Source organism: Zingiber officinale, chromosome 6B (genome assembly GCF_018446385.1).
Source record: "Zingiber officinale cultivar Zhangliang chromosome 6B, Zo_v1.1, whole genome shotgun sequence".
In the NCBI taxonomy this organism is placed as follows: domain Eukaryota; kingdom Viridiplantae; phylum Streptophyta; class Magnoliopsida; order Zingiberales; family Zingiberaceae; genus Zingiber; species Zingiber officinale.
The window spans coordinates 76,488,514-76,549,461 of record NC_055996.1 but is presented as its reverse complement, the minus strand read 5'-3'; the positions used below and the strand labels follow the sequence as shown (position 1 = coordinate 76,549,461).

Below are 60,948 nucleotides of genomic sequence, written 5' to 3'. Positions count from 1 at the left end.
CTTGCAGATCAGGGCGGAGCCAAGTTCATGGTTACCCGGGCTGTAGCCCGGGTAGCCAACGACGGCAAGAACGAAAATTACAAGACAAGAAAGGGAAAAAATGAGAAAAATTAGGGATTAGCCTGGGGCGGCGATGTCGGCGTCTGCGGCTAGCCCGGGGCGACGACGTCACCGTCAACGGCAAGCTTTGAATGACGACGTTGGCGTTCTTTGTGTCAACGCTTGTGACCCATATCTTGAGATCAGCCCAGGTAATTGACCCGGGCTGGCTCCGCCATTGCTTGCAGTTATTTTAATGTTTAGAAACGTGTTTTGGGAAAAAGGATAAATGAATTTAAACAGGGATCAAAGGTTTCCCTGAACAATTATGAGCATTTACAAATGGACAATACCTCAATGAAGTTAAATAGGGATCAAAGGTTTCCCTGAACACAAGAGGTATGAAACACACATAACGGTTCCTCTCTATGGTTAAATCACTCTACATAGTGATTCCTATTTAACAAACTATTCGACATCGTCATACTACTATTCGTTGTTGGTCACAACCAAGGCCAACCAACGAGGAATCCGAGCACCGGCTTGAATCGATGGAGGCAAGCAAAGCCAACTCCACATCTCTAGACACGCTTCTCTTGAGCAAGGAGACTACGTACTCCATGAAAACTCCACTGCAGGCCAAGGTGATTGGCCCCTCTCCGGGCAATCCAAACTCCTCGGCTGAAACCTTTAGGAGCTCCTGAAAGATACAACTCTTGAGGAATGACAACGGCACCACGAATCTTGCATCGTCCATACTGTACACAACAAAATGGCCTTTTTCAGCAACCACTATGTTGTTGAAATCACAAGAACTGGACCGGCTATTTGATCTCATCAAGGGCAGACCCTTCTTTGCCTTCTCAACAAGCCTCTTGGGACTCAACATGGCTAAAAGTTGACTTGAAGAAAGAGCTAGAGATGCTGAAACTCGTTAATCAGGATATGCTTGGAATGAACAAAGAACTGGTCTACTTAAATTGGAGAACAGGCAACTCATGGCCAGAGGTGTATCTATCAGGACTGTCTTCAAAGGGAACAAACCATGTGAGATTGCAAGAGGGAGGATATCTGACAGCTATTTGGTTTAGATTTTGCTTGGACGGTTCCTTTGTGGATTGGATGATGTTTTGTGGTTAGCTGTGTGGTTCTACCTTTCTATGTGGGTGTTCCAAAGACATGTAGGCTCCATTGCCTTAGTGACAATAAACCCCTTGTCGAACTCAATCGAAATGGATATCCTACTTGTGACCACTAGCTATTGTCTTCAGAAATGATTTCAGATTGTCATAACTTGAATTAAGATTTTGATAATGATTATTCTTGAGTGGTTTTCTAACAAAGCACATGGTTTTAATTTGGATTCTAATGCTGATGTTACAAATTATATAGATTTAGCTCTCTACAAAAAAAAAAAAAACATGATTGAGGGATGAAATTTAAGGACGAAATTTTTTTGTCCCAAATCTGCGATAAATTTAGCGACAACAAAAAAAATCATCACTAATTAGCAATGAAATTAGCAACGAAAAATTATTGTCGCAAATTAACAACAAATTATATTTTGTCGCCAAATTCATTACTAATTAGTGAGGAAATTCGATATTTCATGGCAAACTCTACGATGAATTCCAGATTCGTTGCAAATTTTGCAAAAAAATTGATGTTCATTGCAAACTCTGTGATGAATTCTTAATTCGTCACAGAAGCTTACAACATATATGAAATTGATGTAGAAGCGCCAATATGAAGTCTTCAAATGACATTACAAGGTCGTAGGGAGTCGCGAATTGATGTAAGAATGCCAATTCTACACTGAATCCATGGGTTTATCACATAATGGTAAAAAAAAATTAAAAAATTAATATTTTTGAAACCAGCTAATAGACCTATAGAGCTCGGAATGACATTAAATCAGTTCCTCTATGTTCATCTAATTCTCCTAATTATATAAATACCCTCAAATATCAATTTAACCCAATATAATTTTTTTCATAGCTAAGTCAATTAGATAGACTTTAATCGACTGACGACTTAGTAAAATACTAAAAAGAGTCATTGATTGAACATGTTCGAGTCATTTTGATATTAAAAAATTATTGATCTTAATATATTAGGTTAAATTAATATTTAAGAGTATTTATATAATTAAGATAACTAAACGAATACATAGGAATTTATTTTATGTCATTCAAAGCTCGTTTCAGACACATTGATTTTTTTTACTTTTAATTTTTGACTATTCTGCGATGAATTCATGGATTTGTTGTAGAGTTTGAGACAAATCCTTGGATTCATCATGAAATCAGAGACAAATTCATGGATTTGTCGCAAAATGGTAAAAAAAAGTATAGAATAAATATGTTCAAAATCTGTTGATGGGCCTAGAGAGCTCGAAATGATATAAAATCAGTTCATATATATTTGTCTACTTCTTATTATTATATCCATACATTCAAATATAAATTTGACCAAAAATATTGAGAGCAGTGTTTTTTAAACTTGAATTAAATTTTTCAGACACATTCATGTACAAAAAATCATTGCTTTCAATTTATTAGGTTAAATTGATGTTTGAGAACATTTATATAATTAGGAAAACTAGAAGAACACATAGCAATTAGTTTCATATCATTCCGTCATCTCTAGGTTCATCTACTAATTTCAGACACTTTTATTTATTTATTTATTTTTTTTTTGATCATTAATTCTGTGATAAATCCATGTATTCGTTGTAAAGTTTGCAGGAATCCATGGATTCATCACCAATTTGTGATGAATATATGGATTCATCTTAGAATGGTCAAAATTTTAAAATAAAAGTAAATGTGTATGAAACCAGTTAATAAACCTAAAGAGCTAGAAATAATATAAAACTAGTTCTTATATGTTCATCTAATTCTTCTGATTATATCCATGCTCTCAAACCTTAATTTAACATAATATATTTTTTTCATAGCTAAGTCCATCTGATGGACTTTAATTGACTAATGGCTTAATAAAAATACTAAAAAGAGTTATTGATTGAACATGTTAGAGTCATTTTAATGTTAAAAAGTCACCAATCTCAATATATTAGGTCAAATTGATTGAGAGTATTTATACAATTAGGAGAAGTAGATGAATACATATGAACTAATTTCATGTCATTTCGAACACTCTAGGTCCATCTTCCAGTTTTAGACACATTTATTTATTTATTTATTTTGACCATTCTACGATGAATCCATGGGTTCATCGCAGAATGGTCAAAAAAACAAATTAACTGACAAGTAGTTTTTATTAATGTTATAATAAATTGTAAATAGGTAAAATACAAAATGAAAGAAGTTGGATATATAAAAAAAATTTACCTGTTTGTCAGGATTTAATTGATGAGTTTATGACTGGTTGAATTAATTTTTGAATTTTGAATCTAGTAATGTTGAGTATATGGATGACAATAAGATAAGGTGTTGTACAGAAAGTGTCACAATGGTAAAATTTTACACAATGATAAAGTTTTAGAACATCTTTATAGATTTGATTTTACAATAAATTACTATAATTAGACATGTCATGGTGAACCATTCATATTTGATGAGGTTTATGGACAAAACATACAAATCTCAGTTAGTGTGGATCAAAGTTTTTATGATAAATTAAATCTATATCAGAGGATAGTAATTGATGTAGCTGGTCAAAAATTTCATTTCTCGACTGAATAGTGCAAGTTCTAGTTGTCCTCCAACAGTTGATCAAATGTTTACTATTTATGTATCACTGTTGGATTAGGTAGAAGTAACTAGGTGTTGATGAAAATGTGAATAATGAAGCATATCTCCAAGTTTAAGAATTATTGAGTGTTGCAGATAAATCATTATTGGCTGGTTGTGATGGTCACACTAAATTGTCTCTCACCGCAAGACTGTTTAATGTCAAGCTAGAGCATAATGTGCCGAAAGATTATTTTAATGATTTTATTCAAGTTTTTGGAGTGGCATTCCTGCGTGATCACTTAATGCTCAATAATTTTTATAGCATGAAAAAACTTTTGAAAGAGTTATGTCTTCTAGTGGAAAGAATGATGTTTGCAGAGATGATTGTATGTTATATTGGGGAGATGAAGAAGATGCAAATATTTATACATTCTATCATCAAGCTAGGTACAAGAGCAACAAAAGGAGTCAACAGCGACATAAAATCATACAATCAATTATTTTATTTGCCTTTAACTCTTAGGTTACAAAGACTTTATGCATCAAAGGCAACTGTTGAACACATAACTTGACATTCAAATGATCAAATAGAAGAGGGGATAATATGTCATTCATTAGATGCAAATACATGAAAAAATTTTGTTAGAACATATCTATAATTTACAAAGGAGACTCAACATAATAGGTTAGGTCTCTGTGTTGATGTATTTACTCCATTTGGAAAATCAAGAGGAAATTATTCTTGTTGGCCAGTTATCTTAACTCCGTATAATCTTCTATCTGGAATGTACATGAAAACACCCTATATATTTTTAACAGTGGTTGTGCCTTTCACGTAAAATCCGAAGAAGTTAACAGATATTTAGACACAACCACTGATTGCAGAGCTAAAACAAGTATGGGATAAATGTTTTCCTACTTACGATGTTCATACTAATCAGATGTTTGAAATTAAGGTTGTTCTTCTTTGGACTATAAATGATTTTTTGGCTTATGGTATGCTATCAAATTAGAGTACGGCTAGGATCTTAGGATGCCCAATATATATGGAGAGATCAAAGTCAATTAGATTGAAACATGGGAAGAAGTCGAGTTATTTTGATTGTCATATATGATTTTTATCACCAAATCATAATTTTAAAAAGAATAAAGATGAATTCACTAAAAATAGAATTGAAAGAACACCTCTACCATTGAGATTAACAAGTAAATAAATTTAGTTTAAAGTGTTTAACTTTCCATATATTATTGAAGAGCCGCAAGGTACAATATATGAATATGTAAGTACATATAAATTAACTAAACAGAGTATATTTTAGGATTTACTGTATTGGTTTAATCATTTGATTAATCATAATCTCAATACAATGCATATTCAGAAGAATATTTTTAATAATCTGATAAATACAATGATAGTAGGGGACCAAAGACAAAGGCAGTTTATGTTGGCACAGCGGGGCCGGCAAGAAGAGATGAATTGTCTGAAAAAGAAAATAACACCTTTCCCATTCTTTCAACTTAAATTAAAAGCAACAATAATAATAACTTAAATTAATAACAAAAAAAATGAGGCTCAAGATTTACTTGGTTATAACCTTGGTGGTTGTTAATCCAAGGGCAATGAAAAAGCTCTTAAAAGATCTCCTTCGTGTAGGCGGAGAAGCTTCTTACAATCGTTAAATGCTTAGACAGTTGCTAGGAAAAGAATATAGGAGTTGATCACTATTTTCTAGGTCTAGGGGTCTTTTTATAGCCCCTGGGAAACTTATCCGGAGCTGGAAGGCGCCTTCAATAAGGTGGAAGGCGCCTCCAGCGAGGCGGCAAGGGATAAAGCTTTATCCCTTAGCAACGGTAACATCAGCCTGGTCGAAGGCACCTTCCATAGGGTTGGAAGGCGCCTTCCATAGGGCTAGAACACGCCTTCGTACTGTTCATCGAAGGTGCCTTCCAGCTGTGGAAGGCGCCTTCCACAGCGAGGCGTGGAGGCACCTTCAATTCCTTTTGAAGGCGCCTCCAACAACATCTTCGGCTATCTTTTGCTCTCCTACTGCTCCAATCGCTTAGGTGATGTCGGCTAATCGAAATAGGACTCACTCGAACCCAATTTCCGGCCTTCTTCTCGAGCATGCTTCCACTCCGGCTTCTCATCTCTTGGAATGTCGCACACATCCTTCTCATCCACTGGTGTACTCTTCGGCAGCACCTCGTCCCTCGGATGCACCGAGCTCGTCGACTCCCTTCCCGTGCCATCCTTCTAGCTAGCTGTGTCTTTGACTCGACTTTCTGTATTCCTAAGCTCCTGCATACTTAAACACAAGGATCAAAACATAACAGAACCTAACTTAACTTAGTTGATCACATCAAAACTACCATGGGATTCCAACAATCTCCACATTTTTTATGTGCATCAACCCAAGTTCAAGTTAGGGGAAAAACAAACAAACCAAATTGCAAGTTGTAATGAAATTGCATGAATAATATTATAAAAGAAGTTAAAATAACATTATAATATTGAATTGAGTGAGCAAAGTTCAAATTTCAAAATTTAAATTTTAAACGTCCTAACTCCCCCTAAACTTGTCTTTCTTCCCCCTTTGATCACATAAAAAAATAGCGAAAAAATTAGAATATTTTGAAATTAATTTTGAGGGGTACTTAAAAAATAGTAAACAGAATGTTTAACAATTTTTAAAAATTTTCATAAAGTCATACTTTGTATTTTGACAAAATAAAAGAGTTAACAAAAATATTTTGTCAATTGTAAAAATTTGACAAAAAAAAATTCCAACTTGTTAAAAGATATAATAGTAAATTATTTTAATAGTTAGTCAATTAAATATTTATTTCAATAATAGGCTTTCAGACTGTGGCGAGGCACTAGGCCTTCTTGAATATTGGAGCAACAACCACTTTCTTAGACAAAACCTTTAAAGAAATTAATATTCAATTTCATTTATGGCATTGATAGAATTTTAGTCTAAGTATGATCTTAGAACCAATATAAGTTCCTACCTACTGGATTAAATAGAAATTTTCGAGGTACATAATTTTTAGGAATATTCCTAATTTATCGTTGGTGATGTCTAATATACCAATTTATCTTATTATACTTTTTAATTTTCGGTTTTTGACAATTATTCAAATTCAAACATGCATGGTCATTGTTCAAACTTTTGATTTGAATTTTTAACTTATCATTTTCTAATTTTAACTTATCAAACAACTCTAAGGGGCATGCTTTTGCTAATTGTTTTTTAAATCATTATTTTCTTTTACTTGTTTTACCAAATCCTTGAAAGAATCTTAATGAATTTAAACAACTGCTTGGGAGATAGTGCATGTACCTCACTTACCTTATGTTTTGATGCTCCCCCTTCATCGTAGCTTTCTTATGATGATTCTTCCCCTTCATCGATGCTCATTTTTGAGCTGCTTTCTTCTTCTTCTTGGTGGTTGACCATTAGGGCTAGTCTGGAAAAGGTCTCGACTTTAGACTCAGAGGATGCTGATTCATCTCATGTGGCCTTCAAGTTCTTGTGCTTTGATCTATTGTCCTTGACTTTCACCTTCTGCTTTAGTTTAGGGCATTCATCTTTGATGTGCCCTTCCCTTTGGCAATTGTAACATCGGACCTTTCTTTTACTTCGAGAGTGCTTCCTTTCCTCTGACTTATTAAATTTGATATATTTAATGTATTTACTAAATTTTCTTACCAATAGAGTTGCTTCGTCTCCATCAATTGACTCTTCGGAGTCTGGATCATCCGTTCTTGCCTTTAGGGCAATATTCTGACTCGATTATTTTCTTTGTCCTGCACATCGAGATTCGTGTAATTCGAAAGTGGAGAAAAGATTTTCTAAAGTACTCACCTCGAGATCTTTGGAGATATAGTAGGAGTCTACTATAGATGTCCATTCCAGTGTTCTCGGGAACACATTTAACGCATACCTTAGCATGCCCCAATTGGTTACTATTTCTCCGAGGTTTGTTAGGCTGGTGATTAGCTCCTTGATTCTTCTATGTAGTTGAGCAACTGATTCGCCTTCTTCCATTTGGAGATTTCTGATTTTGTTCCGGAGTAGATCCTGTTTTGTGAGTTTGTCTTCGGACGTACCTTCGTGTAGTTCCAATAACTTCTCCCAAAGTTCCTTTACTGATTCGTAGGTGCCAATTCTGTTGACTTCTTGTGGAGGTACCACCCTGAGTAGATGGAATTCGGCTCATCCATTTGCCACAAAATCTGCTTGCTCCTTTTTGGTCCACTGATACTCTTCTTTGTCTTTCAGTGCTACAAATCCATATTTTAATATTAACAACAATTCAAAGTCGATTTTAAAAAATACCTCCATGCGTTTCTTCTAAGACACAAATTCTCTCTCAAACTTTGGTGGGCAGATTGTTTGTCCGGTCATCGATTTGGTGCTTCAATCAACGGTTAGTCCTTCTGAGATGATTAAGCTCTAATACCACTTGTTGGCGTAGCGGGGCCGATAAGAGGAGGTGAATTGCCTGAAACAGAAAAATAACACCTTTCCCATTCTTTCAACTCAAATTAAAAGAAACAATAATAATAACTTAAGTTAACAACAAAAAAAATGAGGCTCAAGATTTACTTGGTTACAACCTAGGTGTTGTTAATCCAAGGGCAATGAAAAATCTCTTAAAAAATCTCCTTCGTGTAGGCGAAGAAGCCTCTTACAATCGTTAAAAACTCAGACAGTTGCTAGGAAAAGAATACAGGAGTTGATCACTATTTCCTAGGTCCAGGGGTCTTTTTATAGCCCCTGGCCAAACTTATCTGGAGCTGGAAGGCACCTTCAATAAGGTGGAAGGCGCCAAGGGATAAAGCTTTATCCCTTGGCAACAATAACATCAACTTGGTTGAAGGTGCCTTACATAGGGCTGGAATGTACCTTCGTACTGTTCATCGAAGGCACATTCCAGCCATGGAAGACGCCTTCCAAAGCGAGGCCCGGAGGCACCTCAGAGGTGCCTCGGAGGCGCCTTCAATTTCCTTGGAACGCGCCTCCAGCATCATCTTTAGCCGTCTTTTGCTCTCCTATTACTGCGATCACCTGGGTAATGTCAGCTAACCGAAATAGGGTTCCTCGAGCAGGCTTCCGCTCTGGCTTCTCATCCCTCAAAACATCGTGCATGTCCTTCTCGTCCACCGACGTACTCTTCCACAGTACCTCGTCCCTCGGATATATCGAGCCCATCGACTCCCTTCCCGTGCCATCCTTCTCGCTAGCTGCATCTTCCACTCAACTTCCTATGTTCCTAAGCTTCTGCACACTTAGACACTAGGAACAAAATATAACATGACTTAACTTGGTTGGTCACATCAAAACTACCACAGGGTTCCAATAGTTTATACATTAAACAAGGATCGGAGACTTGTTGTTTGTGAATGGTTGAAATCATTGAAATTTCCATATGGTTATGTCTCTAATCTTGGAAGATGCATCAATATGAAGGAATGTAAATTAATTGATATGAAAAGTCATGACTATCATATATTCATACAAAGGGCCATTCCTATTACTTTTAAGGAACTTTTACAAATTTTGTACGTGGCGTCATTATAGAATTAAGCACTTTCCTTCATGATATTTGCTCAACAATTTTGAGATTTTCGCACATAGAGACATTAGAGAGTGACATTCCAATCATTTTGTGTAATTTGGAAACGATATTTCCACCCGTATTTTTTGATTTCAGGGAACATCTTTTAGTTAACTTGTCATATGAGGCCAAAGTTGGAGGACTTGTCCGTTTTCTATGGATGCATCCATTTGAAAGGTAAAATTTTTATCTTCTATACTTCGATAATCTGAATGGATAAAAATTGACTAATTTTATTATTATTATTATTATTATTATTATTATATAATACAATTTGTTTCATTACAATCAGATTCTTGTATCATTTGAAAAAAAAAAGTAAAAAAAAAATAATAAGACACGAGTTGAAGCCTCTATTGTTAATAAATACATTATGGAGGAAGTAATAACTTTTACATCATATTATTTTGAACCTCACATTAAGAGCAAAAGGCAAAGAGAGGGAAGAAATAATAAGGGTCATATTGATCTAATTTAAAGTCATTCTCAATTTTTAACTACCTTGGTCGACTAAGTGGACTGTGTAAGTAGAGACACTTAACTGGTCAAGAATGGTGGATAGCCCAAACATATATTTTACTGAATTGTCCAAAAGTATCATCATATTATGAGATATTAAATATTTCTAATTTTTTATATTTCTTATATTATAAATTGTTTGTGTTATAATTTATTTTTTTATGGTAGGATTTTCCAAAACTTATATTCTGAATTGTCAACACAAGAGTTTGATATCATATGTGAAGAAGAATTTGCACTATGATTCAAATCATATGTAAGTAGACAATCTAAATTTGGTTTACACATATACAAAATTTTAAACATATTTATTTGACATTAGGTTCATGATAATTGAGCTCACATTGAACAAGAATTGTTATTCCATCTGTCAAGGGGTCCAAAAGCATTGGTACTCACTTTGCCAACATATTTCATAAATAGATATAATTTTTATACTCAAGAATATGGAATGGAGAAGAGTACAATGAATAGTGGAGTTTATGTTCAGTTATCTAATAATGGAGGTGCAAACAATGATTTTTATGATTTGCTAGATGAAATTATAGAAAGTAGAATACCCTGAGATAGAAATGTGAGTTATCTTATTTATATGTCGCTAGTTTGACCCTGCCAGAGGGATGAAGGTGCATCCACGGTATAATTTTGTTGAAATAAATCATAAGAGATTATATAATAGATATGAACTATTTGTGTTGGCACAACAAGTGATTCAAGTATTCTATTATTCATATCCTAGTTTAAAATGTGACAAGATTGATTGGTTGACTGTTTGTAAAATAAAGCACATAAAAAAATTAAGGAACATTGCGAAGACATTGCATATCAGCAAGAGGAAGTTGCAAACACATTTCAGACTAAGGAATATATTATTCCAACTTTACAAGATCCTAGCAGAGTAGTATAAACGTGGATGCAAGTAAAATTGATGATGATGACGACGACGACGATGACTTTGATTTCTGATGATGGGTAAGTTTTGTTATCATAATATAACAAAAAAATATGATATTCTATTTTTATATAGGATAATATTTTTATTTATTAATAAATTTAGTTTTAATTTATAAATTTACAAAACTCATAGTTCAATTAGTTGTTTATATGCTACCTCATTCTTAAAATTATATATTTTATTTGTTAATGCATTGTATATTTTTCTATACGCAGGTGATATTTTTAGTATTTTGTTGCGTACCCTCGAATATGTTAACCAATATAGTAAGTCTTTTCATGTTCTTCATTATACATCAAATTTTTATTTACTTTATCCTAAAAATTTTATTTGATAGTCTAGACATGGTGGGAAACATAGTTCTCTTGACCAATCTGCTTCATCACCCGACACTGATGGACCTACAACCCCCTTCAGGTGTAGGACCTTCACATGCACCTTCGCCAGCACCTTCACATATATCGCCGCCAGTACATTCGCTAGTGCATTTGCCACTACGCACGCATGTTTTTTATTCTGCTAGACACTCAGCTACTAATATTATAGATCCTCGAGAGTTTATAGTCTCGCTCGGAGATTCGTAAGTACTATAAAATATTTTATTTTTTCAACTATCATAATTATTTATTGAACATTGTTTGTATATAGCTTTATGATAGATTTGAAAATTATGTACGGGTTATTCATGAGATTAATAGAATACCGAATAACCATTGGGAAGGAGCTTCAATGACAAATACAAGCATTCCAACACCCACAATAGATCTCTAGTGGAAAGAGTTTAAGGTATATCCCCCGTCAGTTTATATATGAAATTAAAGTAAATATATAATCAATTTTTTTTTTCCATTTCAGCAAACATATTTGCGGCCGAATCGCGGTCGCGATCCGGCCGTAAATGATTGTGATCCCTTCTTGGGTTCACCGTCCCCACCAGGTTATAGTTTTTGTTCGGAGCGGGTGGCTGGAGGTCGCCCGGAGGGTTATAGTTTTTGTTCGGAGCGGGCGGCCGGAGGCCGCCTGAAGGCCTCCGGTGGTGGATAAGTGGCCAGGTTACTGGGCATCGAGTGAGGGTGTCCTTCGGGCGGCCTCCAGCCACCCGCTCTGAACAAAAACTATAACCTAGTGGGGACGGTGAACCCAAGAAGGGATCACAACCATTTGCGATCGGATCGCGACCGCGATCCGATGGCAAATGTGAGTGGCACATTCCTTGGACTACAAAAAGTGGTCCAGGAGATCCTGCCTCCATTCAACTGGGACCAGAGAGAAGAGGTCGAAAAAAAAAATTTTAAGAAAAAAATATATCGATCACATTTGGCATGTACTTAATCATGGAAAGACTACGAAAAAAAGTCATCCTTCATTACCAATGAACACTATAATAGAATAAATAAATCTTATAATTTTGGAGACTCATCTACGATATATGCAAGAGGCTCTATCAATATCGATGAACCTACATGCATATTGGAAATTTTTTAACTCTCCCACTATTATTTTAATCTATTCCATTATTTCTAACAGTATTTTTTTAGGCCAAGAAAATGGGAAAAGAGCCTACATTCATAGATACTTTCACTTGCACATTTACAAAAAATACAAGACTTGGAGTGGGGATAGAACTAAATCAATTAAGGTTTGGATTAATCTTTGATCTTAATTTATAACTTAGATGTTATTAGTTATGTACCTTCTCTCTCTTTATATTATATGCATTTATATTATATCTAATTAAGATTATATGCATTTTTAAAATATTGTTATTGCAACTTTATTTTAATTTTTCTTATTACAATACATGATAATATGATGAGCTCTAGCTAGCACTGAGAAATTTGCAAGTTAGTGATGAATCTAGCAAATCTAAGTCCTTTGTTAGTAATAATATGAGTTTATGGCTAGAGACGAGTGGGGGACAAAAGGGGGGAAGGATATTGAGAATGAGTTCTTTGAGCATAACCCATATAGTTGTTGGTACCAGTGTTGTCAAAATCGAGAGTTTAAGTAAAATCGTTAGAGCGATCATAAAATCGGATCGTAAAATCGTAAGATTTTACATTATACTTTAAATTAATTTTAAAAGAAACCTGATATATTCTTTTTAATTGATCATTAATTATTTTAATCCAAATTATAACATAAATATAGATATAGAAGATTTTAATTTATATAATCATAAACTACTCATATTTAAACTTTTAAACAACCAAATACTTACCATGAAAATATAACATAAACATAAATTCAAGTATATACTTAAATCTAAAGATAAATAAAACACAAGATAACAAATTAATATAAATCATTGACAAATGCAAATCTAAAATCATCCCAAAATAACGATATCATTTGTCCAAAATAGTTCCCTTTTATTTATGACACAAAATCGATAAAATTATCTCAAAAATCATGTTTTTACAAGTTCAAATACGATTTTATGATTTTGATCCGATTTTACGATTTTGATCCGATTTTACGATTTTGCTCCGATTTTACTTTAATACACGATTTTATCACGATTTAACTCGATTTTCATAAGTAAAATCACGATTTTATACGATTTTACGAGTTCACTCACGATTTTGATAACATTGGTTGGTACATCTTCTTCCATCCCACCAATAATACGAACACAAATAAATAACTTGACTTAAGAGGTTAGGAATTTAAAGGAGATAATATTGTAAATGGATGAGGAAATGAGAGAAATGCACCTACAACAAGACATCATAATGCAACATCTTTAGTTAGGCTCCATTCCAAGTCAGATTCCTTTTGATTCTGGTGATGATGATTTTGATGATGATGATGATGGTGGTGATAGTTCTTCATGTTGGGGTTCAATCAAAGTCCCACATTGAAAAGATTTTGTAAAAATCATGGGTTTAAAAAGGATGCATGATATCTACATTTGCATAAGATCTTTTGGGTAGAGTCTAAGAGTAAAGCCATGTGGGTCTATGCCCAAGTGGATAATATCATGTCACTATGGAGATATGTGGACATCCTTTGGGCACAACAAATGGTATCAGAGTCATGGTCCAGACCAGATGCAATGTGGGGTGACCTTGAACGAAGTTAAGGGTAGGCTTGGGGTAAGTCAGGATGATTGGATACTTGCGGTGAGGCCTGGAGCAGGTCAGGGTAACCGGATGCTCGCGGGGAGGCCCGGAGTAGGTCAAGGTAACTAGGGACATCCTTTGGGCACAACACTTCATGATTTTGTTTATGTTTGAATATTATTTGTCTCAAAATTAGTGTTTGTGAACATTTATTATTTGATAATGAATCCTTCTTTTTTATATTTTTTTTATTGATACTATTAATTTGTTTCAAACAAGGTTGGTGAGGCCAAGTAAAATGGTGCAAATTGAAAATACATGGCAGAGGAAGTAAATCTTTACATATTAAGTTCTGTCTTTACATAGGATTTTCTTTCTTGTTTAAAATGATACTTTTTGTTGTTTGTTTGTTTTGATGCAAGAAAAGAAGAAGAATGGGAGGAGAAGAAGAAAGTGTGAGCTCAAAAGAAGATGATTTATTGATATGTTTGTGTATAGTGATATTTTCATTTGGATTGACTTATTGAATAATGTTAGATATTTTTGGATATGATGACTTTATCACTAGTATGGATTTTCAATTTGTATGGATTTGATATGTTTGTTGTTTGTATGGTTTTCTTATGGATATGTTTTTGGCTTGTATGATTGTAGATTTGGTTTGGAATGTGTTAAATAGGATGTGTATGTTGAGAAATAAGATGTGATGTGATGTTAAATAGGATGTGTATGTTATAAATAGGTGTATGATGTAAATAGGATGTGTATGTTGTGAATAGATTGTAATGTATTATGTAAACACGATAAAATGTAGAAATGGATAGGTTATGGGCAAAATATTAACATTTTGCAACGAATTTGCTGATGAAAAATATTCATCGCTAAATTATCGTAAAACTACTATACATCATAATTCTGTGACGAAAAAGGGATTCATCACAGATGGCAACAAAAATGAATTTGTCGCCAAATCTATGATGAATTTATTTTTGTTGCCAATCTGTGACAAAAAGTGGATTCCTCGAAAATTGGCAATGAAACTGTATTTGTGGCATATTTTATAAATTGACAACGAAATTGTATTTGTCGCAAATTTGACGACGAATCCATTTTCGTTACAAATATGTGATGAAATCTGGATTCGTCGGCAAATCTGCAAGGAAAATAGATTTTCATCCTAGATTTGAGTATGTGACTTTTGCGTCAATTTTTTTTTCACTGCGAGATTGCAACAAATTTGACGACAAAAAATCAATTCATCTTAAGATTGGTGATGAATTTTAATCTTTTCGTTGCAAAGTTTGGTGATAACTTATTTGCGATGAAAAATTCTTTTTCTTAAAGTTCATCGCAAATTGTTTTTACGATGATTTTTTTTTTAAAAAAAATGTGTCACAAAATTCATCGCAAATGGCTTTTTGTAGTGTTCACAATGTCGAATATGCTCCTCCATCACTGGATCAAACTCAACGACCATTTCCATCATTTGCAAAAATAATCCATTTTCTCAGGATAAAGTTCTTCATCATCTGCTCGAAAGGCCAAAGTATTTTTGGCTAGTGTAATCACAATCGAGATTATTCTTGTTAACACTTGCCTCCAATGTTGTCTTTTTTTTTTGTTAATTTAAAGTTGCATACTGTAATCAATTATTTGATTTTTTCAACCTCTTTTCTAATTCAACCCAAGCAATCATGCAACCCATATGGTCTCTAATACTTTCATGAAGTTTATGTTTTCTATGCATATTATGCTTGTCGTTGTATCCATCATTACCCAAATTCGTCATTATACTCATCATTTCTTCAGTCTTTAACAATTTACAATAGAAGTAAAATATTATATCCAATGAAATAGAATATATAAACCATCTTCTATTTAATGTTTGCCCATTTGTCATTACCCGTATATAATGAGAAGAATCAAAATGTCTATTGTTACTGTCCTTAGGAAACAAAAAATCGTTTACTCCTTTTAGAACCATTTCTACTAAGTAATATCTTAGGTTTTGATAGATGTTATTCTAGTTTCCAGGATCCTCTAACTTTATAGTCAAATTTAATTTTTCATGTTGAATCTAAGTTCTCATTCAACTCAACCAAATTGGCAGCCTCAGCCAATTATTCATTTTTATAATGACTTTGTTCTTCAATCATCAAATTATCCCATAATTTCTCTTTTTCTATTTTGCTACTCTTATAAAATATTTTGTTAATATCATTTCTTGACTTTAAATTAATGTTTCCTTCTTTGTTTCATTTTTCTCATTTGAGGTCTAGATACACATTTAGGTGGCATTTTAAATATTCTTTTATTATACTTACAAGTTATTAAAAGTGATTATATAACTCAATAATTTAATATGAAATTAATTCAAAGTTTCTCATTTAACCATATATAACTCTACCTATTCAAAAATGTATACTTGTTATTTAAATCACAAATAGCCTGTGTATAATTTTTTTATAAAAAAAAAAGTAGTCTGTGTATATGAATTCATCTAAACAGAGCAATAATTAGATCAAAATGACAATTGAATGCCCTTTACTTATTCTATAAAATACAAATTGATTCGACCAAGAAGACTCGATATATTATCGTGAAACATGTAATCTTATGTTAACAATCTTTTTATATATATTTTCCAGTTTTCTTTGTGCAGCACACACTTATATATATGCGTGTATTGTCTACGTATACTAGATAGATAATTAGTAATTAGTATTTGGTAAAAATAAAAGTTGAATAAACAAATTCTTTAAATTTGAATATTTTTAACTAAGAGATGACGTGTTGCTCATCTTCAATTCTAATTTTCAAAAATAGCTCCTACACAAAATTTATTAGCATCTAATTCAAAAATTAAATCAAAATAAAACAACAATTGGGTTCGATTTTAGCCACCTTGAATTTAATCGAATGGACCAATAATTCAAATAACAAAATGGATGAAATTGAAATTAAATCAAAATAAAACAACAATTGGGTTGGATTTTAGCCACCTTGAATTTAATCGAATGGACAGTTTCACTGGTGGTCGCCTGTAGGAGAAGAGTCAGCTGCTGGCGATGATAATATGCAAGTAGAATAGGAAGGATGACGGTTAGGGGTTGAACTGAATATTTATTCAAAGATGTAATTGATGGTTAATAGGTGTGTGTGCGAGTGTAAATATATGTTTTTTTTGGAGCATTTCTTAAGCTCGTATGAGTTTTGGACTATCTCTTTTATCATGGTTCACCAATAATATAAGTATAATTAAAAAAAGAATTTGTCCTCACAGGGTGCCTAGTTAGTTAGAGGATGACAGATTTATTACAATGGGATAGAAATCGAATCTTGAATTAATTTTGTTTTTTTGGCCTTTCCTAGGGCCTGAGGTGGCTGCTTGCTTGGCCTCATAGAAGGTCCAGATATGGATATAAAGCTTCAAAGGATATTATAAACAAGTAAAAGTTCAGATAATTAGTAGAACAGGTAGTGTAAAGTGTTTCTTAAACAGAAGGTCGGGAAATGTTCCGGGGACATGTTTCATGTCTTTTCTTATCTGTTTTGTAACTTGATATCAAAAGAATAATCATTATAAAAATCCTAATGCAAGTTATGACATAATCTGAAATCATTTCTGAAGAGTATAGCTAGTGGTCGCAAGTAGGATATCCATTTCAATTGTGTTCGACAAGGGGTTTATTGTGACTAGGACATTGGAGCCTACATGTCTTTGAATCACCCACATAGAAAGGTAGAACCACACTGCTAACCACCAAACATCATCCAATCCACAAAGGAACTGTCCAAGTAAAATCTAAACCAAATAGCTGTCAGATATCTTCCTATTGCAATCTCACATGTTTTGTTCCCTTTGAAGAAAGTCTTGAAAGATACATCTCTGGTCATGAGTTCCCTGTTCTACAATTTAAGTAGACCAGTCCATTGTTCATTCCAAGCACATTCTAGTTTCAGCATCTCTAGCTTTTTCTTCGAACATCAACTTTTAGCCATGTTGAGTCCCAAGAGGCTTGTTGAGAAGGCAAAGAAGGGTCTGCCCTTGATGAGATCAAATAGTCGATCGAGTTGTTGCGATTTCAACAACATATTGGTTGCTGACAAAGGCCATTTTGTGGTGTACACTATGGACGATGCAAGATTCGTTGTGCCATTATCATTTCTCAAGAGCTGTATTTTTCAAGAGCTCCTCAAGGTTTCAGCGGAGGAGTTCGGATTACCTGGAGAGGGGCCAATCACCCTGGCCTGCAGTGGAGTTTTCCTGGAGTATGTAGTCTCCTTGCTCAAGAGAAGCTTGTCTAGAGATGTGGAGTTGGCTTTGTTTGTCTCTATCGATGCAAACCGGTGCTCCGATTCCTCGTTGGTTGGCCTTGGTTGTGACCAACAACGAGTAGTAGTATGACAAATTTGAATAGTTTATGAAATAGAAATCACTATGTAGAGAGATTTAACCATAGAGAGGAACCGTTGTGCGTTTTTGTACCTCTTGTTCAGGGAAAAATTTGAGCCCTGTTTAACTTCATTGAGGTATTGTCCATATGTAAACGGTAATAATTCAGTTTTTCTTTCTTTTTCCTCAAAACGTTTCCAAATATTTAGATCAGTCCAAGCCATATAATGTCATAAATTGTTCTGCTCTGCCCCACACTATAGTCGAGTTAGTACTCAAGTCGAGTTAGTACTCAAGTGGTAGAGTTGTTTCATTGAATTGTTTTGCTCCTCGTCCATACTTAACGGCTTCCTGCCAAGCACTAGTCTTACACTGAACACTAGTTTAAATTGAATGTTATGAACATGCTTGTACCCACATGGGATCAAATTTACAGCCAGGGTTGCCCTAAATTTAGGTGACTCATGTGCGTGTACGACTTGCACATGCTAAAGATAAATTAATTAGGGCAAAGATTTCCCAAGTGAATCGACCAATAATTTTCCACTTGAGCCTACTTGTTAAATTGGGTAACTAATACATTAATAAATGACTCGAAATGGTCGGACATTAATGGCGGATCCGTAACCGCTCAAATGGCAACGATGACAAAAGATAGATTATGACCTAGACAGACCGAGAAAGTAAATGACTTTTATTCAGTCATTAATTTAATTATAAATCAGAACCTATATAAGCAGCTCCTATTTAGGTAGAAGATTAAGAAAATAAAATTTCATCTAACTTCTTCTCCCACCTGTTCCATCTCTCTACTAAGCAATTAGCTCGTTGACTCTTTTTTGCTTCCCTGTGATAGCATTTGAGTACATAATCAATTCACCATAAACAATAAGTGCTTAGTCGAACTGGTCAATTCATCCCAAACAACCAATGCTTGGTCGAACTATTATATCATAAGAAATAGTCACTCAATGTAACCTTAAAGTACTGTCGGAATGGATGAATTTGTTTCAAAAAAAAATTAGATCTAAAATAGGCATTGACAAAACTCAACTCAGATTCTCACTCAAACTCGACTCGGTACTCGACCTCATCTCTTAACCCCTCAACAGTTAATACTTAGGTCACTCAGTTAACATTCGAGTCACTCAATACTTAGATCACTCAGTCGACACTCGAGTCACTCGATAGTCACAATTATTAATAGTCAAATCAGTTATATGAATACCGACGGATACACACTTTTGAATTGACTTAGTGTGCGGTCGAGGTAAAGTATTTTTTTTTCCTTTATGATGATATTGTCTCATTTGGATGTTTATAGTTTATTAACAATGGTCTTGTAAGATACAATAACCCGAAATTCCAAGTTTTGTTGCAAATTTAGATATTCTAGCTTAAAAATTGGATTTGTTTTTTTTATATAAAGGCGAAGGATTACTTTGAACAATTGATTGCGAAAACAAAAAGTACTTAAACTAAGCTTCCTTGCATTCATTGACTTGGATTTTTCTGCAAATATAAGAAGGGAGTTTTGCCTAGCACTTACAAGGAAGTTATACATGGACAGGATGACTCTACAATGTCAAATATAAAGTTCAAAGGATATTTGATGTTGGACGATAGAATATGATTATCCTACTAACCATATTGATTTTGTTAGTTTGAAAACAATCTTCTAAAATCTATTGATTTAGAAGAATACCAAGACATAGGTAAAAGAGAAATAAATGGCACAACCGAAAATATTATTTATTCAAAATCTTCCTCTAACATTAACTAGACATTGTTTAAATAAATAAATAACCCTAAGATCAAGAAAAAAATTCTAACAAAAGAAAAAAAATCCTACTGACTATAAATCTTAAAAACTCTAAACAGACTCAAGATAAGAAATACAAAAGAAGAAAATAACTTTAAAAAAGACAATATTCAAATCCTCCTGTATTAGTTGCCTCCTGTTGAAAAAAATTTGTACTTGAGTTGAGTTTAGAGAAGTATTAGATGGTAACCCAGTAGGAAACATCCTCTGACATTAAATTAGCAAAAAGCAAAATCTACCAATAGTTAGCTGAACTTTCAGCTCCTTATCAAAATCGATTGAATCTATATAATTTTCATAAAGGTGTGCAAGAACTTCACAATCAGTTCCAGTCCAGAATTGATGAGATTCAAGGTTAGATCTTAATTTCTCATGGTTCTAAATTTCTCCATTGACTGTTATAGCAATTGACTTGTCTTCATTGTACAGTGGTTGATCTTTGGATGCAGGTGTAGAAACCAAAATGGCCAAACATTGGTGTGCAATGTAGAAATTCTTAAAACAATACAAACTGCTAATACCTCAAGATAATTTTGATGTGATCAACCAAATCAGGTTAGGTCTTATTGATTTTTAACCCTGTATCTAAGTGTGCAGGAACTTAAGAGTATAGGAAGTCGAGCGAAAGACACGGCTAGCGAGAAGGATGGCATGGGAGAAAGTCGACAAGCTCGGTGCATCTGAGGAACGAGGTGATGCGGAACAGTGTGCGGGTGGACGAGAAGGAGACGCGCAACGTTTCTGAGGGACAAAAAGCTGGAACGGAAGATTGCTCGAAGGTTAGAAGTTGAGTTCGGGTGAGCCCTATTCTGGATGGCTGAGATCACCCAAGAGAGCGAAGCTGGAGCGGAAGACTCGGACCAAGGCGAGCGGAACCGGAACGGAAGATCGGGACCGAAAGTCAATAGGATGTTGACTTTCTTGGTCCGGGCGCCCGACCCAAATCTGGGTGCCTGGACTCGCCAGACTCCGGGTACCCGAAACCAGGGTGCTCGGACCAGGATTTTTATCCAAAACGCGTCAAACACGATCCGTTGTGACGGGGATAAAGTTTATCTCTCTCCAGGCCCCTGGAACCCTTCTAGGTGCCCCGACCAGGGCTATAAATATTGCCCTGGTGCCATAAGCTAAAGACAAGACTTGTAATTGAATCCTCTTGAGTTCTATTCTATAATTGAGTGTATTAACTGCTATAAAGAGACTTTTCCGCCTAAAGGAGAGATTAGTGCACTTTCAACTTCCTTGGATTAACAATCTCCCTAGTTGTAACCAAGTAAATCCCTCCTGCCTCTTCTTTTAATCTCTTATTTTTATTTATGCAAGTGCTCTTTTTAATTAATCTATAAAAGTTCGAGGAAGGTTCGGTTTTTGATTGCAAGGCTATTCACCCCCTTTAGCCGGCCGCCCAAGGGTCCTTCAATTGATATCAAAGCGAGGTTCGCTTCAGGAGAACTAACCGTCGAACGAAGCACACGAGATAGCTGAACCGAGCATTTAGCCACCGAAGTTCGAGGGGGAGTTCGTGAGCTGGAAGAAAAAGATGGATGTATTCTTTAAAACTGATTTCGATTTTCTTTTAATAATGAAATTTGATTTTGTAGCATCTGAGGGCAAAGAAGAATACCAATGGATGAAGAAGGAGTAGGCCAATTTCGTGGCAAACGATAAAGCAGAGTTTCATCTGTTGAGTGTCTTACCGTCACAAGAAGTCAACTAGATCAGAGTCTACGAATCTGCCAAGGAGCTCTGGGAGAAATTCCTGGAACTATATGAAGGAACCTCAAAGGCAAAACTCGCGAGGCAGTATCTGCTCAAAAACCATATTAGCAACATCAAACTAGAAGAAAGTGAAATTGTTGCACACCTTCACTCAAAAATCAAGGAGCTCATCATTGGACTCACAAATCTCTGAGAAAAGGTAAACAACCGAGATTTGCTAAAGTACACGCTTAACACATTCCCTAGAAATACTGAATGGGCATCATTAGTAGATGCTTATTATATATCTAAGGATCAAGAATTAACTACTTTAGAAGAATTGTTTTCAACTTTTGAAGTTCATGAAACAAGATGTCCAGATCTGAAGAAGGAGCCAAAGCACAACATTGCCTTAAAGGCAAAAATGGATGAACGAGACATTGAATCTTCTCTCAACAATGATGAAACAACGCTCGTGGTAAGAAAATTTTAAAAATTATTTAAATCTAATAGATTTAATCAAGTGTAGGATAAAAGAAGAAGAAGAAAAATAAGGTGCTACCACTACGATGAAGAAAGACATGTGAAAGATAACTGCCCTAAATTAAAAAGTAAAGACAAGAACAAGGAAAAGAACAAGAAGTCAGCTCAGCCCAAGTATAATCTAAAGGCGATGTGGGACGAAACGTCGTCCGAATAGGAGATCAAAACCCTCATCGGACTTGCGCTAGTGGCAAGTCACCAAGAAGACAGAGACGAAGCAAGCTCGTCTAAAATGAGCATCGATGAAGGGAGAGCGACATCAGAAGAAAGTAGCACCTCAGGGGGAGATTTTGATCACGGGATCGACAAGGTAAGTCAGGTACGGTTTCTTCCTCTTAGCAAATTATTTTAGTTCGTAAAACTGTTATCGAAAAGTTGTTGTAAGTTAGAAAAAGAAAATAAGGAACTAAAATCAAACTTAGCTAAATCTTGTCGATTAGAAGATTTTGATAAAATGAAGTTGGAAAATGATAAATTAAAAATAGAAATAGAAAATTTGAAAAATTGTGCATGCTCACATATTACAAGATATAATAGTTTAAATTAGCACTTTAGATATCACAAGGACTAAATTAGAAAATTATCAAAGAAGTATATACCTAAGAAATTTTTAATTAACTAGTAGGAAGGAACCTATATTGGGTTTCAAAATAATATTTAGATTAAATTTTAAAATTCTAGCTTTCAGAGAGAAAATTAAATGTTTAATTTCTTTAAGAGGTTTTGTCTAGAAAGTGGTTGTTGTTTCAATAATCAAGAAGGTCTAGTTCCTCGGCACAGCCTGGAAGCCAATTAATGAAATGAATGTTTAATTGACTAATTGTTAAGCATTTAAATTAACTAATGCTTTCAATGTTTGTCAAAAATTCTATCAGAAATTATTTAGAATATTTTTTAATTTCATCACTTATATTTTTTTTATAGTTAGAAAATTTTTTCAAAGTGTTTTCTTTTGACTCAAATTTTTGAGCTTACACTTTAATATTTTTCTGAATTTTTTCCCTTAGGGTTTAAATTTTCGAAAGTCATTTTAATAGTACCCCATTTTTAATGTGATTAAAATGGGAGTAGTAGTAAAGATTAAGTCTAGGGGAGGGGTAGCATAATAATTTTAAATTTTGGACTTACATTTAGTACTTGTAATTTTTTTTGCAAAAAATATAATTGCTACTTGTTTATGGTTTACCCTAACTGAACTTGGGGTTATCACATCAAAAAGAAAGAGATTGTTAGTACCCAAGGTAGTTTTGATGTGATCAACTAAGTCAGGTTAGGTCCTGTTGATTTTTAACCCGGTGTCTAAGTGTGCAGGAACTTAGGAGCATAGGAAGTCGAGTGAAAGATGCAGCTAGCGAGAAGGATGAAATGGGGAAAGTCGACGAGCTCAGTGCGTCCGAGGGACGAGGTGCTGCGGAAGAGTATGCGGGTGGACGTGAAGGAGGCGCGCGACATTTCCGAGGGACGAGAAGTCGAAGCAGAATATTACTCGAAGGTCGGAAGTTAGGTTCGGGTGAGCCCTATTCCGGATGGCCAAGATCATCCAAGCAAGCGGAGCCGGAGCAGACCCGGACCAAGGCGAGCGGAACCAGACCGGAAGATCGGGACCGAAAGTCATGGGATGTTGACTTTCTTGGTCCAGGCGCACGGACCTAGTCCGGGCGCCTAAACTCATCGGACTCCGGGCGCACGGAACCCTTCTGGGTGCTTAAACCAGGATTTTTATTCGAAACGCGTCAAACATTATCTGTTGTGATGGGGATAAAGTTTTATCCCTCTCTAGGCGCCTGGAACCCTTCCAAGCACCCTAACCAGAGCTATAAATACAGCCTTGCTCCCAGAAGCTAAAGACGAGACTTGTAATTGAATCCTCTTGAGTTCCGTAATTGAATGTATTAACTACTGTAAAGAGGTTTCTCCACCAGAAGGAGAGATTAGTGCGCTTTCAACTTCCTTGGATTAACAACCTTCCCAGTTGTAATCAAGTAAATTCCTCATGCCTCTTCTTTTAGTCTCTTATTTTTATTTATGCAAGTGTTCTTTTTAATTAAGCTATACAAGTTCGAGAAAGGTTCGGTTTAAATTTTGGACTTACATTTTGTACTTGTAATTTTTTTTGCAAAAAATATAATTGCTATTTGTTTATGGTTTACCCTAACTTAACTTGGGTTTGATCACATCAAAAAGAAGGAGATTGTTAGTACCCCCAAGGTAGTTTTGATGTGATCAACCAAGTCAGGTTAGGTCCTGTTCGTTTTTAACCCGGTGTCTAAGTGTGCAGGGACATAGGAGCATAGGAAGTCGAGCGAAAGAAGTAGCTAGCGAGAAGGATGGCATGGGGAAAGTCGACGAGTTCAGTGCGTCCGAGGGATGAGATGCTGCGGAAAAGTATGCGGGTGGACGAGGAGGCGCGCGACATTTTTGAGGGACGAGAAGCCGAAGTAGAATATTGCTCGAAGGTCGGAAGTTGGGTTCGGGTGAACCCTATTCCGGATGGCCAAGATCATCCAAGCAAGCGGAGCAAGAGCCGGAGCGGAAGACCCAGGACCAAAGCGAGCGGAACTGGACTAGAAGATCGGGATCGAAAGTCAACAAGATGTCGACTTTCTTGGTCCAGGCTCACAGACCTAGTCCGGGCGCCCAAACTCACCGGACTTCGGGCGCCCGGAACCCTTCTGGGTGCCTGGATCAGGATTTTTATCTGAAACACGTCAAAGATTATTCGTTGTAACAAGGATAAAGTTTTATCCCCCTCTAGGCGCCTGGAACCCTTCCTGGCGCCCCGACCAGAGCTATAAATACAGCTCTGGTCGCAGAAGCTAAAGACAAAACTTGTAATGGAATCCTCTTAAGTTCTATAATTGAATGTATTAACTGCTATAAAGAGGCTTCTCTACCAAAAGGAGAGATAAGTGCGCTTTCAACTTCCTTGAGTTAACAACATCCCCAGTTTTAATCAAGTAAATTCCTCATGCCTCTTCTTTTAATCTCTTATTTTTATTTATGCAAGTGTTCTTTTTAATGAAGCTATAAAAGTTCGAGAAAGGTTCGGTTTTTTATTGCAAGGCTATTCCCCCCCCCCCCCCCCCCCTCAAGTCGGCCTCCCAAGGGTCCTTCACAAACCACTCCAATCATGGACTCTATGTGTTAACCTCAGAGAGAGTTCAATGATACGAGATCTCTTGGCATGTGAGGTATCAATGCATCTAAGAATTGCAAGAATTCTGCACATGGCAAGGACTTTGCTACTCGCTCTGGCACTGTGATCTACGTCGAAAACAGAAGGAAAATAAGGGAACCTGCTAAGACTGAGGAAAGACCGTTTGAACACCCAATTAAGTTGGGATTTGATTGGGTATATATGCCTAAGTTTAATATTAAACCCTAGGTATACTAATTACCGTAAACTCTTCTTGCCGCTAACCCTCTCCCGATTTTCCCGTCTACTGTCCCTTTGAAGCCGTGTCGCCTCATCGCCAGCGATTCGATGCCACCCTTTGCCAGAGCAAATTAGAGCCAGCCAGTACCTCCTCCTACGTACCCAATAACGACACCAAAAAAAGAAAGAGGCAAGTATAACCTTCTAAGTAGGTATGGGTTTGCAAAGGAGGGATTAGATGTAGGCGGCCCAACCAATTCCGAATGGGTCCTTGATCGTCATGGAGTTTTTCCCCACCTTTATTTTCTCTATTTTGGATTTGGGAGACGGTGGTTGATTCATTTTGAAGGTTGTTGGGTTATGTCGTAAGGGATTTGAGTGGACGGAACATATTTGGGAATGTCGAAAGATTTTGGTGCTTTTGTGTTGCTTGACGAAATGCTCCTTTGTATGCTGAATTTAATTACGGGAGTGGAGGCTTTGGTTGGATGATGTTTAGATTCTTTTTTGTGTGCTAGTGGTTCTTGCGTTGGGGGTGGAATTCTCAACAAATTTAAGAAGGTTGTGAATTGTTTTGATGTTGGTTCTGTTATGGTAAGTGGTAACTCATTTCTATTGCAGTTCTTGTTCCTTCAAGATAGCTTTGAAATTTGGATGGGAAATGGTGAACTAATTTTGATGTTGTCCTTGATTCTTGGTATAAAATACCGAAAATGGGTGCAACACCTTAAGGGAATTTTTTGAAATTTTTAAAAATTTTTCGAGAATTTTTCGGAGTTCGTATGGACGAGTTTAAGGGGATAAAAACAGGGCCCAGGAAAGCCTGTTTAGGCTACTCAATTTAAGCGGGGAAATGCTTGATTTTCCTTATTATTTCCTTTTCTTTTCTTTTTATTTTTTTATTTCTTTTTCTTTCTTCCCTCCGCCGATCCGTTTCTTCCCTGCGTGCCGAACCTGTGCCTGTGCCCGTGCCCTAACCGACGCCGTTTCTCCTTCCCCACACGATTAAAGCCATCGCCTCTGCCCGATCCCCTTTCCTCTTCCTCCCTCTCACGGCGTGGATCATCTCCTTTTTTTTCCCCGACAAATCTCCCTCACGGGTTCCCCTCGCGCCGATCGCCGCGAGCTCATCGCTGGTAGCAATCTTCCTCTCCCGAGCTCTGTCGAAGTCAATTGCCAGTTGTTTCCCTCGCGCCGCCCTTGGTCGCCACGGCCGACATCAGACGCTAGCCAACGAGCACCACCCGATCCTCTCTTTCACCGATGGTTTCTTCTTCCTTCCTCGGCCATCTCTGCACGGGTGCATCCCGACTCCATTGCAGCTGCGCATGCCCTAGCATTGAGCCTTCTCCGTGCATCTCTGCCTGAAGTCGCCATCTAGACCGGTGGTCCTTGCGAGCAGCTAACCCCATCGAACTCCTCTCGGCTGTCAAGCCCTCGACTACTGCTGTGGTCGGGTCCTAGTTGTGCCTTCTGTTCTCGGCGCACAACGCACACGAATGTGTATGCTGATTACATCATTGTTGGGGTAAACACCAGCCTTCTGCCATCGCCAAAGAACTACCACCAACAGGAGATTAGGGGTAACGATTTTTTCCTATCTAAGTTATTTCATGCAGATGATTTAAGCAAGTTGAATGTGAATTTGGAGATTTATGGGTGTATTAATTGTGGATTGAGGTGTTGATTTGAAGGGACAATGATTTCACCCTCTCCGATTATCATTATCAACAGTAAGAACCTTCAGACAAAGTTCCCGGCAATAGGCTTTTCTGGTTGTGAGTCATCAGCGGAGTATCCTGCTACCGACGATCACATTGGAGCTTCGCTTGGTCTCGACCACTGTTACTAATGTGAGGATGCTCCGTTAGTGAGGCAACATCAGGGTGCACTGGAATTGGGTGAGTTTTAGAGTTGATTTTATCCCTGCTTTGGATTTGGTAAATGATTAATGATGCTTAATAAATTTAGGTGTTAAGAGATAATGGATGTATTGAGTGAAGATAAATGAAGTTTCCTAATTGAATTAGGAATTTGGTTTAGCTATTAGATACGTGTTGGTATAGCTAATTATACGTTTGATATACAGGACTTTGATTCAAGACGGGCTCCTCGACGTAGGATTTCTGGATACGATCTTCTTTTGAGGCGGGTACCTTGACTTATCATTGATAATGTCATATTGATATGTTTAGTAGGTTATAATCTTTAGTAATGATTATGTTCATCTTTGCTTCGATTGGTCACTACCCGATACCTGTTACATGCTCGTTTTGTATACTTATTATGCACTTCATGTTAGTACCTAGTTGATTATACATGCTTATAGGGGTAGTGACACAACCATGTATTATTATGTTCAGGATCTAGTTTTTTATACCTTATCTGATCTGTGTACCTTTGATTTGGTTCATGGTCCTATGGTACACATTTTACATATATATGGATATTGCTATGCTGTTCAGGATTTTGCCATGCTTAGTGTCATGCATCATCTTACATGATTGCATGCTGTGCGATAGTCAGCTCCATTATTGTTGAGCACATAGCCAGTTACATGGATCTGTACACATCACCACTCATGGGTTAGTGGTATATCAGGCAGGTGTGTGGCAGTTCTGCTATTAGGCTCCGCTGGTCCGGTGACTCAGCGTGGTAGCCGGCAGACAGTTCTGCTCTGTTAGGCTCCACTGGTTTAGTGTAGCAGCGTGGTAGCCGGCAGATGGTTGGACTTTGTTAGGCTCTGTTGGTCCGCTCATGGGTAGTGCGACGCAGCGTGGTAGCCGACAGAGATTCCTCCCTGTCATCGTGTACCGGGAGATGAGAGCATTGTGCTCCCCCACTTATGATTTGGGATAGGAGGATAGGTGTACTCTGATAGTATCCCGTCCACTCGGTCACTCATCAGGAGCAGTGATGGAAGGGTGCACGGTTGTCACAGCCCTACCCACTCGGTCTCACCATCGTGTGTGAGATGGCTAACTGGCGTCAGGGGTGACTAGGACCCATCATTGGCATCATACGCATTTATGCATTTACTGATTATGTTTGTTGCACTTATATGCTTTCGTATTCTTCTTCTTTCATGGTATCAGAGTCAAAGCTCTTCTTCTTTCACGACACTCTCGGAGACACTCCTCGAGTCCTTTTCTATTAGTTTCTTCAAGTTTTGTGGATCTCACACCCACGAATCGCTAAATTCTAGATTTGTTGGAATCCCCCGTGGACACTATTTTTTTCAGGTACTAGGTTATTTATGGAGTCGCTTGGAGTATTCTGCCTACCGGTTCCCACGTCACATCAGAAGACCTGCCTCCACTTATGTTTATTTCTATTTTGTGTATTTAGCTTTGTGTTTTGGTTTTGTTTCAGGAGTGTTGTTTTGTTATGTGGTGTAAGCCTAGCCGGCTAGCAGTCTTTGTTTTTAGTTTGTATATGTTCTCCATTGTATTTTTGCTGTGTTTGGTTCTGGTATAGCCGAGTGGGCTGTTAGTTTTACATATAACTGCGTGGTTGTGTTTTTATTGTATCAGCCGAGTAGGCTTCATATAAACTGCGTGGTTGTGTGTATATTCCAACCGCTTGTGGCTGAGGTATATTGTGCATGTAGAAATGATTCAGATTGTCACGCGTACAAGGGAGATGCTGCTAGAATTTCCTCTGGCGGGGACTCCTCTGGGGCGTGATAATTAAGTGGTATCAGAGCCAAGTTGGCAATACTTGTTCGTATATCGTGTTACGGATTTCGAGATTTATCTGATACCAATTTATTTGGTATCAGAGCACGGTTTACGAGTCTTATAACCTGTGTTTCGGATTTCTTGTTTTAGTTTTCTCGATGTGATTTTTTCGAGTTTGGGAACAGGCAGCAGCAGGATATCTCAAAGCTATAGGAGGTATGTTGGTATATTGTTATCATATACTTCTGTTAGTGTATGCATTGTTGACTATGATAGTTATGACATGTATTAACACTTTTTATTTAGTACCTGTCTGGTTGTTGTAGCACATATTACATGTGATGGATTAATCACTGATCATGGTCGACCCAAATAGAGATCAAGGACTACAGTCTCTGGTGATTTTTTATATCATACCACCAGTAGTTTTAGCTTATGTTACTACTAGTTGGTTAAGAGATGGAGGCACATACCAGCCTCTGCTATTATTAGCTGTGTAGTGGATGGTACCTACATATTCATGTTGACTTAGCCAGTGGAATATCATTTTTATCTTAGTTAATTTTATCAGTAGATAATTGATTTATTTTTGATAGATCAGTCAGTAGAAGTCTGATTTACACTTGTGGATTTGGTAGTCGTGGATCGATATACCTTAGTTACTTGTGGAGGATTAATGTATTCTTGATTAGTTAGTAGATGATCAATTTAGCTTTGTTGGTCCGATCAGTAGAGGACCATTATACTCTATTTTTAGAGGTTCGAATCTTTGGGTTATTTGTGCTTAGTTAGGTATCTAGAGCACATTTGAGTACATGTTTTGTACTGACGTGGAAAAGACTGAATTAACTGTATACCATTGACGATTTGGGTCAGTCTATAGATGATCGATGTATCCTATTCCATGTGTACTTTAATTTTTGACTGTATGTACCTAGTTGGATAACTTAGAAGGTAGCATAGGGAATGTCAGGTTGATTGAGTTATATATGCTGATTATTCATATCTATGTTGCATGTACATATGATTGTTATGTGTTGTAGGAGTCCTGTGGTAGGCTGTCCATTTGCAAGTAGTATTTGTATACATGTTCCGATATGATTATTGTAGGTTCCTAGTGGATTATAGCTATGTAGTTAGGTGTACGTGCCTGATTTTATTATTGAAGGTATCATGTCAATTAAATCTGTGTTATGGTATGTGTACATGTGTTTGGGGTATTATGGGAGGTATCTTGTTGATTATATTTGTTCTGTGTGTACACTCGTGTCTATTATGATTTGTTGGAAGTATTACGTTGATTATACTCTTGGCATAGGTGTATATATGTTAGGTGAGTATTGTTTGAGGTATATTATCGATTATACCTACGTTGATTTATGCACACGGGTTCGGTATGTATTGTTGGAGGTATCACGCTGATTTATACCTGTGATATGAGTGTGTTGGGTGTGTACTGATTGGAGGATTATGTCGATCATATCTATGTTGTGTGTACACGTGTGCCAGGTGTATTGTTGGTGGCATCATGATGATTCTACCTATGTTGAAGGTAGGATGTTGAGTGTCTACAGTATGTCATTTGTTGTATTACCCTCTCAACTAATTCTCCTATTGGTGGGTGACCCACTAGGATGTTGATAGAGTTGACGATGAATTTGATTTGCTTACTAGGTTGTTATACCCTTGGCTGCCCACAGTGATATGTGGTTGAGTGATCTCGTGCAGTCTTTAATTGGAAAGTTAGAGGTCTTGTTCACTTGTGGAATGTTTTGGAGGAGCGTTGCTCCCATATATTATGGATTGTTTGTGATGGAGCGTTACTCCCACATATTTTGGATTTGCTTGTGGTGGAGCGTTGCTCCCACATATTTTGGGTTGTTTGTGGTGGAGCGTTGCTCCCACATATTATGGACTGTTTGTGGTGGAGCGTTGCTCCTACATATTTTAGATTGTGGTGGTGGAGCGCTGCTCCCATATAAGTTGCCTTGTTGGTGGTAGAGCATTGCTCCCACATATGTAGTATTTCTTGTGATGGAGCGTTGCTCTCACATTAGATGATCTATTCTTTGGTGATTTATAGTTAGTGATCAGATTTCGGACTTGTTATCAAGGATCTCTGGTTGAGAATGTTGTTGTACAGACATTATGAGTTTTTATGGTAAGGTCATTTGGACTTACCGATGCTCCAGCGGTATTTATGGATTCGATGAACCGCAGCTTTATAAAGTATCTAGACTAGTTAGTTGTCGATTTCATCGACGACATATTGATCTACTCACGTTCCGAGGAGGAACATGCACAGCATCTTCTCATAGTCTTGGAGACTCTGCGACGACATCAGCTATACGCGAAGTTCAGCAAGTGTGCCTTCTGGCTATCTTTAGTTGGTTTTCTGGGAAATGTGGTCTCTAGCAGAGGTATTTCAGTAGACCCTCAGAAGATCGAGGATGTCACCAGTTTGGAGCAACCAAAATCAGTTCAGGAGATCCGTAGTTTTCTGGGACTAGCAGGATATTACATACGGTTCGTTGAGGGTTTCTCTCGGATTTCTATGCCACTGACACGCCTGACCAGGAAAGGTGTGAAGTTCTCGTGGTCCGAGGATTGCGAGACCAGCTTCCAGGAGCTGAAGCGGAGATTAGTGTCGGCTCCGATTTTGGTTTTATCATCTGGAGAGGGCGGATTCGTATTATACACCGATGCTTCTCTACAGGGTTTGGGCGCTGTTTTGATGCAGCATGGCAGAGTAGTCTCCTATGCTTCTCATCAGTTGAAGGAGCATGAGAAGAACTACCCAGAACATGATTGGAGCTAGCCGCCATCATCTTTGCTTTGAAGATTTGACAGCATTATTTTTATGGTATTAATAATCTGGTGCTCTTTGTACCAATAATCTCCCCCTTTTTGATTATGACATCACGATTCAAAGTTAAGTAAAGTATAAAGATAACATTTTAACAAGTTAAGTACAAAACAAATTTTCACAAATAAGATTTTTCAAGTATGCTTTTTCAAAGTTAAAATTTCAAAATTAAATATTTTAATTTTAAGCACGACCTGAAAATAATACTTTTTGAAATAACACTGAATTTTAAAAACTTATTTTGAAAAAGTTTAACTTTTGAAATATTACTTTGCTTTAGAAAATATTAAAAATATATAACTTTTTAAAATATTTAACTTTTAACCTCTTTTTTCTTCCCATTTTACATATATAAAAAATAAGTAGTATTCTTTGTAAAACCCTAAAAATTTAAGAGTGTTTTTTCAAACACTTTCTGAAAAATAATTCAATGATTCCAAATTCCTCCCCCTTAATCAATACTTCTCTTGCCCCCTTAATCAATACTTCTCTTGAAAATTTTGAAAACAATATTAAAGAAAATTCAACAACTTCAAAGTGGCTTTAAAAGGTAAACATTTTGAAAATGTATTTTAAGATAAAAATGTTTTAAGGATAGGCAATTTTGAAATCAATTTTCAAAAGTTTTTTTTAAAAAAAATTGTGTAACTAAAATTAATACTTGCAAAAACTGGGTAAAATAAAAGCATTAGTATGAAACTTAGAATCCAAGCATGATTAAAAATTTTCTTAGCATCTCATCTATTTTAGATTTTCAAATATAGTAAGTTTATGAGTTTGTGTGAGATGGGGTTAAGTTAACTTTTTAAGTTGATTTTAAGTTTAAATTTTAAAAAATGTTAAGTTTGATTTTTTTTTAATAATTATGTCTGAATTTTGAGAACTATTAAATCTAAAAAATAACTAAGATTTTAAAATTATTTTAAGTTTTGAAAATGCTTAATTTTTGTAAATTAATTAAGATTTAAAAATTAATTTAAGTTTGAAAATTATTAAGTTTGAAAATTAATTTAAGTTTTGAAAAATTAATTAAGATTTGAAAATTAATTTAAGATTTAAAATTAATTTAAGTTTGAAAATTAATTAAGATTTGAAAATTTATTTATGTTTTGAAAAAATTAATTAAGATTTGAAAATTAATTTAAGTTTTAAAAAATTAATTAAGATTTGATTAGGTTTGATTAAGTTTAACTAGGTTTGATTAAGTTTGATTCGGTACGATTAAGCTTAACTAGGTTTGATTAAGTTTAATTTAAGTTTGATTAAGTTTAAGTAGGTTTAATTAAGTTTGATTTAGGTTTAATTAAGTTTAACTAGGTTTGATTAAGTTTGATTTAAGCTTGATTATGTTTGATTAATTTTTATTTTTAATCTAAACTCATCTCACCCTTTTCTATATTTTCAAATGGGGAACCTTGAATTTTGTGAGATGGCTAATTTTATCTTTAATTTAAATTAAAATCTAAGAATTGATTTACATTTGAGTTAAACTTAGGTTTAACAGTTAGTAGGTTAAATATTCAATTCAATAATCGACATCCAAGCTATGACAAGGTACAGGGACCTTCTTAGTTATCGAAGCAATGACTACTTCTAGACAAAATCTTTTAAAGAAATTGAATATTTAGCTTTCTTTCTAAAAATCCTTAGCATAACTAGTCAAATGTTGATTAAGCCTAAGTCCTTATCTAACCATCCTAATCTAAGAAGAAATAAGGAAAATAATAAATCAAACAATCAAGTAAATCTATGTAATAATAAAGATGGTCTTTCTATTAGCTCTCTCGGATCATAGCTTTGATAAGATCTATCAAGATAATGAATTTGATCTTTAAGGAGCCAAAATTGATTAAGGATAACTTGATTAGTCAAGTTAAACTTAGAGACTCATGCTTGGACTAGGTTTATATTTGTTCAATTCACTAAAGAGAAGTAAGATCTGAATCGATATTTGGCCTTATATTCGAGTTTGGTTCGGATGTATACTACCCTTTGCTTCCTAAGAATTAAATCAAGGTTCTTGGAATCCAAAGTGAATCATTCCAATGTGTCCTTGAGTTCCTTGACTTTGACTTTTCAAGGTGAAATTCTCTTCCTCAAGTTGTTGGACTTGAGTTGAGGTTCCATCTTGAACTTGGTCAGTCAAGAAACTTAGGTTAGTCACTTCATTAAGGGCTTTGACCCCTTTTATAGTGGCTTGACCCGGATATTGGACTTGGCTAATTTTCTAGACAAATAAGAAATTAAATTTTCCAATCTAACTACTAACGAACTTACAGTGGAGTTGGAACCATCTGAACCGGATATGGATCCATGACTTTGCTTGGACTCAGCTTCCAATTCATTCTCAGACTCGGTCTCGACAACTTGTTCTGAGGCCAGAAGTGCGAGGAAGCTTGCTTGCTCATGTTCTTCATCGGAGTCTTCTGATGAAGACTCATCGCACATTGCTTGTAGTGCCTTCTTTTTATCGTTACTTCTTGACTTCCTTTTGATTAGGACAATTTACCTTGATGTGTCCTTTTTTGTTGCATCCGTAGCAGGTGACTTCCGATTTAGCCTTCGTGTTCGAGTTCGGACTTGACTATTGTCTTAATTTGAATTACCTTCTTGATCTCTTGTTTGGTGAACCCCTTCTTCTTTTTGTATAATTTACATCCCAAGTTCATGAGATTGGCAATGATTTTGTTGTCATCTTCTGAGTCCAATTCGCCTTTGAACTCGGGTTTGATTCTGTGCTTGGTTTTTGGTTCCTTTATTTTGCTTGTACCTACAACCAAAGTAATACCTTTTTTGATCGGAAGTGCATTAGTCTATTCATGTAACTAAAATTCAGAAAATAACTCGTCCAGTCTAATAAATGGAAGATCCTTGGAAATTTTGTAAGCATCTACCATGGATGCCCATAAAGTATTCCTCAGAAAGGCGTTTAACACGTACCTTATTATCTCGTGATTCTCCACATTTTGTCCAATCATGTGGAGACCGTTCAAAAGGTCTTGGATCCAAGCATGTAATTGGCTCACCGATTCACCCTCCTATATTTTTATGTTATATAATTTATTTAGAATTAAATATCTTTTTGATACCTTTGTGTCAGATGTTCCTTCGTGCAGCTTGATCAGTTTCTCCCACAATTCCTTGGCACTTGAGAATGGTCCGACTCAATTCAACTCTTCTTGGTTAGGTCACATTAGAGAGTTGAGTGGCCTTTGCATCCGCCTCGATCTTCTTCCTTGCAGGTGCGTCCCACTTGTCACAAGGGATGAGTACTCTGTCTTTGGTGAGGAATGTGAATCCGATTTGTATTATGATCCACATTTCCACCTATGTGTTCAAGTGGTACTCCATCTGGCCTTTCTAGTATCCGAAATCCTCACCAAAGAAGAGAGTGTAGGTGCAGCGGAGGCCGGTAAGAGGGGGGTGAATTGCTGTAAACAAAAAATAAAATATACCCTCCTCGTACTTTCAACTCAATTAGTGCAATAGTGATAAATTAATAAAGCAATACGAAAATATAGAAAGACAGAGAAGACCCGGAGTTAACCTGGTTACAACCAAGACGGTTGTTAATCCAGGGCGATGAAGAGCTCAGTAGAAAAATTCTCCTTCTCTGAAGGCGGAGAAGCCTTTTACACTTTGGAAGCTTAGAACTATTGTTAGGAATGACTACACAATGATTGCTTGAGTTGTTGTTAAATTCCTAGCTCTAGGGGCCTTTAAATAGCCTCTGGAAATCTGATCTCGAGGGTCCAAGGCACCTCCAATAGAGGTCCAAGGCGCCTCGAACCGAGTCAGCGGATAAAATTTTATCTGCGCTCAAACGGTCAAATTTGGCCAGTTGAAGGCGCCTTAAGACTTGTTGAAGGCGCCTCCAAGGTGGAGGCGCCTTCAACAACCTTTAAGGCACCTCCAAGTTGGAGGCGCCTCCAGTACTTGTTGAGGGTGCCTTGAGCTTGTTTTCCAGCTTGTTTTTCCTTCGCTTTGACTTCCGAAGCTCCGTTCTTTTGGGTGATTGCGGCCAACCGGAATGGGGCTCACCCGAACCCAATTCCCGGCCTTCTCCTCGAGCAGCCTTCCATCCTGGCTTAATGTCCATCGAACGCCACACACGTTCTTCACGCCCACCGGAGTACTCTTCCGCAACTCTCTCGTCCTTCGGATGCTCCGAGCCCGTCGGCTCCCTTCCCGTGTCGTCCTTCTCGCTAGCTGCGTCTTCCGCTCGACTTCCTGCGCTCCTAAGGTCCTGCACACTTAGACACAGGGATCAAACACAAAGCAGGACCTAACCAACTTGGTTGATCACATCAAAACTACCACGGGGTCCAACAATCTCCCCCTTTTTGATGTGCATCAACCTAAGTTCAAGTTAGGGTAAAAACAGACACAAAAAGTAATTTTAAAGAAAAATTACTAAACTAGCATGTTAAGTATAAGTTTTGCAATAAATAAAATTGTAATACATTTTAGAAAAATATTAAAATTTAAAACTTTCTAACTCCCCCTTAACTTGTCCCTATCTCCTTAACTTGTAACCTTTCTCTCCCCCTTTAATCACAGTAAAAACGGGGTGATAACTCAAAAAATATTTTAGAAAATTTTTTAACTTTAGATAAAATTTCTATTTAATAAAAATTATATCTCAGAAAATTGAATTTTTCAAAAAAATTTCTAAGTAAGAAAGAGATTTTTAGAAAAGAAATTCTAAGCAAAGCTTTCAAGAGATGTTTTAAAAAAAATGAATTTCTAAGGAAATGTTTAAAAACTTTTTAAAGCATTATTTAATTCTAATTTTAATATTTTTATCAGAAAGTTAATTAAACATTTTCATTTCGATATTTGGCTTCCCGTTAGTGGCGAGACACTAGGCCTTCTTGGTTATTAGAGCAACAACCACTTTCTAGTCAAAGCAGCATAAGGAAATTTTCTGTTTAATTTTCTTCTTTGAAAGCCTTAACTCAAAGAGATTTTAATTCAGTAAAGATTTTGGAACCCTGTAAAGGTTCCTTCCTACAAAGTTAGTCAAAATCTTAGGGGGTAGATAATTTCTTGGAATTCGTCTAAGTTGTCCCTGATGCTTTCTTATGTACCAGTTTAATTTTCCATAAATTTTTTATTTTTGGAAAATATTAGATTTTAAACATGCATCAGATTTTAACTTTTCAATTTGAAGTTTTAATTTATCATTTTCAGATTTCACATTATCTAACATTTTATTTAAGTTGACAATTTCTTTTTCTGATTCACCTAAATCTTTAGAAAGAGCTCTAATAAATTGAAACGATTGTTTAGGGTTCAGAGCACATACCTTACTTACCTTACGTTGTAATGCTCTCCCTTCATCGTAGCTTTCCTCTTCTGATGTTCCTCCCCCTTCATTGATGCTCATCTCGGAGCAGCTTTCATCGTCGTCTTTAGGTCGGTGTTCGGCTATTAGTGCTATCTGGTGGATCTCCTCGATCTCATATTCCTCTGATGATGAAGCGATGCCCATGGAAGAGTCAGATTCTTCTTTTCTTGACATTTCGTGATGTTCTAAGAACTTTTCCCAAAGTTCTTTCCCACATGTATAGTCACCGATCTTTTCGAGTTCCTGCACAGGTAGAACAGTAAGTAAATGAAATTCAGCCTTACCATTTGCCATGAATTCGATCCTTTGTTGTTCGTTCCATTAGTATTCCTCAAGTACTTTTTCGTCTGTTGTTTTAGGTACTTTGAAACCCCTCTTCATACTCAACATGATGTCGAAGTCCGTCTTGAAGAAGACCTCCATTTTGCGTTTCTAGAACTCGAAGTCTCCGTCAAACTTCGGGGGATCAATGTTCGCTCCGGCCATCGTCTTGATCGATGTGCTTCAGTCGGCGATTAGTCCTTCTGAGGGGATTAGGCTCTGATACCAATTGTAGGTGCAGCGGAGGCCGGCAAGAGGGGGTGAATTGCTGTAAACAAAAAATAAAATATACCTTCCTCGTACTTTCAACTCAATTAGTGCAATAGTGATAAATTAATAAAGCTATACGAAAATATAGAAAGACAGAGAAGACCCGGAGTTAACCTGGTTACAACCAAGACAGTTGTTAATCCAGGGCGATGAAGAGCTCAGTAGAAAAATTCTCTTTCTCTGAAAGCGGAGAAGCCTTTTACACTTTGGAAGCTTAGAACTATTGCTAGGAATGGCTACACAATGATTGCTTGAGTTGTTGTTGAATTCCTAGCTCCAGGGGCCTTTAAATAGTCTTTGGAAATATGATTTCGAGGGCTCAAGGCGCCTCCAATAGAGGTCCAAGGCGCCTCCAATAGAGGTCCAAGGCGCTTCGAACCGAGTCAGCGGATAAAACTTTATCCGCACTCAAATGGTCAAATTTGGCCAGTTGAAGGCGCCTTAAGACTTGTTGAAGGCGCCTCCAAGGTGGAGGCGCCTTCAACAAGCTTTAAGGCGCCTCCAAGTTGGAGGCGCCTCCAGTACTTGTTGAGGGCGCCTTGAGCTTGTTTTCCAGCTTGTTTTTCCTTCGCTTTGACTTCCGAAGCTCCGTTCTTTTGGGTGATTGCGGCCAACCGGAATGGGGCTCACCCGAACCCAATTTCCGGCCTTCTCCTCGAGCAGCCTTCCGTCCTGGCTTAACATCCATCGAATGCTGCGCACGTTCTTCACGTCCACCGGAGTACTCTTCCGCAACTCTCTCGTCCTTCGGATGCGCCGAGCCCGTCGGCTCCCTTCCCGTGCCGTCCTTCTCGCTAGCTGCGTCTTCCGCTCGACTTCCTGCGCTCCTAAGCTCCTGCACACTTAGACACAGGGATCAAACACAAAGCAGTACCTAACCAACTTGGTTGATCACATAAAAACTACCACGGGGTCCAACAGAGAGACGAGCATGTGGTACTGTTGCCTTCTTGATGGATCATTTGAAATCGACAATCTTGCAAAACAAATGAGAAAACTTGTTCTAAGACTTGGTCTTGGATTAGTAGTGCAATATAAAAAAGATAATAATCTCGAGTGGTGTTGTAACCAATTTTGAGAAAAAGAAAACACAATTATAATTCTGATTGGAAGGGGTGATAACACTAATTTCGATTGACTCCGAAAAACTCAAAAATACCACAAAAATAACTTGCTCGAACGGTAGTTGCGCCGATTCAAAGCGACCCTGCTCTGATACTAATCGTTGGATCGAAAGCGCTAGATGGGGGTGAATAGCAATAGTGGTTTTTTTTCACTTTTTTCAAGTAAAACTATTGAGAGAGAACATGACAAAAAGAAAGAGTAAAGAAAATAAACAGTTGACACAAGTTGGTTTTACTTGGTTTGGAGCCTGTAACGACTTCTACTTCAAGGCCCGCAATTGTCGATCGCTTTATTGGGAAATTCACTATCGGTTTGAAGTATTACAATGAAAATCTCAATTACAATGTAAATGTGAATATATAAAAGTTATCGACAACTAAAGATTTGGAGACTCGATCTTTCAGTCGTCGAGGTAGCATTTAGCATTGTAAAATCATTTTTAAAGCAGCACGCAAGAGAGACACTTGTTAGAATTAATCTCCTAAAGCTGCTAGTTTGAAGCCTTTTTATAGCACCTTCCCAAGTGCCTGGACCTCATCCAAACTCCCCCACCATGCTTGACGTGGTGTTCTCCTGTTGAAACTTCATCCAGCAAATTTTATCCATCTTCAGGCGCTCGAGCCGATCTGAGCGCCTAGGCTACTGACGTGAGTCGGCCAACCGAAGCATGACCCTGCAACTTGAAGATGAATTTTGCCTAATCCAGGCGCCTGGACCAATCCAGGAACCTGGATTGTCCAAGTTCCTACTATGACGTGGGTTGGCCAACCGACGGCTTCCCTCTCAAACTCTGACCCGGGAGCCTGGGGTAACTTCGAGCACACGGAGGTCTAGGCGCCTGGACTCTATCTAAGCATCCATTTGCCCTATTTTCCAACTATCTTGCCTTTTCAATCACCTGCACCACAGAGTTAGAAAAACCAGTAATAATATGTAAAGAAGAGTGATATTTGATAGTCTCCAGACTGTCCAGTCTTGACTTTGAATTTTCCTGAAACTCTAGGTTGGATCAATGTCTACTGTTCCCTCAACAGGGAATGCGTCCTCACCTACTCCTCTCAGGATAGTTTACCTTTTGTCAAACCAGTCTTTCAGACCGTTTGGACTTTTGTTCAGCACCCGAGACATCAGGACTTTCTGCTAGACGTCTAAACCCCGACTCGTCTAGTCTTCTACCTAGTGTTTGCGACCCCCAGGACTTTGTCTAATATCCTCGACCCTAGGATTTTTGCCTAATGTCCTCAACCTACAAAGACATCGCTCAGCCCCCCTGACCAAGACTTTCTTACCTAGTCGCAACCTAGACTTTCCATCTGCGTAATGTCTACAAGGACTTCTTTGCCTACCCTCAACTAGGACTTTCATCTTGCCTAAAATCACTTAGGACTTTTCTGTACACTTAGTCAGACTTATCAGTACAACAATAAGACTTAACTTTGAACCCTTTGTCAATATCAAAACTCAGGTTCGATCATCTGGTGCTCCTTACACCAACACTCCTTATGATCCAAACCGAGTCTAAACGATATTTATCAAAATCTTATGCTAAATCATAGTGGTAAATCATGATTTAACCTTATTACTCAAAATTGAGTCCTACATAAAATTTATAAATACTGTATACAAAACTACAGTAATAAATCATGATGTCTTATATCAAAGAGTCAAAACCTTATACACAAATAAAAAACTTTAGTATGTACAATAAGCCAAAAATATATATATGTTTATTAATCTAAAAAAATTACAATAAAATATAGATTTCTACCAAATGGGTACTTCATCAAAAATGAAGAATCCCCATATTTAGAACATGCTGATGAAACACATTAGGTGATAAGACATTGGTGAGTGGGTTCACTAACATAAAATCTGTCCTTATATGCTCTATCATAATTTAACTACTCTAAATTCTTTCTTTAACCACTAGAAATTTTATGTCAATGTATTTAGACTTTGACGAACAATGATTATTCTTAGAATATAATTCTCTAACTTTATTATCACAATTCATTTTTAATCGTTTATCAAAGTCCTCAATGATCTGTAACCCTGTGATAAGATTCTACATTTATATCTCATGGTTAAAATATTCGTGACAAGCTATAAATTCTATTTTCATAGTGAAAGTGGCTATTTGCATCTATTTGACACTTTTCCCTAGACTTGGATGAACTACGGCTATTCTTAGAATACAATTCTCTAATTTTATTATCACAATTGATCTTTAATCGTTTGTCAAAGTACCCAATGATCTATAACTCTGTGATAAGGTTCCACATTTATATCTCATGGTTAGAATCTTTGTAGCAGACTATAAATATTATCTTCATAGTAGAAGTGGCTATTAGCGTTTGTTTAATACTTTTCCATGATATAGTCCCTTTTGTCAACATGAAGACATAACTTGAGTTAGACCTCCTGCTATCTAAGCATCCAACAAGTCTAAATATCCAGATCTCTCAACAAGTCTAAATATCCAGATCTCTCAACAAGTCTAAATATCCAGATCTCTAGATGACTTGATCTCAAATATGTGACCATGTAACCGTTAGTTCTTTGCAAATACTACATAACCCTCTTTATAGCTTTCCAATACTCTAGTCTAGGGTTACTCAAATATCTGCTTAGCATCCCCATAATCTATGCAAGATCTGAATGAGTACATACTTAATTGAGCATACATTAAACTCTCTACTACTGATGTATAAGGAAAATATTGCATTTCCTTAATCTCAAGTTCATGGTACGGACATTGCTACAAACTATGTTTATCACCCTTTAACACAGGTGTGTCGCTAGGAGCACAATTCTCCATACTTGAATGAGCACTTTTTCTATAAAAGCATTTTATGATAGTCTAAGTGTGCATCTTGAATGATCATGAACAATCTATATGCCTAAGACAAAAGATGCATCACCAAGATCATGTAGGATTGTAAAGCACTAGGGGGGTGAATAGTGCTCGTCCCGCACTAACAGATCATTCATTTTAAATTCACCTGATAGAAATGACTTGGTTTATAGCAGTAGACCCTTATCATTGCTTGCCAGTAAAATATCGTCGACATATAGAACAAGTATAATAAACTTGTTCCCACTGTACTTCATTTACAAATATTGATCAATTGAATTCTCCTTAAAACGATATAAAGAAACTACTTGATCAAACTTCTAGTTTCTATTGATGAGATGTCTGCTTTAAATCATAAATGAACTTCCTTAATTTACATACTAGGTGTTTTGTATCTCTAGACTTAAGGTTCTTTGGTTGCATATGTATATAGTTTCCTCAATGTTTCCATTGAAAAATGCAATCTTAATGTCCATTTGGTGTAACTCCATGTTATAATGAGTTACAAGTGTTATGGTTACCCTAAGGGAGTCTTTTGTCAAAATCAGTGAAAAAGTCTTTTTGTAATCAATGTCCTTTTTCTGAGAGAATCTCTTGGTAACTAGGCATGTCTTATACATTTTGACATTGCCATGTGAATCATATTTGGATTTAAATATCCATTTGCAACCAATAGGTTTCACACCTTCAAGTGATTTGATAAGTTCTCAAATGTCATTGTTTGTCATAGACATCATCTCTTCCCTCATGGTTAGCGTCAATCCATTTTTTCAAATGAGGGCATTGTTTCACTTCTCGGAAAGATGCGGGATCATCTTCTAATCCTATGTCAAACTCATGCTTGTGGAGATATACACAATCATGAGACGTCGTGGATCTCCTTAGTGACACTTGATTTTAAGGTGGTTGGGAGTCATGCTCAACAGTAGGAGGGAATACCTCTATTTGAGCTAACGTACCTTCCAATTGTATTGGAGGAGACATGGAAATATCATAGTCAACTACCCATTCCAGCTGTGCAACTTTAACTGTATGTGTAATGATAATTATTCACTATCAGCTACATCAATGTTACTATATTAGGATCACCAATGTTCCCTCAAATGATATTTTCCTAACTTTATCACTCCCACCATCCTTAATAAATTTGGCATTACTCGTCTCAAAAAAGAATTTACTCAAGGGGTTGTAAAACTTGAAACAATTGTTGGCATTGAAGACAAACTGATTGGGCTAAATATTTCCTAAGCGAATTGATCAACATTTTACCACTTGAATCAATTTTTCCTTGATTGTCAATTGTTTAATCGATACAGTAATAAATGAATTGGAATAGTCGGGCATTAATGACATATCCATAACCACTCGAGTGGTAACGACGCCAACTGCTGCCATTACGATAGAGCCAGATGGGTGGAGACAGTAAGAAGCTCTTATTTGGGCAGAAAATGAAAAATAAGATTCCATCCAACTTTGTTTCCCACCTTTTCCGCCTCTCTGCCGAGCAATTCACTTGGCAACTCTTTTTTGCTTCCCTATGATAGCATTTGAGTACCCATTATGTTAGCTACAAACAATTAGTACTTAGATGTGATCATGATCGAGCCATTATATCATGAGAATTAATAGTCGTGTAAGGTAACTTGGAAGTACCACCGGAGGAAACAAATTAATTTTAAGAAAATTATGCCTAACACAGACCTCGATAGAACTCAGTTCAGATTCCCACTTTAACTTAGCTCGATCAGCACTCCGACTTGGCACTCGACCTCTGCTCTAAACCAATCGATAGTTGGCACTCTCACTTGGTAATCACCAATTTAATATTATCAATAGTCAAATCAACTATATGAATACCGATACATCCCTTTGAATTAACTTAATGTAAGGTCGAGGTAAGATGAACTCTTTCTCATTTGGATGATTATAGTTTATTGACAGTTGTCTCATGAGATTCAATAACTTTAAATTTCAAATTCTGTTGTGAATTTAGATATTCTAGCTTAAAAATTGAAAAAAAAAAAATTATAATGGTGAAGGATTACTTTTAACAATTGATTGTGGAAACAAAAGTTACTTAGACTAAGCTTCATTGCATTCATTGACTTAGATTTTTCTGCAGATATGAGAAGGGAGTTTTGCCTAGTACTTACAAGGACGCTATATATCGACAGGATGACTCTACAATGTGCTGAAGTCAAGATATAAAGCTTCATGGTATATTATAAACAGAAAGGTTTAGATAAGAAGAACAGGTAGTGTGAAGTGTTTAATTTCTTAAACAGGAGGTGGGGAAAAGTTCTGTTGACATGTTTCATGTCTGTCCTTATCTGATTTGCAACTTGATATCAAACATAAATGAGCAATATTGCAAATGGGCATGGCTGTAATCATACAACTGACGATATACACAGAAGCAAGTCCTATAATGCCATTCCAACAAGTATACTTGACCAATCCATTTACTTCAAGTAAATCAAAAACTATATTCCAAACACCTAGAGAAATTATAATTGTCTTATATGGCATAAGAAAATAGCCTTTATCCCATGAAGTCCTGGTATTCATGTTGTTAGTTAGAGCCCTAAAGTCAATCTTTGATGATTGTATTATGGACTTGTTGTATCATATTCTTATATAAATAAAGGCATTTATTTTTTGTTATTATACTTACTTGTATTGGTGCCAAATAAACTAAGTATAATAGCGTCCTTGAGTAGAAGGTTCTCACCTATATCAATCGGTTAGTTGAACCGATAGTGAGATGATATAGGGAACACTACTCTTAATCATTCCTAGTCGAGTATTAACATTCAGGGACAATGTTAATGCAATAAGACTACCATGTAGGTCAACTCGATGACTTGATCTCACAAGTCATGGATATAGAGATATCAAGTTGACACATGGGTATGCATTGGAGAATGTATACTGAATGACCCGCCATGAGAAAGTATCATGGATCGTTATATGAGTGTCATATACTTTCTCACGTGGCTATTAGTATAACTACTAGTCCTTAGACCTGAAATCACCATGGATCTCTACATAAGGAGTTATGTACTTTGGTTTCGTCAAACGTCACTCGTAACTGGGTGGACTATAAAGGCGATTACTGGGTATATAACGAATTATGCAGAGTGATGTGAGTGATGTAGATGAGATGTATCCCTCCTATATGACGGGAGCGACATCGATATTCTTGATAGAGTGAGACCACGAAGTGCATGACCATGCCTAAATGAGTCAATATGAGATATTGAGCTCATTTGATTTAGTGAGTCTACTTGGAATTCAAGATTTAGATTGGTCAGAGGATGACACGGTCTATGCCTCACATTGATCAATCTAGATGTCTAGGATAGAAGGACACTTGTCATATATTGTGAGGAGTCACAATTAGTAGTCACAAGGTGATGTTGAATCTCAACATTCTTATAACTTGGGTAGTAATGATGTGTTACTAGATACCGCTCATTACTTATGCTCCTAAATGGGTTTAGGGGCATTGCTAACGTTACAAGAACCTATAGGGTCACACACTAAGGACAATTAGATGGAGATTATGTTCATATGATGAACCAAGAGGATTAGATTCATGTGATGAATCAAATTGGATTAAGAGTAATCCTAATTGGGCTAATTGAGTTGGACTCAAGTTGATTCATGTGTTCAATGAGTCTAATTTAGATTATGACTCATTGAATCAATTTAATTAAATGAATTAGATTCATTATATTAAATTGGCTTGAATTAAATGGTTGGATTAGATCAACCATGAGAGAGATTAAGTCAAGTTTGACTTGACTTGAGAGGAAGATGAAGAGTCAAGTTTGACTTGACTTTATGCCACCTCATTGGTGAGTTGGCATTGATTGGGCCAATGATGATGTTCCACATCATCATGGTTGCTTAAGTAGGATGCCACCTCATGGGAGTTACCAAGAATTGTGACTCTTGACATTCCATGGAGGTTACAACACCTCTTAATGTGGCCGGCCACATCAATTGCATGGTGAGTTTCATTTTTGTGTGTAATTCTCATTCATTTCATTATCTTCTTCCTCCTAGTGCTCTCTCTTCTTGCTCTACCTCTCCTCATCTTGCCGAACCCTACTAAGGTGCTAGCACACTTTAGTTTGGTGATCTCCTTCTTGTATTCGTGTGGATACTTCTAGAGAGTTATCTACCTTGACAACTTGAGATCCGGCACCTTGGACGAGCGGGATTCGCGAAAGGCACGCATCAAGGGTAAACTCTTAACATATAGTTCTAGTGTAGATCTATAGGTTGGTAAACTTGTACTCGTAATTTTGTTTTTCGAAAGTTTATTCTTCGCACGGATTCGGTGGCGGGGTTTCGGGGTTTCCGCGACACGAAAAAACGATTTTTACGGTCCGAAAAATCCAACACATGTCAATCTCTGCATATCAAGCAGATGAACTACTTCTTGTTCTTCCATAATCTCACCTCAAAATCTCAATCTATATGAATTGTCACATCAACATTATAATCCAAATTAAATCCATGTGCTTAGTTAGAAAACCACTCAAGAATAATCATTATCAAAATCTTAATACAAGTTATGGCATAATATGAAGACTATAGCTAGTGGTCACAAGTAGGATATCCATTTCAATTGTGTTCGACAAGGGGTTTATTGTGACTAGGACATTGGAGCATACATGTCTTTGAATCACCCACATAGAAAGGTAGAACCACACTGCTAACCACCAAACATCATCCAATCCACAAAGGAACTGTCCAAGTAAAATCTAAACCAAATAGCTGTCAGATATCCCCCCTCTTGCAATCTCACATGGTTTGTTTCCTTTGAAGACAGTCCAGAATGATACATCTCTGGCCATGAGTTGCCTGTTCTCCAATTTAAGTAGACCAGTCCATTGTTCATTCCAAGCACATTCTAGTTTCAGCATCTCTAGCTTTTTCTTCGAACATCAACTTTTAGCCATGTTGAGTCCCAAGAGGCTTGTTGAGAAGGCAAAGAAGGGGCTGCCCTTGATGAGATCAAATAGTAGGTTGAGTTCTTGCGATTTCAACAACGTAGTGGTTGCTGACAAAGGCCATTTTGTGGTATACAGTAGGGATGATGCAAGATTCGTGGTGCCGTTGTCATTCCTCAAGAGCTGTATCTTTCAGGAGCTCCTCAAGGTTTCAGCTGAGGAGTTCGGATTACCTGGAGAGGGGCCTATTACCTTGGCTTGCAGTGGAGTTTTCATGGAGTATTTAATCTCCTTGCTCAAGAGAAGCGTGTCTAGAGATGTGGAGATGGCTTTGCTTGCCTCCATCGATAATGGTAGCCGGTGCTCGGATTCATCGTTGGTTGGCCTTGGTTGTGACCAACAACGAGTAGTAGTATGACGATGTTGAATAGTTTGTTAAATAAGAATCACGATGTAGAGAGATTTAACCATAGAGAGGAACCGTTGTGTATTTTTCGTACCTCTTGTTCAGGGAAACATTTGAGCCCTGTTTAACTTCATTGAGGTATTGCCCATTTGTAAACGCTAATAATTCAGTTTTTCTTTCTTTTCCCCAAAACGTTTCCAAATATTTTGATCTGTCCAAGCCTATAATGTCTTGAATTGTTTTGCTCTGCCCCCATGGTGTAGTCGAGTTAGCACTCGAGTGGTAGAGTTGCTTCATTGAATCGTCCTACTCCTCATCCATACTCAACGACTTCCTGCCAAGCCATTTGGTATCTAGAGTAGTTGCAGAAATGTGAATGGAAAAATAGATGGAAAATGAGTGTATGAGAGTTTAGTCTTATGCTAAAGACTAGTTTAAATTGAATGTGTTGAACATGCTGGTACGGGTGCAAATTTAGAGCCTAGATTGTATTAAATTCAGATGATTCATGTGCGAGTACGACTTGAACATGTTGAAGACAACTGATCAGAGCAAAGATTTCGTAAGTGAATCAACCAATTTTTTTACCACTTGAGTTAATCTTTCCTACTTGTTCAATTGTGTAACTGACACATTAATAAATGACTTGAAATGGTTGAGTATTAATAGTAGATCCATAACTGCCTAGATGGCAATGATGCCAAAAGATAGCATTATGACGGAGACAGTAAATGACCTTTATTTGACTATTAATCTTATTGTAAACCAGAGCCTATATAAGGAGCTCTTCGTTATTTGGAGAGGAGAAGAATAAAATTCCATCCAACTTCGTCTCCCATCTTTTCCATCTCTCTACCAAGCAATTAGCTCGGCGACTCTTTTTCGCTTCTTGTGATAGCATTCAAGTACACAAACAATTCACTACAAACAACCAGGATTTTTAACCAGAGGGGGTAAATTTGATAAATTTTTAAAAAATAATATAACACAATATTTAACCTTTGATTCTAGTTAAAACAACAAATCGTCAATCCCTAGAACTTATCTATCATAATTTTTAGTATTCTATGTATGAGACCTTCATTCCGATCTAAATGATCGTCCTAACTAGTAATTTAATAAAATAAAATTTATACTTTACAACTCTCCTTCAATTAATAAAACATGAAAGAAAAAAGGAATAACTTACTCCTTTTGTTATTATTGTGGTTGGACAAAGGAGAAAAAGAGCTACTTGTAAAGGGCTATTTGTTGGAAAAATATAAAAGGAAGATCGTTGCTTTTGAGAAAAACATAGAAGAGAGGATAGGAAGGAAGAAATAAAAGAGGAGAGTTTTACCTTCTTCATTAGCAGCTTCGACTAGCTTCGGTGAGCTCGGTAATGACACAAAGAGAGCAAAGCAAGGTAAAGCAGGGATGTTCTTACAATGCCATTAAACCCCTAGAAAAGACGAGAAGAGGAAGAAAATGTGAGGGTTGCTCTTGTCACTGGAAGATGTCAACAGCTGATGTTGCATTTCTTGTTTACTAGAGAAAAGAAAGGAGAAGGAAAGAGAAATCTTGTGCTTAAGAAGAGGGGAGGAAACGCATGGATCATTGGGTGGCTATCAAGACAATCCTTAGGTACTTAAAAGAACTAAGGATATGTTCTTGGTATATAGAAATAGTGATATGGTTATACGCGGGTATATGGATGCCAACTTCCAGACAAACAAGGATGACTCCAAGTCCCAGTCTGGATATATTCACATTGAACAAAGGCACAGTTAGTTGGAAGAGTTCCAAGCAAGACGCTGTAGTAGATTCTAACTGTGAGGCGGAATACATTGCAGCTTTGAAAGTAGCAAAGAAAGCGATTTGGATCAAAAAGTTCATAACTGAAATAGGAGTGGTTCCGACCATTGTTGAAGCATTACCAGTTTACTGCGACAACACTAGAGCCTTTACACAAGAAAAGGAACCCAAGTCTCAATAGCTATCCAAACATGTGTTGTACCGCTATCATGTGATCAGGAAGATCATCAATAGGAAAGAAATACAACTCAAGAAAATTCTCACTGAAAGGAACCTAGCGGATCCTTTGACAAAAGCTTTACCACAAAGTAAGTTTGAGAATCACGTCCAGGTTTACGATTTAGGATACTGTGGCGATTGACATTAGGTCATGTGGGAGTACGTTATGTTTGAGAGGTGTTCTAAGGCAATCATCTGATGGTTGTACTATTTATTTTGATAAATATAGATTCACTATTTGAGTACACTTTACTTGTGTATTTGAATGGTCTTAAACTCATTTACTGAATGTTCGCAATATGACGTATAACATGAGAGAACTTGTGATTGGATCTCTACATATGTAATTATGAAAGTATTGAAACATTCCCTAATCAATGAATCGATATATTCGGACATCATCGATTCTGTGAGACTAGCACGGGTTATACTCGTTAGGTTAACCAAGCAACTGTTACTCACTACCTGGAGATATTGAGAGGTCGAGAGTTAAACGTGGATGATGGTTATAGTAACTAGTTTATTTGAGTGACCTACTGTAAGGCTTCATATGATTTTCTATATATATGGATATGTCTGTGAAGTACTTACTATAGCTCGAGTGCAAGTTTCCTTTGACTTAAGGTATTCAAGTCACCTTGGTCATAGAGGCTTATACTTTGACATCTTAAGTATAGTATCTCCTTGGAGATGTGAACACGAGATGATTGGGTATAAATCGAAGTGTCCGAAGGTATTTGGATAGCCCACAGAGGATTCATCGCTCTTTATAAGGAGATGTATATCCTATGTCCACTTGTCAAGATTATTACTCAAAGTCTTTGCAAAGTATATAACTCTTAGACACATGTAGGAGTAATTTGAATCCATAGGACAAGCAAGTATTATTTGGGCTAGGTGTGACATAGTCAATCTAGTGGGGATAGATACATAGACCATGCTCTAAACCAAGTGGATATAAGATGAGTGAAAGGAACAAGGTACGACTCACTATAGCTGCCGAAGTGTTCAGAACTAATTTTGGAATCACTATGATTTTTCGATTAATTAGGGATCATGATATACTACTAGGTGTCACTCATGATCGATCCATAATTAAATAGTTAATTATGGATAACCAAGATAAAATGAGAACCAATTGGGTCACACATACTATGAGTATTTAAAAGACGTAAAACAAGTTTCAGAATTTGATTTTCATATTAAGAGATAAGTTGTTTGGTTGGATCAATCAAAGGGAAAATATAGAAGATATTTTATCGGAACTGAAGTACAGATGTACCATATCTCTTATGGAAGAGTCAGACCCTATTTGCTTTATAATGAACCAAATTGGTTTGGTTTAAAATTAAGTTGGTTTGCTTATGAACCAAACTAAGAAGTTAATGAGCCAAAGTTTGGTTAAGGAATTTTGGATTGGGTTTGAGCTTTCTAATTTAACTCATCTAAGAGATATATATATAGGGCGGAGAGAATAATTAATCAATTAATTATTCATTGGTTTATGTTTTTTTTGGAAAACCTAGCCCCTCTCTCTCCCCTCCTCTCCTCTCTGCTGCTGCTGACCTCAAGCTAAGAGGAAGAAATTCTTCTTCCTCAAACTTCGTCTCTTCTCCCTTCTCTTGGAATCGAAGGTGAACCTTGTTGCTCACCAGAGTTGTCTTGAAGATCTCAGTATGGATATGAATAGAGGCAAGGTTCGTGGGTGCTAGTAAAGTTGATGCTCTTTTCCTTACATATCATCCGTAAGGTGCGCTTATAATAATAATTATTCTTAAATTTTTATTTTACGATTATGTTTGTGTGAGTTGTATCTTACATGCGTGTGGTGTTTATTATAATAAAATAGTTTTATTATCATATTTTTGTTTCTGCTGCATGTTTAATGAAACATGTTAAGCACTCACAGTATCAGGCATAACCCAACATTGGTAAGCTACTCGACTGTGCAGGCGCTTGCATAAAGCCTGGTAAAGGAGGAGGAACTTGTTGGAACCCAATCAGGGCTTCCACTTGGGTCCCTCATTCAGTATGAGGACTCATTAATGATGCAGCAGGGTTATTCTGTAAAGGGCATCTGGCTATTGTCTGTTGTTGTTGCACTAACTTTTGCGCTTGGACAGCTATTAGTAGCTCCAAGTCTTCTTGTGACAAGGTAACGGTGGTGAGTCGTCCAGCCTTTTCCATTTCCATGTTTCAGATTAGGCAAAGTTCGCACAAACGGTGTCAAATTTGATCCTATCTAAAAGTGGTGGAGATGACGCGCTAGGCAGATGACTCTATTGTTGACAGGGAGAAGACTCTGGGATGGAGAAGAAATGACACCTAGCACTCCTTCAGGGCACTCCTTCCTATGCACGCCGCAAAGAGAGCAAAGGAAGCGTTAGAGCGAGAACCAAGGAGAAGGTCCCTAGCGCAAGCACTCTGACGCTCAAGCCAGTATAGTAGCCAAGCAAAATATGGAGAAGACGATGAACAATAGAATAATAATGTACAGATGCATATGCATTCATGCGTATAGGTGAGTGTACCTCCGTATCTTCAGCCAACGGAGAGGATCCCCCCTTTTTTACCTCCTCTCATAACCTCCGTTAATAATGAGACGGCAGAGTATGTCAGGTGGTGGAGTATGTACGACAGCATATGTCAGAGTAATAACATATTCTCTGACAGATTGTTACGATTCTCTAACAATATTATCTCCTAGAGAGAGTCTGACTAGCTCTAGGCCAACCGGTTATAGACTAGCTAGGAGCTATACTTATGAAAAGTGGGGAGCTGAGTCCCATAAGTCCTGCTGGCTTTGGGGCCCGGCGTATGTAAGTTGAGAGTTTTGTATTTTGGAGAAGTGGGGAGCTCAGCCTCTAAGATCCAACTAGCCTTTAGCCGACCGAGTTATGCTTGGAGATTTGAAATTTACTCAGATAATATGTTTGATCGGACTTTATGTCGGGGTTCATTTTGCACTCGGTCGTTATGCTTGCATATAAGTTTGATCCATCCGAGCGATGTGTTTAGCGTGTCCGATCGGCCCTGTGGTCCAGTCAGCCAGAGCACTCGGTGGTGACACTGGACCTATTTCGGCAAGCACTGATATGACTCGAGAGATGACCCCTTTTTGACTTTGACCGCCACATCAACCGACTTTCTTAATGTCTAACCCCACTGTAGGAGTTCTATCTTACTCGCCGTATCATCGACTAATATTTTATCACTTGAGTTAATTTTTCTTTAGTGCTCAATTGTGTAATTCATGCATTAATAAACAAATTTAACGACCGCTCAAGTAGTAATGACACCAACTAATGGCATTACAATCCAGATAGACGGAGATGACATATATTTAGCCATTATTCGGATTGTGAATCAAAGCCTGTATAAGGAGATATTATTTGGGCTGATGAAGATAAATTAAATTCCATACAACTTAGTCTCTCATCTCTTCCACCTATCTGCCAAACAATCTGGTTGGCGACTCTTTTTCACTTCCATGTGACAATATTCAGGTATACATTCAGTTAGCACGAATAATCCGTGATTAGTTATGATCGTGGTCAAACCGTTATATCAGGAGAAATAGTCATTCAACATAACTTCGAAGTACTGCTATAGGGACAAATTTATTTCAAAAAAACTATATCTAACACGGGACTAATAAGAACCTAGTCTGAATTCCCATTCGAATCGGATTCGGCTCAGTCAATCGGCCTCAGCTCTCAACCACTCAATAGTCACACTCAGGTCACTCAGTCAGCACTCCGGTCACTCCGTAATCATCAATTTAATTTTATTAATAGTAAAATCAGCTATACGAATATTGATACATCCTTTTGAATTAATAAGAACTTAGCCCGGATTCCCATTCGAATCAGATTCGGCTCAGTCAATTGGCCTCAGCTCTCAACCACTCGATAGTCACACTCAGGTCACTCAGTCAACACTCCGGTCACTCCGTAGTCACCAATTTAATATTATTAATAGTCAAATCAGCTATACGAATATTGATACATCCTTTTGAATTGGCTTGGTGTATGGTCCAGTAAGGTGACCTTTGTTTTCTTTAAGATGATATTGCCTCATTTGGATGCTTATAGTTTATTAACAATTGTCTCTTAAGATATAATAATAGTCTTAAATTTCAAGTTGTGTTGTGAATTTATATATTCTGGCTTAAAAATTGATTTATTTATTTTTTTATAAAGGTGAACGATTACTTGTAACAATTGGTTGCTAAAACAAAAAGTGCTTAGACTAAGCTTCATTGTATTCCTTGGCATGGATTTTTTTGCAGATATGAGAAGGGAGTTTTGCCTAGTACTTACAAGGACACTATACATGGACAGAATGACCCTACAATGTGCTGAAGTCAAGATATAATGCTTCAAAGGAGATTATAAACGGGCAAAAGTTCAGATAAAAAGAACAGCTAGTGTGAATTGTTTCTTAAATAGGAGAAGGTCGGGAAATGTTCTGTTGACATGTTTCATGTCTTTTCTTATCTGCTGTGTAACTTGATATCAAAAGAATAATCATTGTCAAAATCTTAATACAAGTTATGACATAATCTGAAGACTATAGCTTCTAGGTCACAAGTAGGATATCCATTTCAATTGTGTTCGACAAGGTATTTATTGTGACTAAGACATTGGAGCCTACATGTCTTTGGATCACCCACATTGAAAGGTAGAACCACACTGCTAACCACAATACTGCTAGCCCCAAAACATCATCCAATCCACAAAGGAACTGTCCAAGCAATATTCAAACCAAATAGCTGTCAGATATCCTCCTCTTTCAATCTCACATGATTTGTTCCCTTTTAAGACAGTCCTGAAAGATGCATCTCTGGCCATGAGTTGCCTGTTCTCCAATATAAGTAGATCAGTCCTTTGTTCATTCCAAGAACATCCTGGCTAGTTTCAGCATCTCTAGCTCTTTCTTCGAACATCAACTTTTAGCCATGTTGAGTCCCAAGAGGCTTGTTGAGAAGGCAAAGAAGGGGCTGCCCTTGATGAGATCAAATAGTAGGTCGAGTTCTTGCGATTTCAACAACATAGTGGTTGCTGACAAAGGCCATTTTGTTGTGTACAGTATGGACGATGCAAGATTCGTGGTGCCGTTGTCATTCCTCAAGAGTTGTATCTTTCAGGAGCTCCTAAAGGTTTCAGCCGAGGAGTTTGGATTGCCCGGAGAGGGGCCAATCACCTTGGCCTGCAGTGGAGTTTTCATGGAGTACGTAGTCTCCTTGCTCAAGAGAAGCGTATCTAGAGATGTGGAGTTGGCTTTGCTTGCCTCCATCGATTCAAGCCGGTGCTCGTATTCCTCGTTGGTTGGCCTTGGTTTTGACCAACAACGAGTAGTAGTATGACGATGTTGAATAGTTCGTTAAATAGAAATTACTATGCAGAAAGTTTAACCATAGAGAGGAACCGTTGTGTGTTTTTCGTGCCTCTTGTTCAGGAAAACATTTGAGCCCTGTTTAGCTTCATTGAGGTATTGCCCATTTGTAAACGCTAATAATTCAGTTTTTCTTTCTTTTTCCCCAAAACGTTTCCAAATATTTAGATCTGTCGAAGCCATATAATGTCTTTGAATCATTTTGCTCCGTTCCTTCATTGAATCGTTTACTCTTCGCCCATACTCAACTTCCTGCCAAGCACTTTAAAGTAGTTGTTGAAATGTGAATGGCAAAATAGAAGGAAAATGAGTGATGAGAGTTTAGTCTTATGTTGAAGACTAGTTTAAATTGAATGTTGTGAGCATGCTGGTATCTTGATGGATGGGTGCAAATTTAGATCTTGGATTGCACTAAATTCAGGTGACTCATGTGTGATTACAACTTATATACATTGAAGAAGCAAAAGAGGAGAGTTTTATTTTTTTTTCATTAACAACCTCAACTAGTTTCAGTAAAATCGACAATGACACAAAGAGAGTAAGGTAAGATAAAATAAGATTATTTTTGCGGTGCCAACAAAATCCTAGAAAAATGAGAAGAGGAAAAAGATGGAAGGGTCGAGGGCTACTCTTGTTGTTGAAAGAGGGCAATAGCAGATGTTGTGTTTCTTACTTGCTGGAGAAAAGAGAGCTCTTGTGCTTGAGAAGATGGGAAAAAACTATAAGTTTATTGTCATTGCAGAAGAAAATAGAGAAGAGGAAGATAAAAATAAAAAAGAGAGATGAGAGAAGGTACAGCGGTGATGTACAACAAGAAGGGGTTGTAGTGTGCTAAAGGAGAAAAAGGAGAGAAAAAAAATGAAAAGAGATGATTTTTTTTAAAAAATATCCTAATTCATTTTAAATTAAGTGAACTCGTTTAAATTTTAAACTTAGTTCGATCATAACTTGACCCAATTAACTCCAAATCAATCTCAATTTGAACCAACATAATCGTTATCTCTGCGTCTATCCGTTGAATTTAGTTCAAACTAGATATAATTTTAATTTAGTGCTCCCACTTCATGTTATATGATTTAGTTTATCCATTTATTATTATATATTTTATTTTTAAAATTCAATACTTAACATTTCAAGTCGTGATATTTCTTCAAAAAAAATAGTACCAATGGATAGCTTAGTCGAGGGATTTTAAAATATGTAATTGATCCCGTCCGGAAGCTGAGTCGGATGAAGGCGGACCTTGTTGTGCTAAAAGTTGACGGAGAGTCGTTGAGCTGCTAAATCAGCGAGGTACCCCCTGGACAGGTTCGCACGGGCGGTTCTACGGAGAGAAATGATCAAGATGATGACGCTATTGATCTGCACACACTCAGACGAGTCCACCGGTCGTTAGAGACCAGAAACCAGGGAAAAAGTCCTCGGGTCAGGCCCTCCGACGCTCAAGTCAGGTACTTTTTCCCCAGAAAGCACAGAGAAAGCAAGAAAAGTAAAAGACTGGTAAGAAATGACGAGTGAGCGTACCTGCGTAAGGGACAAAGCATCTCTTTTTATACTGCAACTGAGGCTTCTGGAACCTGGCGAATGTCAGGGAATGTTGGATGTCAGGCTCTGTCTGGCGGTGGTTGACACGTGGCTTTTTCTTATAGGCTGGCGGAGGAACCAAGAGGAGTATGAGCCTCCCACCGTTAGAATATTCCCTGACACGTGATGATTGTTCTCTGACAGGTGGTTACGATTCCTTGCAGGCCTATTTGTCATGTAGTGGCTGGCCTCCTGACCTACCTTCGTCTGCGTCATTCGAAGTATGTACATCCCGATGACCTGCTGATTCCCGACCCGCATTTGCTTATTGCTATCCAAGGCCTGTATATTCCGACCGGCACGCTGGGTCTGATTCCCGACCCGCCTCTGATTATTGTTATCCAAGGCATGTATGTTCCGACCTGCACGCTGGGTCTGATTCCCAACCCGCATCTACTTATTGCTATCCAAGGCCTGTACGTTCCGACCGGCACGCTGGGTCTGATTCCCGACCCGCCTCTGATTATTGCTATCCAAGGCATGTACATTCCGACTGGCACGCTGGGTCTGATTCCCGACCCGCATCTGCTTATTGCTATCTAAGGCATGTACGTCCCGATCAGCACGCTGGGTCTGTCCGCCGACCCACATCTACTTATTGCTATCCAAGCCATGTACGTCCCGACCTGTACGTTGGGTTTATCCGCCGACCCACATGTGTCTGCTTTTATCCATGGCATGAGCGTTTCGACCTGTACGCTGGGTCAGTCCGCCGACCCACATGTGTCTGCTTTTATCCATGGCATGAGCGTTCCGACCTGTACGTTGGGTCGGTTCTCTGACCTGCATATGTCCGCTGTTATCCATGGTATGAACGTCCCGACCTGCACGCTGGGTCGGTTCCCTGACCTGCCTCTGTTCGCTGTTATCCATGGTATGAACGTCCCGACCTGCACGCTGGGTCGGTTCCCTGACCTGCATTTGTCGGTTGTTATCCATGGTATGAACGTCTTGACCTGCACGCTGGGTCAGTTCTCTGACCTGCCTCTGTCCGCTGTTATCCATGGTATGAACGTCCTGACTTGCACGCTGGGTTGGCTCCCCTACCTGTATCGCTTCATCGGAAGTCTTATTCGGCATACCCATCCAATCAATAAGCTGGCCTCCTAGTCGCACCCAATCCCTGGTTATACCTGACCCATGGGTCCGATCCTCAATTGAATTTGGCCTTGTGGGTCGGGTCCATTTTCGATTCCCTTTGAGATCAGATCCGACCCAACTCGTAAATATTGTCCTTTGACCAGTCCATCAACTGAAGCTTTGACTTTAGCCACGTGGGTCGGATTCTTGACCTCCTTGTAATTCTAATTCCTTACCTCCACGATGACATTGCCACGGCGGCTAGACTTTTGACCTCCAGGCTGGTGTAACTTTTGACTAGCCACGGGGACTAGACTTCTGACCTCCATGCTGGCGTGACTTTTGACCCTTCTGTGGCTTTGACTCTGTGTCATATCATCTCACAGACCCCACCTTCATGCACTGTATCACAAGCCTCCCCCTCAAGTCTAGTCGAAGGAGGCTCTAGTTCGACTGACTAGACCCCAGTGTTTTGAATACCAGATCTGTTTCTTGATTCCTTTGCCGACCTATTTGGTGTTCAGCAAACCTGTGCGACAGTCGGGTGCCCGTCATGCTCACACTGACTCTTCGACTTACGGATCTGGTCCGTCTTTACTGCTACACTGGTTTCCAAGCGTCTTCTCTGGTTCCGAGAGAGTCCTTTCACCTTCCTCTTCTGTATAAAAGATTTTGGGCACTTCACCCTTCCTATCCACCTTTTCTCTTTATACCTGCTCCTTAACTTGTTCATGGAATCTCTCGAGTTGTCTGCTCTACGTCGCCGGTTGGCTTTTACCGAGAAGGCTTTACATGATATGACCCTGAGCCGGGATCTACGGACCTCTCTTTGCAGGGAACTGGAAGAGCTATGGCGAGCGGCCAAATGCAGGACCCGGGCTGAAATGGCCCTGAAGATGAAAGCGCAAGCAGACTTTCACGCTCAACTCCATCATATCCTCTATCTGAAGCTGAAGGACGAGGATGAGGTGACGTCTTTGAAGGAGGAGAATCAACTACAAAACGCCACCATTGATCAACTGCGGGCCACCCTTGATCGTGTCCAGATAGAGCTAGCTCAAGCGAGAACTCGCTTAGAGGAAGGACCTCAAGTGTCCGGGTCTGATAGCAATTGATAGCGCTATAAAATGTTCCTTTTTATGAATCCCGCTTTATGAAATGAAGCCCATTTTCTGCTCCATAACTATATTCCTTCATTCTAGTGTCTGTGTTCGTATTGCTATAAAACATCTGCATTCTTTTAACCTTTCTAGAAAACATAACAAAAGCATTTTGCGTACTTCGCTTTCTTCTTACCCCTTACCCCCACAATAGTAAGCAGCAATACCTGTAAGGCGTGTTGTATTTCGCTTCATATGTATGTAAAAGATACTGACCGAGAAAGTGGTTGAGTCAACCGAGAAGGTTGTTGGGCGTGAGAGCAATGCTCACTTATAACTCGCACTGAGGCGAGAGTCTGGAAAAGCCGACCGAGCAGCTCGGTCATTGGGCGTGAGAGCAGAGCTCACTTATAACTCGCACTGGGGAGAGAGTCTGGAACAGTCGACCGAGCAGCTCGGTCATTGGGTGTGAGAGTAGAGATCACTTATAACTCGCACTGGGGCGAGAGTCTGGAACAGCCGACCGAGCAGCTCGGTCATTGGGCGTGAGAGCAGAGCTCACTTATAACTCGCACTGGGGCGAGACCGAGCGGCTCGGTCGTTGGGCGTGAGCGAGCTCACTTATAACTCGCGACGAGAGTGTGGGACAGCCGACCGAGCGGCTCGGTCGTGAGAGCAGAGCTCACTTATAACTCGTGACTGGGCGAGAGTCTAGAAAGAGTCTGGAGGTGTGAGAGCAGAGCTCACTTATAACTCGCACTGGGGCGAGAGTCTGGAACAGCCGACCGAGCAGCTCGGTCGTTGGGCGTGAGAGCAGAGCTCACTTATAACTCGCACTGGGGCGAGAGTCTGGAACAGCCGACCAGGGGGCGACCTCCCGCTCAGTATGTACGTCGCCGACTTGGGGGTCAAAACACCGACCGGGAACTACACGAAGAGCTTCGACTTCATCTGTCAAGAAATATATTATTAGTGGTGCTGTGAAGATAACTATATTAACTCTTTACTTAGCCTTGGCCTTGCTATACTTGAATTTCTTTCTCGCTACTTTTCTTCCACGGTTCCCCAAAAAAGCGTGTGGTAAGCGTTTCCGTACGCTTGCTTCATATCATGATTTCCTTATCACGTCCATCATTAATACGGCTCCTAGGAGGTCGACACCTGTACTCTGCCTTTATTGCTTATGCAGAATGACGTCACCCACGCCACTCCTTTTTGTACACACTTTCCCATAAGGGTATGTTTTTCGACGATTGGACGGTTTTAAGCGCTTCACCCAAAAAGATACCCTCCTTTTCGATATTCCCTAGGAGAACTCCCTTTATAAACCCTAAAGGTCGTCCGCAGCCATTGCCTTGCGCGTTTTGACTGCTTGCTTCCTGTTGCTTCGACTTCTCCGGCGCCCGCACCCTTCCTCTTCTAAGCTCCTCCGTCTAGTGCTCTTCTCCTCCATGACTAATCTGTTGGTTGCTACTCGGAAAACCTAATGGTTCTACTGTACAAAAATTTTGTACAAAGGTGTGAACCTTTTCCTAGCTACCATGTGTTCTTTTAAATTAAACTTGGATCGCCTGCGGAACTTAACACGTTTGATCCAAAGTTTAATCTATTTGTTCTTTTAGGTTTTGACTTGGATCTCCTGCGAAACTTAACACGTTGGATCCAAATCACCTAGGTTATTAACTCCATTAAATATTAGTTTCTAAAATTGGCTCACAGTACTAACGTGACGAGGCACATGACCTTCTTGGATATGGGAACAACTACCACCGACTAGACAAAGCCTTTTAAGGAAAGTTAATATTTAATTTCCTAAAATAACTTTAGGTTAACCAAAAAGAATAATCAAATCACAAGGAAAAGAAAAACAAAGAACACAATATCGAAAACAAGTTTGAAATACTAGAATCGTATGCCTCTTGTATTTGGTATTTATTTCCAAAAATAACTAGTATGATGCGGAAAAGAAAAATACTAGTTATACCTTTTAGAAAGACCTCTTGATCTTCTACCGTATTCCTCTTCTAACCTCGGACGTTGTGTGAGCAACGATCTTCCAAGATGAGAAACCACCAAAGCACCTTCTTCTCCTCCTTGCTAGGTTCGGCCAAATCAAAAGCTTCACCAAGGATGAAAAAAAAAACACCAACCAAACTCCAAGGGATGAAAGCTTTCTCTCCTTCTTCTTCTTCTTCTCCAAGT

General features: G+C 37.7%; 3 protein-coding genes and 1 long non-coding RNA gene across 4 annotated transcripts; 3 read left to right on the top strand and 1 right to left on the bottom strand.

The window, feature by feature from the left end:
- Window positions 1–397: 397 nt before the first annotated feature.
- On the bottom strand, window positions 398–1,169 carry LOC121990310 (auxin-responsive protein SAUR64-like). The gene has a single exon (XM_042544467.1). It carries the CDS (start codon window positions 926–928, stop codon window positions 521–523), a length of 408 nt encoding a protein of 135 aa, XP_042400401.1. The 5' UTR covers window positions 929–1,169; the 3' UTR covers window positions 398–520.
- Window positions 1,170–17,797: 16,628 nt separating this feature from the next.
- LOC121990309 (auxin-responsive protein SAUR64-like) lies at window positions 17,798–18,451 on the top strand. Its single transcript, XM_042544466.1, has one exon. It carries the CDS (start codon window positions 17,902–17,904, stop codon window positions 18,307–18,309), a length of 408 nt encoding a protein of 135 aa, XP_042400400.1. The 5' UTR covers window positions 17,798–17,901; the 3' UTR covers window positions 18,310–18,451.
- An 8,192-nt stretch (window positions 18,452–26,643) lies between these two features.
- LOC121990308 lies at window positions 26,644–27,889 on the top strand. The gene is made up of 3 exons (XR_006114544.1): window positions 26,644–27,319; window positions 27,431–27,637; window positions 27,826–27,889. It is a non-coding gene; the product is annotated as an uncharacterized LOC121990308 (long non-coding RNA).
- Window positions 27,890–47,125: 19,236 nt separating this feature from the next.
- On the top strand, window positions 47,126–47,752 carry LOC121990307 (auxin-responsive protein SAUR64-like). Its single transcript, XM_042544465.1, has one exon. The coding sequence runs from the start codon at window positions 47,174–47,176 to the stop codon at window positions 47,582–47,584; it is 411 nt and encodes a 136-aa protein (XP_042400399.1). The 5' UTR covers window positions 47,126–47,173; the 3' UTR covers window positions 47,585–47,752.
- Window positions 47,753–60,948: the final 13,196 nt, after the last annotated feature.

Coding starts and splice junctions, on each gene's coding strand:
- LOC121990307 (XM_042544465.1), top strand. CDS start 47,174: ATGTTGAGTCCCAAGAGGCTTGTTGAGAAGGCAAAGAAGGGGCTGCCC.
- LOC121990310 (XM_042544467.1), bottom strand. CDS start 928: ATGTTGAGTCCCAAGAGGCTTGTTGAGAAGGCAAAGAAGGGTCTGCCC.
- LOC121990309 (XM_042544466.1), top strand. CDS start 17,902: ATGTTGAGTCCCAAGAGGCTTGTTGAGAAGGCAAAGAAGGGTCTGCCC.